Genomic DNA, 72,089 nt, shown 5'->3' with positions numbered 1-72,089 from the left:
TGCCTTTTGTTTCACCTATGCATTTGAATGACACTGGGATGCTAAATAGATCAAGGATCGGGAAAGTTCCTGTTCTGGGCTAAGTTCCTGATTGCATTTGCATACTTTTGTTTTACTGGTCTCCACCTCTGTGTACTCCTCCCCCTTTGAAACATATAAACGTCAACCTAACATGTTTCAGTTAGATTTGTTTCTTGGAGATTCTTGAAGATTTTCTTGGAGATTGCTTGACGATTTTCTTAAAGATTTTTTGAAGACTTCTTGCAGATGACTACAGCAACGAAATAAAAAACGAACTCCTGCTTTACCAAGAATCTCCTGGTCTCTTCTTAAAAAGAAGCTACAAAAAAGTTTCCAACAGACTAGTCTGCACACTTTGACACTGTCTTAGCTCAATATGTGAGTTCTTTTGTATTGTGTATTGTTGTAAGTGTGACTTCATGTAGCACCAGGTTCTGGAGAAACATTGTCTCATTTCACTATGTACTGCACAGCTGTATGTAGTTGATATGACAATAAAAAAGCCACTTGACTTGACTTGACTTGACTTGACTTGACTTGATGTCCAAAGGAAGGGAAAGATGCTAGCTCAATCAACCAGCAGTCAAACTAAATGATCTGTGATCTACGAGTCTTTGTGTCAAATTTTTTGTGATGTAGCTTGTTTTACACATCTGTTTCACTTGAGAACGATATCATCTTTAAAGCTTTAATCAACAGTGGTTTGATGGCATCAAACAAGTCTGTTGAAGAAAGTTTGCTGAAAAGTAATTCAGATATGACAAATCAGTCAGCACAAGATATTACATTTACATTTACATTTAGTCATTTTGCAGACGCTTTTATCCAAAGCGACTTACAATTGAGAGTACAACAGCGATTAATTTTTTTGAGAGACAAACAGACAGAGTAAGTGCTTGTAACATCCAGTCACAGGCAGTGTTCAAATTAGTACATGCCAGAAGGGAAGGAATAAACAAGGGGGAGGCGAAGTGAGACAGAGATTTAATTTTTTTTTTTATGATGAGGTCAGGTATTGCTGAAAGATGTGAGTTTTCAGCTGTTTCTTAAAGATTGACAGAGATCCAGCATTCCGGATATGTACGGGAAGATCGTTCCACCAGCCAGGAACAGAGAACGAGAAAGTTCTGGAGAGTGATTTCAAGCCTCTTTGAGATGGTACCACGAGGCGTCACTCGCTAGCAGATCTCAGACTTCTAGAGGGTGTGTAGATTTGTAATAGTAAGTGGAAGTAGACTGGTGCCGAGTCTGTGGTTGTTCTATATGCAAGCATCAGTGCCTTGAACTTGATGCGAGCTGCAATCGGTAGCCAATGTAAGGAGATAAAGAGAGGTGTAACATGGGTTCTTTTGGGCTCATTGAATACCAGCCGTGCTGCTGCATTCTGAATCATTTGTAGAGGTTTTATTGTGTTTGATGGAAGGCCAGCCAGAAGAGCATTGCAATAGTCCAGTCTAGAAATGACAAGGGCCTGGACAAGTAGCTGTGCAGCTTGCTCTGTTAGAAAGGGCCTGATCTTTCTGATGTTGTGTAATGCAAACCTGCAGGATCGAGCAGTGTTTGCAATGTGATCTTTGAAGGTTAGTTGGTCATCGAGGATTACACCAAGATTTCTGACTGAGGTTGATGGGGTAATTGTAGAAGAACCTAGCTGGATGGTGACGTCATGCTGTGTAGTTGGAGTGGCAGGGAATACAAGCAGCTCAGTCTTTGTCAGGTTGAGCTGTAGGTGGTAGGTGCAGGTGAGATATTGTCATTATTGTTTGCGGTGGTCACCATGTTACCCCTACTGCAGTCTATGATCTTAAAGCTATACTGATGGACCATGATAATTCCTGCTTTAGTTGTGCCTGGGCAGAAGAGATGATTTTGGGCAATTATGTCATAAAACGAGTTTTGATGCATTTGACAGAAACCAACGGTTACTGGAGGCTCGTGTCTAAGTCAAGTAACTATGAGAATGATGAGTGCTCTATGTTTCTATCTCTATATTTGTATCTTTCTATACAAAGAACAATGGAGAGGTGAATTCATACCTGAGAAAGTCGGAACCATAAAATTAGTATGACGTTAGACCCACAAATCGAACATCTGGTTTGGAGTAAGCCCTCACAGTCTTCTGTTTTGTCAGTCAGCAGCAACATTATTGTGGAGTCCAGAGCGAAACCAAGAAAAACATTGGTTGGAAGAGTCATAACACCACTATGGGGAGATGGTTAGATCCCACTAATTGCAGAGTTGTTTTGAAAATAAATGCAAAAAAAATAGCTGACATATCACCTTGTATTGCTGTTCAAGATTTACCGCTACCAAATCAGGCTCAGTCAAATCTGCAGTGTACTAAGGAACCCTTACCTCCTAGATCTAGTGATGAAATCGAGTGACTTAAACCTTGGCGATCTTGATTTGGACTGTGTGAAGTGTCAGCCCTCTGGAAAGACAAGTTCTTACACGTTATTGAGAAGTATGAGAAATAAAATCGACTGTGGAGAGGCTAAAGGCTATTGCCCACCGAATTAACCTCACTGATGACAGACCTGTCTGTTTCCCATACAGGTGTACCACCAAGCCAAACAGTGCTAAATGGTATGGAGCAAAATATGTATCATTCGCAAGTCAAATAATGACTATGCATCCTCTCTCGCTCTGAAGAAATGTTATTTCCTGAGACGATCAGTGAACTTTCTTTGACATATGTTGTGAGGAAGTGAGGAAGGGATTAAGAATGATCCTGGGAACGTTGAAGCAATTAACAAGATTCAAGCTTCTGATTTGATAGAACCTGATGGAAGAACACCATGTCAGAAAAAGAACAGGTCCTTCCTTGGAATGGTTCTGTATTATCAACGCTTCATTGAAGGATGTAGGGATGTTTGGCGAAAAGCAAAGCCTCTATTTATGCTGACATCAAATAGTCAAACAGAATCCTGTCATGACAGGACATAAACCAAAAAAGAATTCAATTACCTCAAACTTTCCTCAGCTGACTAGACAACAAATTGTGAAGAAACTTTGCACATCTTAAAACTGCAACTGACAAACAGTGTAAAACTTGCTCACCCAGACTTTAACCAACCTTTTTATTTTGGCTGTCAATGCATCTTAATCTTAATGTTTTACTATGTAGCATCCTTTAATTTGGAGTAAAAGAATCTGGGGGAGAGGTTTTATTGCATCACAGATGTGTCACTTTGCTTGAAGCTGAGTGGTCAAATTTCAGTTTGCTCTCTCCAAACCAGAATATATCCTGCTCTGGTGTGTGCTGCTAAAAGCCAAACCAATTTCATGGTACCTAAAACCCAGAGTTGGTGCAAACTAAACTGAAACTTACCTGGTTACCAGGTAAACTGGCTTCATGCTACAGGCCTCTGTACATGTTTTAAAATCAGTCAGTGCCTTTGTTTTGTCTTAAGATGTATATAGTAATGTTTTTTAAAAGGCATGTTTATAAAAATTGCTTAAATGCTTAAATGTCCTAACTATGACCTAATCATAGTTTAGGCTAAGCCCTGTCAGTGAAACTGGGCCATTGAGTCATATATTAAATGATATTCTACATAACAATGTAGAATGTCTTTTTTCTAGCACTTTAGATACAGTTGCTCCTTTGCACTTAAAAAAGATAAAAGAAAACAATCTGACTCCATGGTATAATGACAACACACGCACCCTAAAGAGAGCAGCCCGGAAAATGGAGCGCAGGTGGAGAAAAACCAAATTAGAAGTATTTCGTATTGCCTGGCGGGAGAGTATGCTGTCATACAGAAAAGCATTAAAAATAGCAAGATCTGATTATTTTTCATCCCTTTAGAAGAAAACAAACACAACCCCGGTATTTATTCAGTACAGTGACTAAATTAACAAAAATAAAGCATCAGCAGGTGCTAATATGCCCCAAGAGTATAGCTGCAATGAGTTCATGAATTTCTTTACTTCTAAGATTGATACCATCAGAGATAAAATTGTAACTATGCAGCCACAACTACAGTTTCACATCAGATAATGAGCTTTAGATCCCTAAGGAAAAAATTACACTCTTTCTCTATTATAGGAGAAGAAGACTTGTACAAACTTGTTAAATCATCTAAACCAGCAACATGTATGTTAGACCCTATTCCATCTAAACTATTAAAAGATCTGCTTCCAGAAGTCATAGATCCTATTTTGAACATTATTAATTCATCATTGTCATTAGGATATGTTCCCAAAACCTTTAAACTGGCTGTAGTTAAACCTCTCATTAAGAAACCACATCTTGATCCCAAAGACTTAGTAAATTACAGACCAATCTCTAATCTCCCTTTTCTGTCAAAGATACTAGAAAAGGTAGTATCCTCACAACTGTATTCCTTTTTAGAAAAAATGGTGTCTGTGAGGATTTCCAATCAGGTTTTAGACCGTACCATAGTACTGAGACTGCTCTCATTAGAGTTACTAATGACCTGCTTCTATCATCTGATCGTGGTTTTATCTCGTTATTAGTGCTATTAGATCTTAGCGCAGCATTCGATACTATCGATCACAACATTCTCTTGGATAGACTAGAAAACTATGTTGGCATTAGAGGAAGCGCCTTAGCATGGTTTACATCATATCTATCTGACCGCTATCAGTTTGTGGCATTAAATGAGGAGGTATCATATCGATCAAAAGTGAAATATGGAGTTCCTCAAGGCTCAGTGCTAGGACCAAGCTTTTCAACCTTTACATGTTACCTCTGGGAGATATTATCAGGAGTCATGGTGTTAGCTTTCACTGCTATGCTGATGATACTCAGCTCTATATTTCAGCGCAGCCTGGTGATACACACCAAATTGAGAATCTAACAGAATGCATAGTCGATATAAAAAGCTGGATGATGAGTAACTTCTAATGTTAAATTCTGAAAAACAGAGGTGCTAATAATTGGACCTAAAAACCCACATATAATAATCTAGAACACAGCCTATCACTTGATGGCTGCTCTGTTAATTCTTCATCATCAGTTAGGAACCTAGGTGTGCTGTTTGACCGCAATCTTTGCTTTGAAAATCATGTTTCTAGCATCTGTAAAACTGCGTTTTTCCATCTTAAAAATATATCTAAATTACGACCTATGCTTTCAACCTCTATTATATATTAATTCATGCGTTTATGACCTCAAGGTTAGATTATTGCAATGCTTTATTGGGTGGTTGTTCTGCACGCTTAATAAACAAACTTCAGCTAGTCCAAAACGCAGCAGCCAGAGTCCTTACTAGAACTAGGAAGTATGATCACATTAGCCCAGTTCTGTCAACACTGCACTGGCTCCTATCAAACATCGAATAGATTTTAAAATCCTATTAATTACCTATAAAGCCCTGAATGGTTTAGCTCCTCAATACTTGAGCGAGCTCTTATCACATTATAGTCCTGCACGTCCGCTCATGTTCTCAAAACTCTGGCCATTTGATAATACCTAGAATATCAAAATCAACTGCGGGCGGCAGATCATTTTCCTATCTAGCACCTAAACTCTGGAACAATCTCCCTAACTCTGTTCGGGAAGCAGACACACTCTGCCAGTTTAAATCTAGATTAAAGACACATCTTTTAACTTAGCCTACACATAACACACAACACACCTTTTATTATTCAAATCCGTTAAAGGATTTTTAGGCTGCATTACTTAGATTTGCTGGAACCGGGAACACTACTCCTAAAATACGATGTACTTGTGACATCGTAAAAAGAATGGCATCTACGCGCTAATATTAGTCCTGTTTCTTTCTCAATCTGTTTTCACAGTTTGTATCCAGACTAGATGGTGGATCAGCACCCAGAGATTATGTTCATCAGAGACCAGAACACCTAGATGCGCCCACCGACAGATCACCAGATCCTGATGCACACACACACACGCACACACTAAAGTCATTTACACTATCTGACACAGCTGCGCTTAAAATTTGAACTGGAGGTTAAGTGCTGGGCGTCCGGTCAGAGGAGAACTGACCCAACTGAGTCTGGTTTTCCCAGCTTTTTTTTCTCCATTCTATATGCATGGGGTTTGTTTCCCTTACCGCTGTCGCTTCTCTGGCTTGTTTGGTTGGGGACACTTAACTTCTAGTGACTATCGTTGAATTGACTACAGAGACCGCCTCTGCATTTAATAAGAAATTGGTCACTCTCGTCACTATATATCCCTGTCATTATACTGTACAGTGCTTTGATGCAACCTGTGTTGTTAAAAGCGCTATATAAATAAAAATGATTGATTGATTGATTGATTGATAACAAAGAATGTAAAAAATGTAACTCACTCAAAATCATTTTTGTTTATATAGTGCTTTTAAAAACACAGGTTGTATCAAAGCACTGAACAGTATAAAGTAGAAGCATACAATGATACGGATGTATAATGACGAGATTGAACAATTTGTTATTAAATGCAGAGATAGTCTCTGTATTCAATCGACTATAATCACTAGAAGTTAAGTGTCCCCAACAAAGCAAGCCAGAGGCAACAGCGGCAAGGAACCGAAACCCCATCCATACAGAATGGAGAAAAAAAAACCTTGGGAGAAACCAGACTCAATTGGGGCCATTTCTACTCTAGCCAGACGCCCAGCACTTCACCTCCAGTTAAATTTTAAACACAGCTATGTCAGATAGTGTAAATGACTCTCTCTCTCTGTCTGTGTCTGTCTGTCTGTCTGTCTGTCTGTCTGTCTGTGTGTGTGTGTGTGTGTGTGTGTGTGTGTGTGTGTGTGTGTGTGTGTGTGTGTGTGTGTGTGTGTGTGTGTGTGTGTGTGTGTGTGTGTGTGTGTGTGTGTGTGTGTGTGTGTGTGTGTCAGGATCTGGTGATCTGTCCACGGTGTACATCTAGGTGTTCTGGTCTCTGATGGACATAATCTCTGGGTGCTGATCCACCATCTAGTCTGGATACAAACTGTGAAACTAATATTACCGTATATAATATTAGCGTAGATGCCATTCTTTTTTACAATGTCACAAGCACATTGTGTTTTATAAGTAGTGTTCCCAGTTCCAGCTGATCTAATTAATGCAGCCTAAAAATCCTTTAAGGGATTTGAATAATAGAAGTGTGTTGGTGCGTTATGGGTAGGCTAGGTTAAAAAGATGTGTCTTTAATCTAGATTTAAACTGACAGAGTGTGTCTGCTTCCCAAACAGAGTTAGGGAGATGGTTCCAGAGTTTAGGTGCTAGATAGGAAAAGGATCTGCCGCCCGCAGTCAATTTGATATTCTAGGTATTATCAAATGGCCAGAGTTTTGAGAACACAGCGGACGTGCTAGACTATAATGTGATAAGAGCTTGTGCAAGTATTGAGGATCTAAACCATTCAGGGCTTTATAGGTAATTAACAAGAAAATCTATCCGATGTTTGATAGGAAGCCAGTGCAGTGTTGGCAAAACCGGGTTAATATGGTCATACTTCCGAGTACTAGTAAGGACTCTAGCTGCTGCCTTTTGGACAAGCTAAAGTTTGTTTATCTAAACACCAAAAGGTTTTTACAACTAAATTTGGGATCTCTTTTTCTGGTTTGAGTATATAAGGAAAGTGACAAAACACAACAAGGCATGATTCTGTAGCCAGATTGGCCTGTAGTGTGGTGTGTGTCCCCATACACCATACTATGTACTTTTCTAAAGACCAGGTATAATGACCTTTTATGTTTGTTTTATTTTGTTTTGTTTTTTTTGTATATGTACTGCTGATCAGTTGTGCAAATGTTTGTGAATTAAACCAATTTAGAAACTCTTCTTGCCTGGCAAAATAAACATTAATCTTGGTTAACTTATAATATTGTCTGAAATAACTTTTCTAGTAGGTTAGTGACTTCTGAGGTTTTCTGCATTGTTGGCGTGCTAGGGTGAGTCAGATCAACGATCAATGGATAGAGCCGGGGGCACGTTTTTGAGATCTTGACTTCTGACCACCAAATTGGCTCAGCATGTTATTACTTAGGGAATGCATTAAAAAATTACTCTTTTTGAGTCTATTGAGGAAATGGCTGCATTAAGGTAAGCGATCTATGGGGTAGCCTCAGACTAAGAGCTGGACTAGCCCAGATGTGTCGTGAGTCTGTTCTGGCCAAACAAGGTCTCTAAGTGACCCAGGCTCCTAACGAACGATAAGCTGAAACTAGGAAATATTAGAGTTAATTAACGATCCAAATTTAATCACAACTAGAGGGATCAGCAGGTTACATTTTAATCAATATAAATAAAATCATGAAAGATCGGAGTCAAATAAAATTATATATAAAATCATATATAAAGTCAGTACTATAATTGGAAATACAAAAGATTAATAAATATTAGTGATTTTTAACAATACGCAAAGAAAAGACCGAACACGCATTGACCTTCGACCAGGGCCTCTGGATTCCATTCTGCAGGAAAAGGGGGACCCTTACACCCCCAATAGACCCCCTCCAATGCACCCTATTCTATCACAGGAATGACACCACATATTACCAAGATCTATTCCAGGAAATAGAAGGCAGTAAGTGGGTTCTAAGTAGTGACGGATTGATGATTGGTAGAGAGGGAGTAGTTGCACCTGTAAGGGTCCCCCTTTTCTATACACCTAAACATCTAAACAACTCCTGAGCAATCAAACAATAACCGAACACTGACATGGGTGATGTTGTGGGGAGAGAAGGGTTAAACAAAAGTTAAAGCAGCAACCATCTGTCAAGTGCGAGTGGTAAACCGGGTCTCCATTTCTCTGAATCAGCTTATTTAATGGACAGGTCTCATGTGGTTTACAGATTATTTAATACCACTAAATGCTACAATTTGGATTTAGGTTCTTGGTCTGAGTGAATAAAAGGAAAGTAGCAAAATCAATATAACCAGTATATTTACCGGTGTTATGCATAATTAAAATAAAACACATAATTAAATATTATACAATTCTCATTATAAAATTGCCTATATCACTTGTTTCATTTCAAAGCATTAATGCAAACCTTAGAATTTAACTTGGTCAAAAAGAGCAGAAAAAGATTTAAAATCTGTAATTCAGTTTCTTCAATCCTTCCCTGTGCATTTGACGTGCAGGCCATTCACACTTGATAATAATGTAAATGTGATCGCTTACTTGTTTAAATGAAATTGTATAGTCATTAGACATGTGCCACAAACTAGTGGGCCCCCTAGTTTGTAACAATGCCAATGAACGGACATAAGTATTTGTCCTAGGAGACCAGCTGCATTGCTGAATAGGTCTCAATTTTAAAATTTGTGATTCACTATTGTGTGACTGTGGCCATGCAGGTCCTATGCACCTTACGATATTCACATACAGTAAGTTCATAAGACCACAAGATTGCACAAATGTTTTAAAAAGAAATTAAAAAATTATATTTAATTCATCCTATATGTTGAAATTATGTGTAATGTGATAAATTTGAATAATTTAGACCTGGAGGTTTTATGTTTAATACCAGGTAAATGTGTCATGCGATTACAATGATGAAGGTGTGTGTGTTTGTGTAAAAATGTGTGTGTAGGAGATGGGTGATGTTTAGCCTACCATAATTTGTGTTGCGTAATTTAGTATTAGTGCTACACTGGGGGGTCATGGAATTATTCATTCAGTGTTATGAGGTGTGAATGACCCCTTGTAGTGTCTCCACACCCATCTCCTTGGTGTAAGTTGGTGTAGGTTTGACCAGACTTCCCTGTGGAATTTATTCCCCAGGGTTGCCAACAGACAAGAGAGAAACTACAAAATTTTGAGCCTTTTTACAAATTGCTTGAAGACTGGTGGGTCCTGGTTTTCCTGTTATGGCCACTGTCAAACAGCTATTGCTGGTGGTTACAACCTAGGACTGCACACCATCAGAAGCAAATTTGTTTTAGTTTACAAAGACATATCACGGTCATGATCATGTTTTGAAACTACAAGGCTAAAATTAAAAATTAAAAAGTGTTAATGGTCAGATTTGTATAAATTTGACCACTTCCATCTCTGCAGTCCGTAAAGACTTGTGACTTTCTGCCTGACTTTTACATTACACACAACTTTAATAATATGTCCAGAAAAATGAACTTTCTGATCAGATTTCATGTCTGCCTTCCTTACCAAGGAGGAATGGTTTGGTTTGCTAGTACTTGTGCCACTGTGTTTGTGGGTTTTTCCTTTCTTTGCAAGAAGCAGGACTAAACTCAGACCTTCCCTTGTTACTGAGCGGCAGATCAATCAACTCCAACTTAAAATATAATTTTAGTTGGTAAATTCTGGACACATTATTTTTTCTCATTGGAGATTTTTACACTAACAGAGGATAAAAAAGTTCTTTCTCATTAGCTCTACAATTCCTTTCATTTTCCTTTCTTACCAGTATCTTTCCCCACCTGCTTTTTCTTTCTTTCTCATCTTCCAGCACTAACAGTGCTCCCAGATTTCCTTAAATGCGCATTCCCTCTTTTCTACATTCTTGATCCTTCTTCATACCCTTCTACAACTTTCTCTCCTCTTCTAAATCAGTGCAAAATCACCCTGAGACTACGACCATGCCTGGTCATTGCAATATAATATATTATAAGCTTGTTATAAATAACCCTCTGGTTATTTGAGTTAATTTCCTGCGTTTATATGTTATTTTGATATTAGTTAGGTATTTTCTAGATAATAATTATATGTTTGTGATGTTTTGAAATGCTTCTTTGCACTCTTTAAGTTATTTATCCGATGGAGACTTTTATTTTGAAAGACGGCTTGCCGAAAAAGGCGCTGCGCCCGCTGAAACACGGAAACAGAGACCGCGGAGATCGCAGAGAAGGAGAGCACGCGTACAGAAACGGAGACGGAACAAAGTTAACATAAATAATTAAGGACACTTTAAAAAAGAAAAAGGAAATTAGCATCGTTTTGTTTTATTTTAACTTTGATATTTTAACACCTGGTTGAAAGGGAGAACAAGGTAGAGCATTTCACTAATATATACGTAAATTACATGTTGTATTGTGTTTTATGTGTTTGCTTTATTAAATTTGAGCACCTTTACGTAGTTTAAGTTAATTGTTAGTATTAATTGTGCAGTTTTGAGTAATTACTTTGTTTCATTTATATGAATGTGAATTCATTGTAGATTCTATATTGTTTATTTTTCTACTTTAGCTCTTACGGTGTTGTGACAATAAAAACACAAAAGGAAGGCAACACAACATCAGTGATTGAGTCAAATCCTTTACTTATCAACCGGGCTGTTACACTTGTTATAATATGAATTATATTACATTAAAAATAATATGTCTTAAATTTTCTTTTTTTTCTTCCTCTTGCAACTTCAGAATGGCAGATTATCATTTCTCTAATCTTTTTTGAAGATACACCCTTGGTTTGGCCCTATGGTTCCAGTAGTCTTGACATGTGCATTGTGTGCATAGGCCATACTGGAAACATGGATCAAATTGCAGATTTTTGTGACTACAATTTGAAATTGGGCACAATTTTCTTTTGTCTTGAGCTGCGATGTCACTAGGTGCATTCATTCAAGAATCCATTGAGGTGTGAGAAAGTTGGAGGGTTGGGCAAACCCAGAGCAAATGCAAATGGACCAAACACATGTTGTTTTGATTCCTTTTGGTGCTGTTTGTCCATCTATCTGAAGACAATTTAAAGGTCCAAACTATACACTCCATTGTTAAGACTAATCTTTGAAAAGATTAGTCAAGCCGAATGTTGTGATTTAATTTGATTAATTTCTCCATCTCTCCCTCAGGAGAGATAGTGAAATCTTTGAATGGGTTTAGCCCTGGTTACAAGGCAAATTTTCCCAGATTCAAGTTCCCTTAAAATTCAGCACTTTTCATTGCTTTGTCTTGCCCAACTTTCAAAACTTCACATCCACAAGGCTCTAGCGAGAGATTAATTGTCATGATAATCATCCTTTCCACTAAGTGTTTGCTTTTCAAATGTTGCAAAGCCAATAAACATATAGTTGTATTACTAACCTTATACATAATTTTATCTGACTCCAATCTTTCGTGATTTTATTTATATTTATTAAAATGTAACTGCTGATCCCTCTAGTTGTGATTAAATTTGTATCATTAATTAACTATAATATTTCCTAGTTTCGACTTATCGCTCAAGTTAGGAGTCTGGGTCGCTTAGAGACCTTGTTTGGCCAGAACAGACTCACGACACATCTGGGCTAGTCCAGGTCTTAGTCAGAGGCTGCCCCATAGATCGCTTACCTTAATGCAGCCATCTCCTTGATAGACTCAAAAAGAGTAATTTTTTATGCATCGCCTAAGTAATAGCATGCTAAGCCAGTTTGGTGGCCAGAAGCCAAGATCTCAAAACAGCTCCATCCATCGATCGTTGATCTGACTCACCCTAGCACACCAACAATGCGGAAAACCTCAGAAGTCACTAACCTACTAGAAAAGTTATTTCAGACAATATTATAAGTTAACCAAGATTAACATTTATTTTGTCGGGCAAGAACAGTTTCCAAATTGGTATAATTGATAAACATTTGCACAACTGATCAGCAGTACAAAAATAACACAAAACTAAATAAAACAAACTTAAAAGGTCAGTATACCTGGTCTTTAAAAAGTACATAGTGTAGTGTATGAGGACATACACCACACTACGGGCCGATCTGGCTACAGAATCGCGCCTTGTTGTGTTTTGTCACTTTCCTTATATACTCAGACCAGACAAAGAGATACCAAATGAAATTGTAAAAACCTTTTGGTGTTTAGGGTCCCGTGCTCCAGGGTCACATATGACTGGAACACGTTCAGAGACCCAAAAGGAGGGCACACCTCCTTCTCAACAGAACACAGTTTTACCAAGTTCTCAATCTTGTCATAATATAAGTGATTACTGTGAAATTGAGACCAATTTACCAATCGCACTGAGACCTTTCAAATAAGACCAAACATGAGAGTGAAGAACAATAGGTTCACAAGACATATGATATATAATGCCTTATTCCTAATGAACTTTAAACCTACTTTTTTGGGCAGAAGGAGGGGAATCCGGAAGAGCAGAGGTGAGGAGGGTGTCATAAAGAACAGGTAGATCAGGAATTTATCACAAGGGTGTCAGGAAGATTGGAAGGGAAGCAATCTGCACAGAAGGCGGAAATGGTGGCTGTGACTAAAGCTCTGCATTATGCTGGTGAGACACGTGTAAATATTTATAGTGACTCTGCTTATGTTGTTACGGCCCTATACGTTGAGCTGCCAATGTGGCAGAGGTGTGGTTTTGTTACTACTTCTGGTCAACCCATTACGCATGCATGCGAAGCTAGGGATCTCTTAGAGGCCCTAATGATACCCATCAAAGTGGCAGTGATAAAGTGCTCTGGGCATTCCAAAACCAATTGTCCTATTGGTGATGGACGCTGACGCAGCTGCCAAAATTGCTGCCGGTTATGTTGCCACCCAAATGGTGATGAGATCTGAAAAAATCTGTGATGATCTCCTACCTAGGTTCACCTGTGAATACCTCATATTGGAGCAACGAAAGTCTGCTCCAGAAGAGCAATCCATATGGCTCGAACATGGTGGCCTCCTTGCCCCTGATAGCTTATAGCAAGCCCCAGATGGAAGGCCAGCATTGCCTGTTTCTCTGTCTGCTTCCATACTGAAACAAGCTCATGGTGTTAGTCATGTTGGTGATAAACAAATGATGCGTGCCCTCCAACATTGATGGCACCCTTTCTTGATGGCAATGGTTATGTACATGATTGTGTTATCTGCCAGGAACACAACGTCAAGCCAAGTATTAAACCACAGAAGGGTTCCTTCCCACTAACAAATGGCCCAGGTGAGGAGATTGTGATAGATTTCACCAACATGGTTATACCAGTCAATGGCAAACGCTATGTGTTAGTCATAGTTGATTACTTCACTGGATGGCCCTAAGTGTATACTGTCGGCTGAGAGGACAGTACAGCTGTTATCAAGTGTTTAATCAACCATTATATCCCTCACTATGGGTTTCCTCGTCGTATTCGAGCCATTTTAAAAATGAACATCTAAAGATAGTTGAGCAATCCCTTGGTTTTACACACGCTTATGGTGCGGTATATCATCCCCAGAGTCTGGGAAAGGTTGAACGTATGAATTTGACACTCAGATTAAAGCTAGCCAAAATCAATCAATCAATCAATCATTTTTATTTATATAGCGCTTTTAACAACACAGGTTGCATCAAAGCACTGTACAGTATAATGACAGGGATGTATAATGACGAGAGTGACCAATTTCTTATTAAATGCAGAGACGGTCTCTGTAGTCAATTCAACGATAGTCACTAGAAGTTAAGTGTCCCCAACCAAGCAAGCCAGAGGCGACAGCGGCAAGGAAACAAAACCCCATGCATACAAAATGGAGAAAAAAAAACCTTGGGAGAAACCAGACTCAGTTGGGGTCAGTTCTCCTCTGACCGGACACCCAGCACTTAACTTCCAGTTCAATTTTAAACGCAGCTGTGTCAGTTAGTGTAAATGACTACAGTGCGTGTGCGTGTGTGTGTGTGCATCAGGATCTGGTGATCTGTCGACGGGCGCATCTAGGTGTTCTGGTCTCTGATGAACATAATCTCTGGGTGCTGATCCACCATCTAGTCTGGATACAAACTGTGAAAACAGATTGAGAAAGAAACAGGACTAATATTAGCGTAGATGCCATTCTTTTTACGATGTCACAAGTACATCGTATTGTAGGAGTAGTGTTCCCGGTTCCAGCAAATCTAAGTAATGCAGCCTAAAAATCCTTTAACAGATTTGAATAATAAAAGGTGTGTTGGTGTGTTATGTGTAGGCTAAGTTAAAATGATGTGTCTTTAATCTAGATTTAAACTGGCAGAGTGTGTCTGCTTCCCGAACAGAGTTAGGGAGATTGTTCCAGAGTTTAGGTGCTAGATAGGAAAATGATCTGCCGCCCGCAGTTGATTTTGATATTCTAGGTATTATCAAATGGCCAGAGTTTTGAGAACGCAGCGGACGTGCAGGACTATAATGTGATAAGAGCTCGCTCAAGTATTGAGGAGCTAAACCATTCAGGGCTTTATAGGTAATTAATAAGATTTTAAAATCTATTCGATGTTTGATAGGGGCCAGTGCAGTGTTGACAGAACCGGGCTAATATGATCATACTTCCTAGTTCTAGTAAGGACTCTGGCTGCTGCGTTTTGGACTAGCTGAAGTTTGTTTATTAAGCGTGCAGAACAACCACCCAATAAAGCATTGCAATAATCTAACCTTGAGGTCATAAACGCATGAATTAATATTTCTGCATTAGAGGTTGAAAGCATAGGTCGTAATTTAGATATATTTTTAAGATGGAAAAACGCAGTTTTACAGATGCTAGAAACATGATTTTCAAAGGAAAGACTGCGGTCAAACAGCACACCTAGGTTCCTAACTGATGATGAAGAATTAACAGAGCAGCCATCAAGTGATAGGCTGTGTTCTAGATTATTATATGTGGGGTTTTTAGGTCCAATTATTAGCACCTCTGTTTTTTCAGAATTTAACATTAAGAAGTTACTCATCATCCAGCTTTTTATATCGACTATGCATTCTGTTAGATTCTCAATTTGGTGTGTATCACCAGGCTGCGCTGAAATATAGTGCTGAGTATCATCAGCATAGCAGTGAAAGCTAACACCATGACTCCTGATAATATCTCCCAGAGGTAACATGTAAAGGTTGAAAAGTAACGGTCCTAGCACTGAGCCTTGAGGAACTCCATATTTCACTTTTGATCGATATGATACCTCCTCATTTAATGCCACAAACTGATAGCGGTCAGATAGATATGATGTAAACCATGCTAAGGCGCTTCCTCTAATGCCAACATAGTTTTCTAGTCTATCCAAGAGAATGTTGTGATCGATAGTATCGAATGCTGCGCTAAGATCTAATAGCACTAATAACGAGATAAAACCACGATCAGATGATAGAAGCAGGTCATTAGTAACTCTAATGAGAGCAGTCTCAGTACTATGGTACGGTCTAAAACCTGATTGGAAATCCTCACAGACACCATTTTTTCTAAAAGGAATACAGTTGTGAGGATACTACCTTTCTAGTATCTTTGACAGAAAAGGGAGATTAGAGATTGGTCTGTAATTTACTAAGTCTTTGGGATCAAGATGTGGTTTCTTAATGAGAGGTTTAACTACAGCCAGTTTAAAGGTTTTGGGAACATAACCTAATGACAATGATGAATTAATAATGTTCAAAATAGGATCTATGACTTCTGGAAGCAGATCTTTTAATAGTTTAGATGGAATAGGGTCTAACATACATGTTGCTGGTTTAGATGATTTAACAAGTTTGTACAAGTCTTCTTCTCCTATAATAGAGAAAGAGTGTAATTTTTCCTTAAGGGATCTAAAGCTCATTATCTGATGTGAAACTGTAGTTGACGGCTGCATAGTTACAATTTTATCTCTGATGGTATCAATCTTAGAAGTAAAGAAATTCATGAACTCATTGCAGCTATACTCTTGGGGCATATTTAGCACCTGTTGATGCTTTATTTTTTGTTAATTTAGTCACTGTACTGAATAAATACCGGGGGTTGTGTTTTTGTTCTTCTAAAAGGGATGAAAAATAATCAGATCTTGCTATTTTTAATGCTTTTCTGTATGACAGCATACTCTCCCGCCAGGCAATACGAAATACTTCTAATTTGTTTTTTCTCCACCTGCGCTCCATTTTCCGGGCTGCTCTCTTTAGGGTGCGTGTGTTGTCATTATACCATGGAGTCAGATTGTTTTCTTTTATCTTTTTAAGTGCAAAGGAGCAACTGTATCTAAAGTGCTAGAAAAAGAGAGTGCATAGTTTCTGTTACATCATCAAGTTTTTGCATCGTATTGGATGAACTAAGGAATTGAGATAAGTCAGGAAGGTTATTTAGAAAGCTTTCTTTTGTGGTGGAAGTGATGGTTCTACCATACTTGTAATAAGGTGCAGAGTTTACAGGTTTAACTATACAGAGTTCACACAAGACTAGATAGTGATCTGAAATGTCATCACTTTGCTGCAGTACTTCAACCATTTTAACATCTATTCCATGTGACAGTATTAGATCTAGAGTATGATTTCTACAATGAGTAGGTCCAGAGACGTGTTGTCTAACCCCAATGGAGTTTAAAATGTCTAAGAAAGCTGATCCTAATGAGTCTTTTCATTATCAACATGGATATTAAAATCGCCAACAATTAAGACTTTATCTGCGGCCAGTACTAACTCAGTTAGAAAATCAGCAAATTCTTTGATGAAATCTGTGCTGTGCCCTGGTGGCCTGTATACAGTAGCCAGTACAAACATGACAGAAGATTTATCACTAGCACATGATTCTGTAGATAATGTTATATGCAGCACCAAAACTTCAAATGAGTTATACTTAAAGCCTGCCCTCTGAGAAGTACTAAGAATATTGTTATAAATTGTAGCAACACCTCCCTCTCTACCTTTTAAACGTGGCTCATTTTATAGAAATAATTTTGGGGTAGATTCATTTAGAGTAATATAATCATCTGGTTTTAGCCAGGTTTCTGTCAAACAAAGTAAATCTAGCTTCTGATCATTGATCAAATCATATACATAAAGTGCTTTTGTGGAAAGTGATCTAATATTTAGCGAGCCAAGTTTTATCGTTTGCTTATTTGAATTATAGGTAGTTTTAATTTGTTGGACATTAATTAAATTATTGCTTTTGATTAGGTTTGGACGTTCTCTGCATATTCTAATTCGGGAACAGACACAGTCTCTATAGTGTGATATCTAGGTGAAAGAGTCTCTATATGCTGAGAATTAACTGCCTTCTGTGACGTGAGGCAGCTAGCAGACGGTCGGTTTAGCCGGTCTGTCTGCTTCCTGACCTGGGCACTAGTTGGTCATGTTGGAGCTATAAGACTATATGCCATATTTCTAGATAGAAGAGCGGCACCACCCCAAAAGGGATGAAGACCATCTCTTTTCAACAGGTCAGGTCTGCCCCAGAAACTCATCCAATTGTCTATAAAGCCTATGTTGTTCTGCGGGCACCACTTAGACATCCAGCCATTGAGACCCAGCAATCTGCTGTGAATCTCATCACCCCGGTAAGCAGGGAGGGGACCAGAGCATATTACATTGTCCGACATTGTGCTTGCAAATTCACACACCTCTTTAATATTATTTTTAGTGATCTCCGACTGGCGAAGTCGAACATCATTAGCGCCGACGTGAATAACAATCTTACGAAATTTACGCATTCTTACTGTCCTCAATTAAAGTTTGGATACGTGTCTCTAATTCTAAAACCTTCTCTGTCAGCCTAGCTATTTCCCTGCATTTATCACACGTGAATCCCTGATCGCTAACAGAGAAGGATAAACTATACATGTGACAGACGGTGCAAGTGACGATGCAGGGAGAAGCCATTTACTCACCGTAAGGATTCACTTAGCACTCTTGTTTTGATGAGCTTGTGAAAATGGAGCGAACGAGCGCAAGGAACAAATGAACAGGAGCGGGGGAAAAAAGCCCACAATCGGCGCGAAAACGCGGGTGGGAGCGAAAGTGAATCGGCTAACGAGTACTAACTCACCGCCGAGTTTTAGATTAAAGCGAACGAACTAACAGCAGTCTAATTAGTTAGATTAATTTAATAGTATCAACGATATGTACACAGTTAAATTATATTTGATCGTTAGAGAAGAGGTGATAAATTGAAAAGCGAAGCTACACGCTGCTACAAACAAACCAACCTCTCAGCAGACAGGAGCAATCGAGCCTCAGCAGACAGGAAATCTTGCACAAACTAAATTAACATGGCTGTGAGCCCTTCCCAGGGATTTCTAGGTTCACACCCTTTGAGTTGCTTACAGGTCGGCAGTTTCCAGGTCCTACCATGGCATTGAAACCAGAATCTGCACAGCCACTGTCACACGCTGCATATTTTGAAAAACTAACTGCTCTGATTGCAAATTTTTCTCATCAGGCAACTCCTGTGTCACCACCATCTAACCCTCCGGCACCAACTGAGTGGGTTTGCGTAAGGACTTTCCACAGGAAGTGGAATGAGCCTCGGTGGTCTCCAACACTGAGGGTGATGGCGCGCACAATCGCATTGTGTACAGCTCCTAGGCAAAGGAGACACGTGGTTCCATTTAACATTTTGTGCAGCTTGTGATCCTCCCTCTAGGTCCTTACACGACACTGCAGTGGACCTGAGGAGTCAGGTCCAAGAGAGGGAGGGTGGTGAAGGCAGAAGTGATGAAAGTGCTGAGAATCAGAAAGAGATGTCACCAGAACAACAAACTCAGCAAACAACACCGTTAAAAATAGTTTATAAAACAGGTGACATTTTTTCCAACCCACATACAGAGCCTGTAGCACACTGTGTAAGTGCTGATTGTGTATATGGTGCAGGTATAGCAGTACAATTTAAAGAAAAATATGGAACAGACAAGGTGAAATGCCAAAACAAAAAAACAGGTGAATGTGCTGTAACCCATAAGGAAGACAGTAGAAATTTTTTTCATCTAATCACCAAAGAAAAATTTACTTATCTACCAACGTATGAGTGTTTCACAGAAAGTTAAGAACATATGAGAGACTGGTGCAACATTATAGTGCATGACAATGGAGCTCTTATGGGAACGTGGGCAAGAGCCGGATTGTATTATTATTGTGGTGATTGTAGATTGTTTACTAGAATCACTGAAGGGGCAAGAGGAGTATGTGCCATAGTAAGATTGGGAGCTCCTATAACCTTGATAGGTGTAAAGATAGAGACAACAAGTGCAGTAACAGTGACCAAGACACATAGAAGACATGTAATGAGGAAAAGACCAGCTGGTAGCAGTATAGACCTGTCATTAAATAGCCCCATGTATATAGATGCTATAGGGATTCCTAGAGGAGTACCAAATGAATACAAGTTAGTAAACCAAATTGCAGCAGGATTTGAAAACACACCCATAATATCTGCATTCTTCCCAGTTACCCCTAATATGAATGTAGACAGAATTAAGTATGTGCATTATAATGTAATGAGATTAACCAACATGACCAGGGATGTGGTGGATGGGCTAGCTGAACAGCTAGCACCAACATTGTTAATGGCTGTGCAAAACCGTTTAGCTTTGGATATGTTATTAGCAGAAAGGGGTGGTGTATGTCATATGTTTGGAGATTTGTGTTGTACTTACATCCCCAATAATACAGCCCCTGATGGATCAGTCACCCTAGCCCTAGAAGGATTGAAGACGTTATCTATAGAAATGAAAGAGCCCTCAGGAGTAGATAATCTCATTGGAGATTGGTTAGACAAGGCCCTAGGAAGGTGGAAAGCATTGATAATGTCAATAGTCGTCTCGGTAGGAGTATTCATAGCTATACTAGTCACTTATGGTTTTTGTTGCATCCCATGTATAAGGTCCCTTTGTAATACACTAATAGTGACAGCTATAGAAAAGAAAGAAAGTCCACCTCTTTACAGCATGCCCCTACTGATGATACCAGATGTTTGAAGGTGAGGAAGAGAATGAGGAAGTGTGACCTCTTACAAGGTCAAGAGAGGGAATTGTGGGATTTTTATAAGAACTTTAGACATTGTACTCATATTCGTTTTATTCATCATATCTGTGTGCCATGAAATGTGCTTACTACTAGAAGACAAAAGTGATACAGAAGTATAGATTGTGTGTTTGTGACTTACTAAGTGGAGCAAAACGGGATGTGAGTGGAACTACAAAAGCAGAACTAGCTCTCTGTGTACGTGCAGTAAGCCAGCATGTGATGTTCTAAGAGTTAAACCAAGTCAGCACACACTGAATAAGAATAGCCGAAGAAGTGGAATGTGATGGCATTATTTTAAGAATCTATATGCATTAGTATAATCACGAGTGTGTTGTTTAATGGTTTAAATAGGCATTATGTTTTATTAAGAGTATTAGAATGAGTTGATGTTTTTATGTGTCATAGGTTGCACAACTATGTTTAAGGGAAGTATATCCTGATACTTGTTAACCTTAGGATGCAGCAGATGTGCTATGTAAGATGTTTTCTGTGCAGATACCGAGAAAACAGGATTCAGATAAATGAAGATTGGTTGCTGGGGAGAAGCTTGAACCAGGAACAAAGGAGGAACAAGGGAGGAGCCGGAAGAAGAGATGTGCATGTCTGAAATATGCATGTCTGAAAATGGGTTGTTGGTTTGTGATGTGGTGTGAGGAGTTCATCCGACAACCCAGTGCACTGTAACTTTTATATTTGATTAATAAAATTTCAGTTTATTGGAAAAAACCTTTCGTCAATTTTTGTACATGCAGGACTGCCTTTAAAGTCCAGCACTAATCATATACCTGGGGCTGCTGGATCTTCAAGAGGAGCTGTATGATGTCGACCTGGACTACGACTGGATACCACCCCTGTATCCTGAGTTCCTGGCTCCGTCCCTCCAGTGCCCGTGCCTCGGGCGCTCCCTCCAGTGCCCGTGCAGCCAGCGCCGCCGCCAGTGTCTACGATACAAGTTTAACCACCCTCCCACCCATAACATCCACTGTCAATGGATCCCAGCAACCCCTGCGCTCATCCTCAACTCACCATCTGGTGCTCGCCACGGGTCTGCTGGTCTCCATCGCTACCGTGGGTGGAGGATCCCTCGCCTCATCGTCCGGCCTCAGAGTCCTGGACTCCACCTCGGCCTGTAGACCCGTCAACTCCCCCTAGGCTCCTAGCTCTCTCCTCTCCACCGTGGTCCATCGGTCAACCAGGCTCCATCGTCCCCCTGGCTCCGCATTGGTCTGTCGTCGACCATCTGTCACCTCTGGATTCCTCTTATTGTATATTGAAGTCCTGTGTGTTTGAATTCACCTTTGTCCGATCGTCGAGGTTAATACGTGTGGTTTTTGTTCTGCCTGCCTGCATATTATTGTTTTGTCCGTTTGAAGATGATTAAAATTAAGTTTTATTTATTTTCGTTGAGTGATCCTTCACACTAAACCACACCATGACACTATGAGCCTATGCTTACATTTACTCTAAGCGACACAGTATTGCACCATATTTTAGATTTTACACATGAGTGTATCAGATCATAATGCTGAGTGCGATTTACGAGGGGTTACATCATTTATTTGTCTACATATTATTCTTCATTACAAATTTTTTTTCATGTAAAAATAATTCACTTACTTCCGGTTATGGCGCGGTGCTGAGTGGAGGCGAGTCGGAGCTCCGCTACAAATACTGATTTAAATCTTATACTTTAACCCAACAAGCGTTGTCAAACTGTTCCCATTTAGAATTTTGTTACATCTTAACATTTTAAGATGCCACCAAAACCAATTAAACCGACGCAGAAACAAGCTAAATCGACTGTACCTGAAAAGGCTGAGGCAGATGCTAAATCCAGCGAAGCTAACAGCGAGGAACCCCCAGAAGTTAGCCAACAGTCTGCAATTCTTGAGGCTATTCACTCACTGAAATCGGACTTTGCAGAGCGATTTGAAGGATTGCTCCAGGCGATTAACGGAGTGCAGTGCGAGCTTAAAGCTCTCACAACACGGGTAACAGAAGCGTTGGATCGAGTAACTACCCAAGAGGATAACGTCACAGAGTTGCAAACTCAAAACACAAAGTTGAAAACGGTCATAGAATCTCTATTATCAAAAGTCGATGATCTGGAAAATCGCAGTCGTCGGAGTAATCTACGATTAGTGGGACTTCCAGAAAAAAAGGAGGGGAAGGACATGTGTGCTTTCTTAGAGAAATTACTCCCGGAAATCCTTGGCAGGGAAAGTTTTCCAGGCCCTCTTGTAATTGAGAGAGCTCACCGAATTGGGAGATTCTCCGAAGATCGCTCTGCATCTCCGCCGAGAGCTGTGATTATGAAATTCCTAAACTACGCTGACAAAATCCGTACCCTGAAAGCAGCCCGAGCAGCAGGCACCGTAATGTTAGACGAAAGAAAACTTATGATTTTTTCTGACGTGTCAACTGAACTGCACAAGAAAAGGAAACGATTTGACGCGGTTAAGAAGGAGCTTCGCGATCTCAACTTTCCTGAACTGCGGTACGGGATTTTGCATCCAGCTACTCTGTGCGTGACATACAAGGGAAACCGCCACTTGTTCGACAATCCTTCAGATACTCTGAGATTTTTGCGAGATCTGAAAGACAAAGTATAACAACACTCTAAGGAAGATGTTTCTCACTGGGATCAGTTGCATAAACGTAAGCAAACTTATGGTTTACCACGCATGTTAAATAATATATGTGTATGTTTCGTAATATGGGGTTTCGTAATATATGTGTATGTTTCGTAATATGACTCGTCTGACTATCAGTCCAGTTGTTCCTCACCGTGAAAGGATCGCGGGTGGACCGACGTTGCTTCATAATCAGATTCTTTCGAGAAGACTTGGGAAGTGTTTTTCTGGGGAGGGGAGGAGTATTTCATTTGGGGAAATACTTGTTTGTTGGCCAGTTTTGTTTGGCTGTATCTTGCTTTCACTATGTTGTTGCCGTTATGTTACTATGGTGTATTTTTTATTTTATTTTATTTTTTCAAATATAATAATAGTCTGTATATCCGCTCTAGTACTCAAGGATCAGAATAAGCTTATGCTTTATATACAATAATGGCTACCCTATTTGATATCCAATTTATATCCTGGAATATAAGGGGTCTAAACAAAATTGTAAAGTTAAAACAAGTGATGAATAGAATTCGGCAAATGAAAGCTAAAATAGTATTTCTCCAGGAAACGCATTTAGCTACAGAGGATGTGGACATGGTGAGGAAGAGATGGCCAGGGCAAGTGTTTTCTGCCTCCTTTAATTCACAGTCTAGGGGGGTTATCACACTTATACATAAATCCATACCTTTACAAATAATGAACACTATTAAGGACAGACTTGGGAGGTATATAATTATTCAAGCTGAGATATTTTCTGTTAAACTGAATTTAGTAAATGTTTATGGGCCCAATGTGGATAATCCTACTTTTACAGAAATCTATTTTTACTATTGGCTGAAATGTCGGGACATTTTGTCATAGGAGGAGATTTTAACTGTGCTTTATATCCAGAATTAGACCGATCAACTAAATCAGACCTCTCTCATTTACAGACCAGAACAGAGGTAAAACAGTTTATGCAAGAGCTCAATTTAATTGATATTTGGAGGTACAGACACCCAGAAAGTATAACTTATTCATGTTACTCTAACACTCACAAAACATTTTCTCGTATTGATTATTTTCTTTTATCCGTTGATCTAATTTCCAAAGTCAAGGATTGCTGGTATAATAGCATATTAATCTCAGACCATGCAGCAGTTTCACTTATAATAAACTTTCCAAATTTTTTAAGCAGATCCCCAAGATGGCGCTTACATATAACCTGGCTGAGAGATCCCAAATTTTTGGAGTTCATTGATAAACAGATAGATTATTATTTTGAAATAAATACAAATCAAACATCTGCTTCAGTTCGGTGGGAGGCCTTTAAAGCTTTTATAAGAGGACAGATGATTAGTTACACAAACTATAAATATAAACAGTGTCAAGCTGAGATGATAGACCTGGAAAGCAAAATAAAGAACATTGAATCGAAATATACCAAAAAATTACGCCCGATCTTCTTTTGGATTTGCACAAACTGAAAATTAAATATAATGAGCTTTCATTAGAACATGCAAAGAAAAGTTTGATGAGACTTAAACAGACTTATTATGAAGGGGGTGAGAGAGCGGGTAAGCTACTAGCCTGGCGTATTAAGCAGTTACAAACTGAAAGAGCCATAAATTCCATTCAGATAAAGGAGGGGGAGGTAACATTTGATCAAGATGAGATAAATAAGTTTTTCAGAAACTACTATCAGGCTCTTTATAGCTCTGATTATCTAGAGAGTGCCGCAGAGAGACAAAAGCCTTTCTGGATACTTTGGATTTTGAGTCTGCAAATCTGTGTTTCATGGAACCACTTGAGGATGATCTAAAATGTGAAGAACTAACTGAGGCCATTAACAGTATGAAAGGAGGGAAGACCCCAGGGCCAGATGGCATACCGATTGAGCTATATAAAATTTTCCATCATAAATTAACTCGCCCCCTTTTGGACATGTACGAGGAATCCCTGGAAAATGGGGCTTTGCCTCCTTCTCTAAATACAGCAATAATAACTCTGCTGTTAAAGCCTAACAAGCCACCAATGGAGTGTGGTTCGTATAGACCAATCTCTCTTCTAAATAATGACTTAAAAATCCTTTGCAAGGTACTAGCAAAGAGATTAGTAGTACACTTGCCTAAGATTGTTCATATGGACCAAAATGGCTTTGTTTGGGGGAGGCAAGGATTTCATAACATTCGTAGAGTATTAAACATAATACATGAGAAATCTAATACCAAGGATAATGCACTTTTGTCACTAGACGCTGAAAAAGCGTTTGACAGGATTGAGTGGCATTATTTGTTCCAAACTATGGAGAGAATGGGATTTGGTAATAATTTCATGAAGTAGGTTCGAATCCTGTATGCTAACCCCTCAGCCGAGATTCTAACAAATGGAATAATATCTGCCCCTTTCAGACTCTTCAGAGGAACACGCCAGGGCTGCCCGCTCTCTCCCTTGCTTTTCACCCTAGCGATTGAACCGTTGGCTATGGCAATTCACAAGCATACACATATTTCAGGTATTAAGGTTGGACCCTTAGAGCATCGCATTTCATTGTTTGCGGATGATATTATTATATTCCTTTCAAACATTTAAAACAATCTATACCACCCTTGCTAAATCTGATTTTTTCAGGGTATAAAATTAATAATTCTAAATCTGAGTTGCTGTTCCTCCCCAAAGCAGAGAGGCTTCTCCCCCCAGTTCATACACCCTTTAGGATCTCACAAAATGGTTTTATGTATCTTGGGATTAAAATCACACCGACTGTTAATGAACTTGTAACCGCTAATTATAAGCCCATAACAGATATTATATTTGGCCTGCTGAACAGATGGATAAAACTCCCTATCTCGTTGATTGGCCGTGTTAATATATTAAAAATGTCAATTTTGCCTAAACTGCTATACCTCTTCCAATCCATCCCACTCCCTCCGCATTCATCTTTTTTTGCTCTGATGAAAAAAACTTTTACAAATTTCATCTGGAACAATAAGCGCCCTCGTCTCAGACTTTCTTTGCTCTACTTGCCTTATGACAGAGGGGGGCTAAACCTTCCAAACTTAAAATGGTACTACTGGGCGGCTCAAATTAGAGCAGCAATGTTTTACTTTGATAAAGACTTTCCTCCGTCCTGGGTATCCATAGAGGCCCACTCTATTCTAATTCCGTTGAACTTATATTTATATTCAGCAGATGTTAAAAAGTTAATAAAGTGTACTAAAAATCCATATACCAGAAACACTATAGCAGTTTGGTTTGAGGCTCTTACTTATTTAGGTGAATTATCAAAACTTTCATATTTTTCACCAGTTTTTGGCAACGAAAATTTCCATCTTGGCAGAGCTGATCAAGGATTTAAATTCTGGTCGAATCAAGGTATTAGTAGGGTGTCAGACTTATTTAACGGAGCAATTTTTATGTCCTTTGAAGAAATTAGAACAAGGTTTGGAATTCCGCAAAAGCATTTTTTCAAATACTTGCAAGTACGTAGCTTCATTCATTCAAGACAAGGCCAAAGCCTGGTAGATCCCACTCTTTCTAGTTTGGAAAGCATTACACTTAATAGTTTAAAAGGTAGAGGTCAGATTTCACTACTGTATAAAAAATTTGTAGCCCATTCTAAAAAATCTTTTAATGATAGACTTCAAGCATGGCGGAATGACCTTCAGATTGATATAACTGAGGATGAGTGGCAAATAGCATGTTCTAAAGCCCAAACTCAAACAGTGAACTCCAATTTTAGACTGCTTCAATATAAGTGGTTAGATAGACAATATATTACTCCAGTTAAGCTACATCACTTCAACCCGAATATTCCCGATGTATGCTGCAAATGTAAACAGGAGAAGGGAACTTTATTCCATTGTATGTGGGAATGTACCAAAGTTAAGTGTTTTTGGGGTAAAATATTGAGTATTATAAGTTAAATTATTAGCAAAGTAATACCTCTTGATCCTGGTTTGTGTATTTTGCATATTCAACCTCTAAACTTTAAAACTACCAAACATGAAAATGTGTTGTTAACTCTTTGTTTATTGGAAGCTAAACATGTAATTGCATGTTCTTGGAAGAAAGAAGAAAGTCCTGGCGTGGCGCAGTGGATAAAAGGGATGACTTCTTGCCTTGCATTAGAAAAGATTACATATTTTTTGAAAAACAAACTTAATGTATTCTGGTCTATCTGGAAAGTTTTCTTTGACTTTTTACAGAGTCTAGATGGTGACTCTTTTGTGGAAATGATGGACATTGAGTGGTTCTGGTTGCGGAACACTGGACCAGCTCTATAAACTCTGCAGGGTACTTGGGGATTCATGGGAGTTTGCCCAACCAGTCCAGATGTGCTTTGTGGATTTGGAGAAGGCATTCCACTGTAAGGAGCAAAATCAAAAATCTGTAATGTAATAAGACTAATCTCAGAAGGGATATCCAAAGGAACAAAAGGACTTCAAAAAGAGAGTAAACAACATCCCTGTTGCTTTACGACACCCTTTTCACCTCTGTTCTTCCTGCTTTTCCTCCTGCTGATCAGTTGTGCAAATTTTTATGAATTATACCAATTTGGAAACTATTCTTGCATGGCAAAATAAACGTTAATCTTGGTTAACTTATAATATTGTCTGAAATAACTTTTCTAGTAGGTTTGTGACTTCTGAGGTTTTCCGCATTGTTGGTGTGCTAGGGTGAGTCAGATCAACGATCGATGGATGGAGCCGGGGGCACATTTTTGAGATCTTGACTTCTGGCCACCAAACTGGCTTTAGCATGTGTGACCGATCGTATTGGATAAGTGATGGTGACTGACATTTGTAACAGCCAATCAGCAGTAAGTGTGACCTATTTTAGAGCAGGTTGGCTTTGTTGGGTCATGCGTCACCTCCGGCCCCGCCTTTTTGGTTTTTTGTTATGTTGACTTGTGTTTTAGGTATGTGTTAGCAGTTAGCTCTTCGTTTGTCTCTTTTATAATGTTGTGGACTAATCGTTTGTTATTTCATTTTAGCCTGTCTTTTCCTTTGTTTTCTGTCGATGGCCATGAGTTTAATGACTGCTGTTTATTCAGGTAAGCGCTTAATACTGCTAGAAAATGGGTTGGTATGGACGGAGTGCGCAGTTTGAATAATAGGCAGTTTCCTGTACCCTAGCTTGTTATTGGTATTACTGAGGATGTCGAATCCCAATTTGTGAATGCGTGCGAGCATACTTTTTCCGGTTTGGTAAGTCTCTATTAGGTGGTGGTTAAAGGGGAATATTAGTGTGTGATTTGCAAGCGGTAATGGTGTTAATTGCCCATATCTTTTTGTAGGATTCTCCCTTTCGTCCTGGGCGATTAAATGCGCCGTTCCTGACGTTTTTTTCCTGTCGCGCCGTGAACTTTCGGTTACTCGGAAGTCTTAGTTGATACGGAGATCTATTACCCGCTATCTGCTTCTCGCTACCTGCTTCCCGCTACCTGCTACCTGCTATCTGCTACCTGCTACCTGCTATCTACTACTGATCCCTGTGATTGTGATTTGTGTTACTGGTTATTATTGTTTGTTTTTGTTTTGTTTTGTTTAAAGTGGTTCTGCTTGAGGGCATCTATTTCATTATGGAGTAGCCGGTGCCCTGTGTGGATTTTGCTCCTCCATTGTGGAGCTACAAAAATTGTATTCTTTTTCTTTCCTTTTTTATAATTTGTGTATTTTTTTGTTTTGTTGGACATTTTGTATTGTTTATATTCAACATTAGTTTGCCTTGGTTGAATTTGTTTGTTCGTTTCCTTTTTCTTGTGACATTATTGCCTGGATTAGTGTGTAAGGTTTTGGTTTGTGTAATACACATTGCATATACTCATTTTATTTTTATCTTCTTACAGGAGCTGAGGTTCCACGGGTGCAGGAGCTTGAGGTGGTGGTGTCACTTCATCATTTGCTGTGGACACGTTTGTGTGTGCAGTGAGTGTGTCGGGGTGTGTGTGTGTGTGTGTGGAGGTGTAAGTGTGCTTTTGGCTAAATTCAGCACTGGTGATCACTCCGTGGGTGACCTCAGCCCTGTGAGTTGGTTTCTTATTTTTTTATGTGTTTTGTTTTGGTAATTTAATGCCTACATCCATTTTGGAATAGTTTGTGTATATATATATATATTTGTTTACAAAATTTTATTTGATTTACTGCAGTTACCATTGGAGAGTGCTGCCGGCAGTAGGTGATGAGGATTCAATGTGACTTTTAAATGGTGAAACAATTGTGAAAATAAATTTTGTACTTTCATGCTTTACTCACGTCTCTCGCCTATTCATATGAGAATTGAACCTGTGTGGCCAAATAGTCATATTTGAGCTAGTTCTATTTCCTGGGGGAGAACTCTCCAGGTGGCGTAGTCGGATTCGCTATAGGTGAAGGATTTAAAGTTACCAGCTAACATCTGTAAGGTGTGTTTTGCTCCTCTTCCTCCATGCCCTCACGCTACACATGCTATTACTTAGGGAACGCATAAAAAAAATCTTTTTGAGTCTATCGAGGAAATGGCTGCATTAAGGTAAGCGATCTATGGGGTAGCCTCTGACTAAGACCTGGACTTAGATAAAGTCTTAATTGTTGGCGATTTTAATATCCATGTTGATAATGAAAAAGACTCATTAGGATCAGCTTTCTTAGACATTTTAAACTCCATTGGGGTTAGACAACACGTCTCTGGACCTACTCATTGTCAAAATCATACTCTAGATCTAATACTGTCACATGGAATGGATGTTAAAATGGTTGAAGTACTGCAGCAAAGTGATGACATTTCAGATCACTATCTAGTCTTGTGTGAACTCTGTATAGTTAAACCTGTAAACTCTGCACCTTATTACAAGTATGGTAGAACCATCACTTCCACCACAAAAGAAAGCTTTCTAAATAACCTTCCTGACTTATCTCAGTTCCTTAGTTCATCCAATACGATGCAAAAACTTGATGATGTAACAGAAACTATGCACTCTTTTTTTTCTAGCACTTTAGATACAGTTGCTCCTTTGCACTTAAAAAAGATAAAAGAAAACAATCTGACTCCATGGTATAATGACAACACACGCACCCTAAAGAGAGCAGCCCGGAAAATGGAGCGCAGGTGGAGAAAAACCAAATTAGAAGTATTTCAGTATTGCCTGGCGGGAGAGTATGCTGTCATACAGAAAAGCATTAAAAATAGCAAGATCTGATTATTTTTCATCCCTTTTAGAAGAAAACAAACACAACCCCGGTATTTATTCAGTACAGTGACTAAATTAACAAAAATAAAGCATCAACAGGTGCTAATATGCCCCAAGAGTATAGCTGCAATGAGTTCATGAATTTCTTTACTTCTAAGATTGATACCATCAGAGATAAAATTGTAACTATGCAGCCGTCAACTTCAGTTTCACATCAGATAATGAGCTTTAGATCCCCTAAGGAAAAATTACACTCTTTCTCTATTATAGGAGAAGAAGACTTGTACAAACTTGTTAAATCATCTAAACCAGCAACATGTATGTTAGACCCTATTCCATCTAAACTATTAAAAGATCTGCTTCCAGAAGTCATAGATCCTATTTTGAACATTATTAATTCATCATTGTCATTAGGATATGTTCCCAAAACCTTTAAACTGGCTGTAGTTAAACCTATCATTAAGAAACCACTACTTGATCCCAAAGACTTAGTAAATTACAGACCAATCTCTAATCTCCCTTTTCTGTCAAAGATACTAGAAAGGTAGTATCCTCACAACTGTATTCCTTTTTAGAAAAAATGGTGTCTGTGAGGATTTCCAATCAGGTTTTAGACCGTACCATAGTACTGAGACTGCTCTCATTAGAGTTACTAATGACCTGCTTCTATCATCTGATCGTGGTTTTATCTCGTTATTAGTGCTATTAGATCTTAGCGCAGCATTCGATACTATCGATCACAACATTCTCTTGGATAGACTAGAAAACTATGTTGGCATTAGAGGAAGCGCCTTAGCATGGTTTACATCATATCTATCTGACCGCTATCAGTTTGTGGCATTAAATGAGGAGGTATCATATCGATCAAAAGTGAAATATGGAGTTCCTCAAGGCTCAGTGCTAGGACCGTTACTTTTCAACCTGTACATGTTACCTCTGGGAGATATTATCAGGAGTCATGGTGTTAGCTTTCACTGCTATGCTGATGATACTCAGCTCTATATTTCAGCGCAGCCTGGTGATACACACCAAATTGAGAATCTAACAGAATGCATAGTCGATATAAAAAGCTGGATGATGAGTAACTTCTTAATGTTAAATTCTGAAAAACAGAGGTGCTAATAATTGGACCTAAAAACCCCACATATAATAATCTAGAACACAGCCTATCACTTGATGGCTGCTCTGTTAATTCTTCATCATCAGTTAGGAACCTAGGTGTGCTGTTTGACCGCAATCTTTCCTTTGAAAATCATGTTTCTAGCATCTGTAAAACTGCGTTTTTCCATCTTAAAAATATATCTAAATTACGACCTATGCTTTCAACCTCTAATGCAGAAATATTAATTCATGCGTTTATGACCTCAAGGTTAGATTATTGCAATGCTTTATTGGGTGGTTGTTCTGCACGCTTAATAAACAAACTTCATCTAGTCCAAAACGCAGCAGCCAGAGTCCTTACTAGAACTAGGAAGTATGATCATATTAGCCCAGTTCTGTCAACACTGCACTGGCTCCTATCAAACATCGAATAGATTTTAAAATCTTATTAATTACCTATAAAGCCCTGAATGGTTTAGCTCTCAATACTTGAGCGAGCTCTTATCACATTATAGTCCTGCACGTCCGCTGCGTTCTCAAAACTCTGGCCATTTGATAATACCTAGAATATCAAAATCAACTGCGGCGGCAGATCATTTTCCTATCTAGCACCTAAACTCTGGAACAATCTCCTAACTCTGTTCGGGAAGCAGACACACTCTGCCAGTTTAAATCTAGATTAAAGACACATCTTTTAACTTAGCCTACACATAACACACCAACACACCTTTTATTATTCAAATCCATTAAAGGATTTTTAGGCTGCATTACTTAGATTTGCTGGAACCGGGAACACTACTCCTAAAATACGATGTACTTGTGACATAGTAAAAAGAATGGCATCTACGCTAATATTAGTCCTGTTTCTTTCTCAATCTGTTTTCACAGTTTGTATCCAGACTAGATGGTGGATCAGCACCCAGAGATTATGTTCATCAGAGACCAGAAAACCTAGACGCGCCCGTCGACAGATCACCAGATCCTGATGCACACACACACACGCACACACTAAGTCATTTACACTACCTGACACAGCTGCGTTTAAAATTGAACTGGAGGTTAAGTGCTGGGCGTCCGGTCAGAGGAGAACTGACCCCAACTGAGTCTGGTTTCTCCCAAGGTTTTTTTTTTTCTCCATTCTATATGCATGGGGTTTTGTTTCCTTGCCGCTGTCGCCTCTGGCTTGCTTGGTTGGGGACACTTAACTTCTAGTGACTATCGTTGAATTGACTACAGAGACCGTCTCTGCATTTAATAAGAAATTGGTCACTCTCGTCATTATACATCCCTGTCATTATACTGTACAGTGCTTTGATGCAACCTGTGTTATTAAAAGCGCTATATAAATAAAAATGATTGATTGATTGATTGACTAGCCCAGATGTGTCATGAGTCTGTTCTGGCCAAACAAGTTCCCTATCAAAAGCTACTCTCGATGCTGCGCTGAATGCGCTAATGAGAACATCTTTTGTTCGACCGGTTGTTGAAGCACGTGTGTCAAACACGCCAAAGTTTGGCTTATATAACCTCGGTCAGGTGACGTCACCTGATCATGAACACCTGGAGGTTATAAATAGATGTGACGCGGAAACATCCTCAGGTCTTTTGTCTTCAAGGACCGCATTGTGTGTGAGTGTGTGTGAGGAAGAAGGAGAAAAAAATAAATAAATAAAAAAACTGAAAAAGAAAAAAAAAAAAAAAAATGATGATCAGGAAGGGAGATGCTTGCCTCCGTGCAGAGGCAGCTCTCGAGGACGATCGTCATAACTTTTGTTTCGAGTGTTTGGGGAAGAGCACGCGATCCTCGGGCTCGGGGCGAGTGCGAGCACTGTGATCTGTTTTCCATCAAGGTGCTTCGCGCCGCCGCGCCTTTTTTAAAGGAAGATCGAGTGGATCGCGTGCGTCGATCCGGCTGAGCCGCGTGAGACGGACCAGCCCCTTTCTCTCGAGCTCGCCGGATCACGAAGCCCTCGCGTCCGTTTCTCTCGCGCCCGCGCTTCTTCTGAACGGACCGAGGAGACTTCATCTCTTGCTTCTGGGAAGCAGAAAGTGCCACCACAGAGCGCTCCTCCCGCGACAATAAATCGTATGAGGAGCTACTCGAGGTGGTAACTCATGCAGTCAAAAGATTACATCTAGACTGGCCCCAGGAGCGAGAGAACCCCAAGCGCTCGAAACTAGACGACAGATTTCTGTCGGGTGGCCGGGGGGAGGGGCCTCAGCGACGGTCTCTCCCCTTCTTTGACGATCTCCACGAGGAGTTGGTGCGCTCGTGGAGTAAGCTTTATTCGTCCCGTGTCTTCGTGCCATCGACGTCGATTTATTCGACTATCGTGGATGCGAAGGCACGGGGCTACTCGATGATGCCCCAGGTGGAAGAGACGCTTGCGGGCTATCTCTCCCTGGGACTTCATCGTCCCTAAAAAAAACGACCCTCCCCACCAAGCCGTGCCGTATGACATCTTCGCTGGTGGGGAAAGCTTTTCAGGCAGCAGGTCAGGCTGGTGCTTCCCTGCACACCATGGCGGTCCTGCAGGTGTACCAGGCTGACCTGCTGAAGGACTTGAGCACAGGCGGGTCCATCGATGAAGAGGCGTTTTTAGAGCTGCGCCGAGCCACAGATCTGTCTCTCCGTGCGACCAAGCAGACGGCCCGTGCCATCGGCCGTTCTATGGCTGCTATGGTGTCCACGGAGAGACATCTGTGGCTCAACCTCACGGGCATCAAGGGCAAAGACCGCGCCATCCTCCTTGATGCCCCTGTCTCGCCTTCCGGCCTATTTGGCGACTCAGTTAATGCCGTCGCCACTAGGTTTCGGGAGGCGAAACGCTATGAGGAAGCGTTTGTGAGGTTTCTTCCCCGCCGTGCTCAAGAGTCGGGACCGTCGGCCACCCGGTCCCGACCAGGTCCAGTTCCTTTGAGGCGTGACGCACAGAAGGACAGTGTGGCAAGCCGAGCACCCCCTTGTAGAGACTGGGGTGCGGCTCGCCGCTCTTCACAGTCCGCCTCAAGGAGACCGGACCTGCGGAGCATAATCTCCGCAAAAAAGAAGCCCTGATGCCGTGCACTCAGCACCGTGGGGTGCCTCCGGGAGGGGCGCGAAAAATTCCAACAGAAAATAAAGGCTCCTTCCCGGCACCCTCAGGAAGCCATTGTTCAATCTCCGCCGCCACTGGTGTTTCGGGGAGCAACGGTTTCCAACGAAACGTTGGATGTTCGGTCGACTCCTGCCACGTTTCAGGACGCCGAACATCTAACAACCCCCCAACAAAACGAAGTGTCAAAATTAGTGCCCCTTTCAGAGAAGCTGGCAGCGTGGAAGCTTCTGCCAAATATCTCCCCATGGGTCCAAAAGACCATAGAAAGAGGCTACAGGATTCAGTTCGCATATCGTCCTCCGCGCGTTTCAACGGCGTGATTTTCACTTCCGTGAAACCGGAACGAGCGCATTTGTTGATACAGGAGTTGCAAACTCTGCTGGACAAAGGGGCCATAGAACGTGTTCCTCTACCAGACAGACAGTCAGGCTATTACAGCCGGTATTTTCTTGTTCCCAAGAAAGATGGGGGGCTGCGTCCGATTTTAGATCTTCGAGGATTGAACCATCACCTCAGAACATACAAGTTCAAGATGTTAACAATAAAAATGATTGTTTCTCAAATCCAACCGGGCGATTGGTTTGTGACAATCGATCTAAAGGACGCATATTTTCACATAGAAATATTGCCACAACACAGGAAGTTCCTGAGGTTCGCTTTCGGGGGCGAAGCTTACCAGTATCGGGTTCTTCCTTTCGGCCTAGCATTGTCACCCCGCACATACACAAAATGCATGGATGCAGCTTTGGCTCCTTTACGACTCCAGGGCATCCGCATTCTAAATTACATAGACGACTGGCTGATTCTGGCTCAGTCTCAAGAGCTTGCGCTTCGACATCGGGATGTCGCCCTAGCTCATCTCGGATCGCTGGGGTTGAGACTCAACGCCAAGAAAAGCGTTCTCTCCCCTGTTCAGAGGACAACATATTTGGGGGTCGTATGGGATTCGACCACAATGCAGGCACAGCTGTCTCCTGCACGCCTCGAATCCATTCTGAACACCCTAAAGAGCATCAAGCTAGGCCAGAAAGTCACTCTTCATCACTTTCAGAGAGTTCTAGGTCTCATGGCAGCTGCTTCCACAGTGATACCTTTGGGCCTCCTGCACATGAGATCGTTTCAGTTGTGGCTCAGAGCCAGGGGATTTCATCCAAGGGCCAATCCCCAGAGGCAAATAAGGGTTACGCGTCGAGGGCTTCGTGTACCCTATCTATGTGGTTCAGACCCCGGTTTCTGACCTTGGGTCCCACTCTAGGTCCGTGTTGTCGTCGCAAGATGCTAACGACAGACGCATCCCTCACGGGTTGGGGAGCGGTCTTAGATGGCCGTCCAGCCCAAGGGATCTGGAGAGGTCATCTTCTCGAATGGCACATCAATTGCCTCGAAATGAAGGCTGTATTTCTGGCCCTGAAATACTTCCTCCAGCAGTTGAGAGGCTACCATGTCCTAGTGCGGTGGACAACACAGCAGTAGTCTCTTACATAAATCACCAGGGCGGACTGCGGTCGCGCCGCTTGAACGAGCTAGCGCAGCAGGTTCTGCTTTTGGGCGCAGGACAAGTTCCTGTCCTCAGGGCGATTTATATTCCCGGTCACATGAACAGGGGAGCAGACTTGCTGTCCAGACAAGCTGTGACACATGGGGAATGGAAACTCCACCCCGTAGTCAGTCAAATCTGGGAAAGGTTTTACTGAGCAGAGGTGGACCTCTTTGCTTCACAGGAGACAGCACAATGTCCCCTCTACTTCTCTCTGACTCATCCAGCTCCCTGGGTCTGGACGCGATGGCCCATGTGTGGCCCAGAATGCGTCTTTACGCATTTCCTCCGATTGCTCTGGTCCCCGGAGTCCTAGCCAAGGTCCGTCAACAGGGGTCTTGCCTCTTACTCATAGCGCCCCGTTGGCCAACCAGAATATGGTTCTCAGATCTAATATCTCTCCTCGACGGCTCGCCGTGGGCGATTCCGGTGAGGAGGGACCTTCTCTCTCAGGCACAGGGGACAATATTTCATCCCCGTCCCGAGCTCTGGAATCTTCACGTCTGGCCCCTGAGAGGGACCAACTAAGTGATGCTGGCCTTTCAGCCAATGTAATAGAGACTATTCTTAGCGCTAGGGCTCCCTCCACTAGAAGAACATATGCCATGAAATGGCGCATCTTCGAAAGTTGGTGTACAACACACCATGCAGACCCAGTTTACTGCCAGATTGTTTCAGTGCTAGAGTTTCTGCAAGAGAAAATGTCCTCAGGCACACATCCTAATACCCTCAGAACTTACGTGGCCGCCATTTCGGCTTGCCATTCTCTGATTGAAGGGGCTTCCGTAGGGAAACACCCTCTAGTTGTTCGCTTCATTCGAGGAGCTAAGAGGTTGAGGCCGCCCAGTAGGGCGACAGTTCCTTCATGGGATCTAGCTATAGTGCTTGAAGGCTTGGTGGACACCCCTTTCGAACCGCTAGAGTCAGCGCCTGTCAGGTTTCTGACCCTAAAGATGGTTTTTCTAACAGCTATTACTTCTCTGAAGAGAATTGGGGATTTGCAGGCTCTGTCAGTCTCGCCATCCTGCCTAGATTTTGCCCCTGGGCTGGTAAAAGCTATTTTGCATCCTCACCCTAGTTATCTTCCGAAAGTTCCATTCTCGACTATAAATCGGGTCATCCTTGAAGCCTTCTGCTCTCCGCCATTCATGACACCGGAGCAGGAGAAACTTCACTTACTGTGTCCAGTACGTGCTCTCCAGATCTACGCCCACCGCACTAGCCAGTGGCGTAAGTCAGAGCAGCTTTTTCGTATGCTATGGTGGCCGCAACCGGGGGGCGGCTGCCACTAGACAGACTATGTCACACTGGGTGAGAGATGCTATTGCCTAGCCTATGAGGCGCGTGGTCAAACTTCGCCTCTAGGAGTTAGAGCTCATTCAACCAGAGGGGTTGCATCGTCGATGGCTTTAGCAAGAGGCGCCCTTGCAGCAAGTCTGTGATGCGGCAGGTTGGTCCTCTCCGCACACATTTGTTAGATTTTACAGTTTGGATGTCCATGCTACTCCGGGCTCGCATGTCCTTGAGTCGACATCCCAGAGTAATGTCTGAGACCTCTTCAGTGTTGCGCGCAAACACTACACAACACTGGGGGTCCAGACACTCCTAGTGCGGCGGCGGCGTTGGTATTCTCGTTCCCATTAGCGCATTCAGCGCAGCATCGAGAGTAGCTTTGATAGGGAACGCCTCGGGTTACTTGACTGTAACCCTGTTCCCGAAAAAGCGGGAACGAGATGCTGCGCCTCAATGCCGCACTATGGGCGTGACTGGACGTCCTTTCAGACAAAAATTTGACCTGAGGATGTTTCCGCGTCACATCTATTTATAACCTCCAGGTGTTCATGATCAGGTGACGTCACCTGACCGAGGTTATATAAGCCAAACTTTGGCGTGTTTGACACACGTGCTTCAACAACCGGTCGAACAAAAGATGTTCTCATTAGCGCATTCAGCGCAGCATCTCGTTCCCGCTTTTTCAGGGAACAGGGTTACAGTCAAGTAACCCGAGACGTTCTCTAAGCGACCCAGACTCCTAACGAACGATAAGTCGAAACTAGGAAGTATTATAGTTAATTAATGATCCAAATTTAATCACAACTAGAGGGATCAGCAGTAACATTTAAATAAATGTAACTAAAATCACAAAAGATTGGAGTCAGATAAAATTATGTGATGGGTCAGAATTAAAATTAGAAACGAAAAAGATTAATAAATAAGTGATTTTTAACAAGACGCAAGCAAAAGACCAGGAAAAGGGGGACCCTACATAAGTTTTACGAGGAACATTTCTTTTGTTGAAAACAAATGTCATTTTGAAGAAATTCTGTTGGTACTGTTTTAAGAGGAACCACTACCATGTCCAATCAGACACAAACTATTTGTTATACTTAATCTCTAATGCCCCCTTTCCCAGCTAAGTGGTTAATGAAAGCACAACTGTGGGGTCTGTGGATCTGAAAATACTTCTCCAAAAGCAAGAACAGGCCCAGGTTCCCCTGGCAACCAACTAATAATTCTGGTTTATGGCTTAATAGGATGTTTTCAGCACAGTTCTTTCTTTTGGAAACACATAATGTCCTCAACAATGGACTTTTCCCCCTAATCAATTCACAGGAAAACCTTTTTTTGAATTAACACACAGGTCACTGAGCATAATGTTGTTGTTCTTGTGTATCGTCTTTGGTATTGTATACGCTTTTATGCTTGCTGGTGATAGATCACTAGCTAATATCACATCTTCTTAGCCATGTTTAATATCTATAGACTCATCTTGATATGTTCTGATTGAGAATGTACACCCTGACAAATGTCTTGTCGCCTATAGGAACAACAAATAATAACTTGACTTGTAGTTAATCCTTTGCAATCATGAGTGGCTTATATGAAAAGCAAAGGCTTCTAGATTACTTTTATTTTACCAAAATAAAAATCTTATCATGTCTTGATTTTAATTACTTTATTAGGACACAAAGGTCAGACTTTGCTTAAACTTTTAATGTAACAGAAATAATGTACACTAGAGAACAAAGTCATTCTGCAGTGGAAAAATAAATAATATTGTGCATGACTTTAACGGGCTTGGAGGACTGTAACCATACATCTATGCAATGACTATAACTTTTCTAGTCTTTTACCTCCTCAACTAGATCCAGCAACCCCTGATGGATAATGAGCTTACCCTCATCCTTTGTGCAGTGGACAGAGTGGATGGAGCTCCCCTCCAGAGTGGGGCTGGTGTCATTATGCATGAAATGAACAGTCACTAATAATTTGCATGACACCAGTAACCATGCATACATACATGAACCTATAATCAAGTACACTGGACAACACATACAAAACTGAGGAGAACTAATGAGGGTATTTAACGAGACACACCTGTACTAAATTAACATTTAACAAGAGATAGAAATTAGGGTACACAGAGCACATGAAAGGCATGGGGAGTGACACATACCCCAAAAAATCTAAATTGTAACAAATATCATCCAAAAAATAAATAAATATTATTACTCAAAGTAATCTCAAAGATACACCTTAAATCAAATTCAAACAAAATCCAATTCTCCATGTAAACCTGGAAATTGTATTGCTTTCAAAGTATAGATCCAGAATGACTCACTCTCTTGTAAACTTTTTACCCTATCCTCTCTCATTATTTATATATGTCATGGATTATTGAGTATTACTGTCACGAATGAGCGGTTTGAGGCGTGGATCCATGTGCAGGCTTTTATTAAACAAAGGCATGGTCATAACAGGCAGGCGTCAAACAGGGCTAACAGATATATAGGAGGCGAGGCAATAACAAAATCCAGAGACAGGCAGAAGGTCAGGTCAGGCGGCAAACGATCAGAGAATCAGAGAACAGACAGGGTCAAAACCAGAAACTATAATCCACGAACGATCTAACTATGAGACAGGCGAAACAATGCAACCTGCAGGTGAGTGGCTTGCTGCAGTCTTTATAGTCCAGGAACAGGAAGTTAACGCAGAGGAGTGGATGCAGATCACCCAGAGGTCAGGGCTCCTCTGCTGGCTTGGTGACAATTACAAATTGTAAAGACTTTTATGTTCTACTGACTTCAACTTTAATTTCCTTTTAGTAATTTCTATGTAAAAATACTCTAGCCTATACACCACAAGTGAAATATTGCAATTAATAAATGAATCTACCTTAAAATCATGACCTGATGTTACATGAATAAATATATTTGTCTTAACCATATTCTCACAATGATTGCAATTACCACACATGTAATCTTTCCTACATTTGAACGTAGCCAAGTGCTTGAGGAAAGATGATTTCTCACTAGTTTATCTAGTGGAGCTCTTCTAAACACAATAGAAGGAGATTCAGGAAAAAACTGGTGAGGATCACTCATCAAGATTTCCCAATTAGTTTTTTAAATTTTCTTTGCTTCAGTTTTATATTGTGTAACAAAATTTATTTTTGTTAAATTAATTTTTTCTTTTAGCAACCTCTACTTATGTTTTTAGATTTATTGTATGCTTTCTCATTCACACTGTTTTTGTATCCACATTCTTTAAATCTATGAATCATATATTTAGGCCTTAATATCAAAATCCACCATCATTCTTTTCAACCTCTGAAATTGCCCAAAAGGGATTTTAGCAATCAACCATGAGGGGTGAAAACTGCTCTTAGAATAGTATTCCTGTCTGTTTTTTTTTTCTAAAAATAGTTGTAATCTAAAAATCAATTTGAGTGAATGAAAAATCATAGGGATAGAGAAAAAAAGAAAGACTGATTCCAGAGGCAGCATAAATACAGATAGAGGAAGATGTCTTTGGTTGCACAGACCAGAACAAGCTTAATGAATGTTGCATCTATAAAAGACAGGAGACATACCTTTATGATACAATCTAAAAAAAATAACGTATTAACATATAAAGTATTTTTTGTTTGTCCCACAAGTAAACAGTTGTTGGGGAATGCAGTAAAATCTTTGCATGTTATCTTTTCATAGTGTTCTGTGAGAACATACTGCAACAGCCACAACACTATCAGCAACAATAGTGAGGCTAATTCCTCCTAAAATGAAATCTTAGAACACCCACCGGATTGGTACACAGAGTGGTTCCTGGGGAAAGTTTAAAGTTTAAACAGGGCTTTAGCTTTAACTCTTAGAAGACAGTTACCCAGTTGTACCTTTGAGTTGATGTTACATATTAATATATATAAACTTGTATCTTATATCATACATTCATTTCAGTAACTTGATTCAGGAGTAAAATATTAGTTGGGAAAAAGTAAATGAACAGCTAGAGACCAGCATGTTGTGATTCCTGTGACCTTTAGTCCTGCTCTAAAGTGCAATTGCAGTCATGTTGGCCACAATTAATAGGTAATGATTACCTATTCAGATTCTGAAGTATTTACTGATCCTGTTCATACTCTCCATCTGAAATTGACCCGAAAAAGACATAGTGACAGTCCTCTTTTTTCCACTATGGCAACAAAAAAGGACAGTTCCCCTGATAAGCTAAAACTGAAGACTGAAGTAGGGCTGCTGGGTGGAGTATCTCTCATTGCAGGCATTATGGTTGGATCTGGAATCTTCATGTCTCCTCAGTATGTGCTGATTTATATAGGTAGCCCAGGTGCTAGTCTGCTAATATGGGCTGCTAGTGGATTGTTGGCCATGCTAGCTTCTTTGTGCTATGCTGAATTAGGAACTGTGATCCGTGAGTCTGGAGGAGAGTATATTTACATCTTGCGCACTTCAGGCAATATCATGGCTTTTATATGTGCCTTTACCAGTAACACTGTGTTGAGACCAACCAGCATGATTGCACTGGCACTTATTTTTGCCCAAAATGCCCTAACACCTTTTTATGATGATTGCCAACCACCAAATGGAGCAGTAAAATGTTTGGCAGCCCTAGGGATTATGGTATTGACAGTTGTCAACTGCTTTAATGTGCGCTCCTCAATCACAGTCACAGTATTATTTACAGCTGTGAAAGTACTGGCACTTATAATAATTGTGATTGGAGAGTTGTGCTACTTATTCAAGGGGATACCTCGAACAGCCTCCAGAAATTCTTTGAAGGGACCAAGCTGAGCATCAGGCCCATAGGAATAGCATTTTACCAGTGTTTATGGTCTTATGATGGTTGGAATGCTTTAAACCATGTGACTGAGGAGATCAATCGACCTGAGGTAATCATGTTCTCAATATTTTTCACTGTGACAATAGTGTTGTATATAAAGTGAAAAAAGGGTTTTCATTAAAAATGTATGAAAGCTAATGTTCATATATATATATATATATATATATATATATATATATATATATATATATATATATATATATATATATATATATATATATATATATATTAGTATATTTTAATTTGTCACAATTTCAGTTATAAATCAAGGGATAAAATAATGTATCCTGCTTTTGAAATTAGAATGTGGAATAATCACAATGGATCTGTAAGTGCATCGTGTGGTAATATTTCAGCAGACTCATAAATAAAACTTAAAGTAAGGTTGTAGAAAATTACCTATAAATAAAAATCTATTTACCTATATGTATTAAATGTTGTTTGTTTTGGTATATTCTACATTGGTAGTTTAATATAGAGGCCTGTTCTGAAGTATTCAGCTCGATAATATTTTTCTTTGAATAAACATTTACAATAAACAGTACAGCTGCAATCGAAATAATTTAACCCCTGGACACTGCAGTTTTTGTTTAACACTGAGTTACAATCAGAACGTGGGCTTTGCAGAGCACTGCTGCTGATTTGGTGCACTATGTTTTACTGCATTTATAACGTCATTACTGTGCTGTAAATCATTTTTTTAAACACAGAAAAGATGTCATTTGAGGTGTCAGTCAGGTGTCATGGACATTGAGTGTATACAGACATGAAAGATATTGTGGTATATTTATTATTATTATTTTTATTTTTTTTTATTTTTTTTCTCTCTTAATGATATCTCTGTGCTAAATTATTTTTATTTATTTATTATTTTCATTTTTATTTTATTTTACTTTATTTATTATTTATTTTTAAATTATTATTTTTGTTCTCTCTTTTGGTTCACTGTTCTTTGTTCATTTATACAACCTGGTATAACAAAATATATTGTATTGTCATCCAGATTTGTACAACAGTGTTTGAAAATAAAAATGTTGTTAAAAAATAAAAATAAAAAAATAATTCACTTTGTATTGCTTATAAGAAATGTGAAACTGCAATCTTATTCGCAGACGAAGCATTTTAGTATTTTTGTAGCCTACAATAGTATTTAACTTAACCTGCTTTGTATCTTTATCATTTAATGGAAAAGAGATTTATTAGAACAAATTTAAGGGAAGTCATATATTCGTTTAATCTTGATCGAAAATAACTAACCAATTTGCATCACCAATTACATAATTTTAAAACGTCAAGCAGCCTTTAATGTACAGGTAATGTACAACTACATCTATGCTTGTGAAGATTTACTTTTAATGTGGATCACACAAGCTACTAACTGTAACCTAAAAGAATGTGCTCTGTTACTATTCCTATTTAAGTGTTTTTGTTGAAAATTGCTGCGCACGCTTGACAGAGAGGCGCCCACGCAATCACTTTTTTTTTGGCATAATGAAATAACTTAAAATTGTGAAGCCTTATTTGCATATCACAGACGTGCACTATATATAATAGACAATGGAATGTGGGTATATTATATATATATATATATATATATATATATATATATATATATATATATATATATATATATATATATATATATAAAAAATTTGTGTTTATCATGCAGTATGTGCGTCGCATGTAGACCGCTTTCTGATTCTTGCAAACTGACTATTTTGAGGAGGAGGTGTTATTAACATTCATTTGTCGCTCTGATTACACACACTAATACACTACAGGCTCACTCTCTAATCAAAGTAAAATCATCAACACTCATCTCTTGCATGTACAAACATTGTAAGCGTCTAAAATGCATGCTCAGGTTACTTTATGTCCTGAAAAAGTGCGCTCCCGAGTCTTGTTGCTTTAGCATTACAGCGAACTGCTCCACCGTTCTAGTGCAACCGAACTCAGACCTCCTCGTTCAGGTAATTCGGTTAGTTCAGGTAGTTTCACACTAGCCAAAAAGTACCCAACTAGATTACCCAACTAAATTTTAAGAAGGTTTTTTTTTTCTCTCTGGGAGACGCGCGAAAGATAGACATGCTCTTCATTCATTTAACTTTGCTTTAATAAAAATAACATTGTCATCATGCAGACTTTCTTGAGCGTTTATTATAGTGTTCAAATGCTGATCGTTTTTTATATAATATATACTTTTTTTCTTTGATGAACTGGACTGCCAGTGAGCGCACTGCTTTTGTTGTCGCTTTGATAATGCTCAGTTGGTTCAACTGTTATATACAAAATTAAGTGATCGAGCTGTTGACTTAAGCGTGATTCAGTTTCCACTCTGCACACAGATGCTTAGACATAACCTAACACACTTTTATCAAGGTCAAATGTTTAAACTAATATTTTAATATGCTTTAAATGTATAATGTGTAACAAACTATTATTTTAAGCAAGTCGTAATGAAAATTGATTAAACAAGTCAGTTTTTTTGCCGCCTAGTTGCTTGATCACCACTCAAAAAAAAACAAACAAAAAAAACTTGAATTTAACAAACAAAAAAATGTTCCAAATATCCAAAGTTATCCAGGCTGTATCAGGCCTGTGAATTTGTGGATGTTTATTAATTTTGACTGTAATTTGCAGCTGTGTTAGAAAATGTTAGAAAAACTGACTACTAGCTTTGAAGTGCTACTATGAGGTGAAGCTGAATCAGAAGCTGTTCTTGGTGGCATCTAAGACACGATCAGTGACATCCCTGCGATCCAGCAGTTTCCCTGGGTGTCTCACCAAAATGAGCAATTTCTGTGCGTGGTCATTTTGCATATTTTTCAAGATGCCGTTTCGAATGTGCCCTTGGGTTATCTGTCCATGAATGACAGCTACAAGAGCTGTCTTCAGTGTCTGGGGGCCCAGCAATCTAAGGATGTGTTCAGGATTGGAACATGTCCTCATTGCGAGGCCATGCCCCTGACAGTAATGCGGTCCTGCCTCTCTATCCTTCGGGATGGACCGGCACTTTCTGTTGTCACCCAACCTGGTGTAAAGCAGAGGATCAATGGCTGACACATTGGGGGTATGGTGAGTGCCATTCCACCGGTTCCAGCCCCTCTTCTGGAGAGAAGAATTCATCCGATAGTTGATCCTCGGATTCAGGACGAACAATGGAGCTTTCGTTCTGGTTGTGGAACACTGGACCAGCTCTATAAACTCTGCAGGGTACTTGGGGATTCATGGGAGTTTGCCCAACCAGTCCAGATGTGGATTTGGAGAAGGCATTCCACTGTAAGGAGCGAAATCAAAAATCTGTAATGTAATAAGACTAATCTCAGAAGGGATATCCAAAGGAACAAAAGGACTTCAAAAAGAGAGTAAACAACATCCCTGTTGCTTTACGACACCCTTTTCACCTCTGTTCTTCCTGCTTTTCCTCCTGCTGATCAGTTGTGCAAATTTTTATGAATTATACCAATTTGGAAACTATTCTTGCATGGCAAAATAAACGTTAATCTTGGTTAACTTATAATGTTGTCTGAAATAACTTTTCTAGTAGGTTTGTGACTTCTGAGGTTTTCCGCATTGTTGGTGTGCTAGGGTGAGTCAGATCAACGATCGATGGATGGAGCCGGGGGCACATTTTTGAGATCTTGACTTCTGGCCACCAAACTGGCTTTAGCATGCTATTACTTAGGGAACGCATAAAAAAATCTTTTTGAGTCTATCGAGGAAATGGCTGCATTAAGGTAAGCGATCTATGGGGTAGCCTCTGACTAAGACCTGGACTAGCCCAGATGTGTCATGAGTCTGTTCTGGCCAAACAAGTTCTCTAAGCGACCCAGACTCCTAACGAACGATAAGTCGAAACTAGGAAGTATTATAGTTAATTAATGATCCAAATTTAATCACAACTAGAGGGATCAGCAGTTACATTTAAATAAATGTAACTAAAATCACGAAAGATTGGAGTCAGATAAAATTATGTGATGGGTCAGAATTAAAATTAGAAACGAAAAAGATTAATAAATAAGTGATTTTTAACAAGACGCAAGCAAAAGACCAGGGCCTCTGGTTTCCGTTATTCAGGAAAAGGGGGACCCTACATAAGTTTTACGAGGAACATTTCTTTTGTTGAAAACAAATGTCATTTTGAAGAAATTCTGTTGGTACTGTTTTAAGAGGAACCACTACCATGTCCAATCAGACACAAACTATTTGTTATACTTAATCTCTAATGCCCCCTTTCCCAGCTAAGTGGTTAATGAAAGCACAACTGTGGGGTCTGTGGATCTGAAAATACTTCTCCAAAAGCAAGAACAGGCCCAGGTTCCCCTGGCAACCAACTAATAATTCTGGTTTATGGCTTAATAGGATGTTTTCAGCGCAGTTCTTTCTTTTGGAAACACATAATGTCCTCAACAATGGACTTTTCCCCCTAATCAATTCACAGGAAAACCTTTTTTTGAATTAACACACAGGTCACTGAGCATAATGTTGTTGTTCTTGTGTATCGTCTTTGGTATTGTATACGCTTTTATGCTTGCTGGTGATAGATCACTAGCTAATATCACATCTTCTTAGCCATGTTTAATATCTATAGACTCATCTTGATATGTTCTGATTGAGAATGTACACCCTGACAAATGTCTTGTCGCCTATAGGAACAACAAATAATAACTTGACTTGTAGTTAATCCTTTGCAATCATGAGTGGCTTATATGAAAAGCAAAGGCTTCTAGATTACTTTTATTTTACCAAAATAAAAATCTTATCATGTCTTGATTTTAATTACTTTATTAGGACACAAAGGTCAGACTTTGCTTAAACTTTTAATGTAACAGAAATAATGTACACTAGAGAACAAAGTCATTCTGCAGTGGAAAAATAAATAATATTGTGCATGACTTTAACGGGCTTGGAGGACTGTAACCATACATCTATGCAATGACTATAACTTTTCTAGTCTTTTACCTCCTCAACTAGATCCAGCAACCCCTGATGGATAATGAGCTTACCCTCATCCTTTGTGCAGTGGACAGAGTGGATGGAGCTCCCCTCCAGAGTGGGGCTGGTGTCATTATGCATGAAATGAACAGTCACTAATAATTTGCATGACACCAGTAACCATGCATACATACATGAACCTATAATCAAGTACACTGGACAACACATACAAAACTGAGGAGAACTAATGAGGGTATTTAACGAGACACACCTGTACTAAATTAACATTTAACAAGAGATAGAAATTAGGGTACACAGAGCACATGAAAGGCATGGGGAGTGACACATACCCCAAAAAATCTAAATTGTAACAAATATCATCCAAAAAATAAATAAATATTATTACTCAAAGTAATCTCAAAGATACACCTTAAATCAAATTCAAACAAAATCCAATTCTCCATGTAAACCTGGAAATTGTATTGCTTTCAAAGTATAGATCCAGAATGACTCACTCTCTTGTAAACTTTTTACCCTATCCTCTCTCATTATTTATATATGTCATGGATTATTGAGTATTACTGTCACGAATGAGCGGTTTGAGGCGTGCGGATCCATGTGCAGGCTTTTATTAAACAAAGGCATGGTCATAACAGGCAGGCGTCAAACAGGGCTAACAGATATATAGGAGGCGAGGCAATAACAAAATCCAGAGACAGGCAGAAGGTCAGGTCAGGCGGCAAACGATCAGAGAATCAGAGAACAGACAGGGTCAAAACCAGAAACTATAATCCACGAACGATCTAACTATGAGACAGGCGAAACAATGCAACCTGCAGGTGAGTGGCTTGCTGCAGTCTTTATAGTCCAGGAACAGGAAGTTAACGCAGAGGGAGTGGATGCAGATCACCCAGAGGTCAGGGCTCCCTCTGCTGGCTTGGTGACAATTACAAATTCGTAAAGACTTTTATGTTCTACTGACTTCAACTTTAATTTCCTTTTAGTAATTTCTATGTAAAAATACTCTAGCCTATACACCACAAGTGAAATATTGCAATTAATAAATGAATCTACCTTAAAATCATGACCTGATGTTACATGAATAAATATATTTGTCTTAACCATATTCTCACAATGATTGCAATTACCACACATGTAATCTTTCCTACATTTGAACGTAGCCAAGTGCTTGAGGAAAGATGATTTCTCACTAGTTTATCTAGTGGAGCTCTTCTAAACACAATAGAAGGAGATTCAGGAAAAAACTGGTGAGGATCACTCATCAAGATTTCCCAATTAGTTTTTTAAATTTTCTTTGCTTCAGTTTTATATTGTGTAACAAAATTTATTTTTGTTAAATTAATTTTTTTCTTTTTAGCAACCTCTACTTATGTTTTTAGATTTATTGTATGCTTTCTCATTCACACTGTTTTTGTATCCACATTCTTTAAATCTATGAATCATATATTTAGGCCTTAATATCAAAATCCACCATCATTCTTTTCAACCTCTGAAATTGCCCAAAAGGGATTTTAGCAATCAACCATGAGGTGTGAAAACTGCTCTTAGAATAGTATTCCTGTCTGTGTTTTTTTCTAAAAATAGTTGTAATCTAAAAATCAATTTGAGTGAATGAAAAATCATAGGGATAGAGAAAAAAAGAAAGACTGATTCCAGAGGCAGCATAAATACAGATAGAGGAAGATGTCTTTGGTTGCACAGACCAGAACAAGCTTAATGAATGTTGCATCTATAAAAGACAGGAGACATACCTTTATGATACAATCTAAAAAAAATAACGTATTAACATATAAAGTATTTTTTGTTTGTCCCACAAGTAAACAGTTGTTGGGGAATGCAGTAAAATCTTTGCATGTTATCTTTTCATAGTGTTCTGTGAGAACATACTGCAACAGCCACAACACTATCAGCAACAATAGTGAGGGCTAATTCCTCCTAAAAATGAAATCTTAGAACACCCACCGGATTGGTACACAGAGTGGTTCCTGGGGAAAGTTTAAAGTTTAAACAGGGCTTTAGCTTTAACTCTTAGAAGACAGTTACCCAGTTGTACCTTTGAGTTGATGTTACATATTAATATATATAAACTTGTATCTTATATCATACATTCATTTCAGTAACTTGATTCAGGAGTAAAATATTAGTTGGGAAAAAGTAAATGAACAGCTAGAGACCAGCATGTTGTGATTCCTGTGACCTTTAGTCCTGCTCTAAGTGCAATTGCAGTCATGTTGGCCACAATTAATAGGTAATGATTACCTATTCAGATTCTGAAGTATTTACTGATCCTGTTCATACTCTCCATCTGAAATTGACCCGAAAAGACATAGTGACAGTCCTCTTTTTTCCACTATGGCAACAAAAAAGGACAGTTCCCCTGATAAGCTAAAACTGAAGACTGAAGTAGGGCTGCTGGGTGGAGTATCTCTCATTGCAGGCATTATGGTTGGATCTGGAATCTTCATGTCTCCTCAGTATGTGCTGATTTATATAGGTAGCCCAGGTGCTAGTCTGCTAATATGGGCTGCTAGTGGATTGTTGGCCATGCTAGCTTCTTTGTGCTATGCTGAATTAGGAACTGTGATCCGTGAGTCTGGAGGAGAGTATATTTACATCTTGCGCACTTCAGGCAATATCATGCTTTTATATGTGCCTTTACCAGTAACACTGTGTTGAGACCAACCAGCATGATTGCACTGGCACTTATTTTTGCCCAAAATGCCCTAACACCTTTTTATGATGATTGCCAACCACCAAATGGAGCAGTAAAATGTTTGGCAGCCCTAGGGATTATGGTATTGACAGTTGTCAACTGCTTTAATGTGCGCTCCTCAATCACAGTCACAGTATTATTTACAGCTGTGAAAGTACTGGCACTTATAATAATTGTGATTGGAGGAGTTGTGCTACTTATTCAAGGGGATACCTCAACAGCCTCCAGAAATTCTTTGAAGGGACCAAGCTGAGCATCAGGCCCATAGGAATAGCATTTTACCAGTGTTTATGGTCTTATGATGGTTGGAATGCTTTAAACCATGTGACTGAGGAGATCAATCGACCTGAGGTAATCATGTTCTCAATATTTTTCACTGTGACAATAGTGTTGTATATAAAGTGAAAAAAAGGGTTTTCATTAAAAATGTATGAAAGCTAATGTTCATATATATATAGATATATATATTAATCTATACTAATCTATATATATATATATATATTAGTATATAAATATATATACTAATATATATATATATATTAGTATATTTTAATTTGTCACAATTTCAGTTATAAATCAAGGGATAAAATAATGTATCCTGCTTTTGAAATTAGAATGTGGAATAATCACAATGGATCTGTAAGTGCATCGTGTGGTAATATTTCAGCAGACTCATAAATAAAACTTAAAGTAAGGTTGTAGAAAATTACCTATAAATAAAAATCTATTTACCTATATGTATTAAATGTTGTTTGTTTTGGTATATTCTACATTGGTAGTTTAATATAGAGGCCTGTTCTGAAGTATTCAGCTCGATAATATTTTTCTTTGAATAAACATTTACAATAAACAGTACAGCTGCAATCGAAATAATTTAACCCCCTGGACACTGCAGTTTTTGTTTAACACTGAGTTACAATCAGAACGTGGGCTTTTGCAGAGCACTGCTGCTGATTTGGTGCACTATGTTTTACTGCATTTATAACATCATTACTGTGCTGTAAATCATTTTTTTAAACACAGAAAAGATGTCATTTGAGGTGTCAGTCAGTGTACTGCCAAATATATGAAAGCTGCCCCAATGAATGGAGCAGGAATGCAGTAGAGAGGTGACAGAATTATCTACTGTATATACCCTCAAGCAGTGTTTATTGGTGGTTTTAAACAATTTTGACTTTTGGGAGTTGAATAGTTTTTTTGAATATGAATGTTTAGAGACAGTTTCATTTTTCTCTGAAACACGGGAACATTTCCTTTCAGTCTTGACTTAGACTCGAACCCAACACCAAAATTTATTCTAAAAAGAATTTTGATGTCATACGAAAATATATTAGTAGTATATTGTAGCCTTCCAGAACAGCCACTGCACAAGTAGTAATTTAGGAGGTTAAAATACTCTGAAATTGCATACATACAAATGGCATGAAATTTGAAAGCATAACAACTGAACATATGAAACATCAATCGATAAAGCATTTTTTATTTATTTATCTTCTATACTGCAACCACATAGCCTATGCATTAATGAAAATGCATATTTTTCAATTAAAGAATACTTGAATTTTGGATTGAGTGTGGACTATTTTGGTCCTTGGGTTTATATTACACTTTAATACTTTAAAGTTATCTTTTAAAATATTTTGTATCTTAAACAATGTTTAAGGATTGCATTATTTCAGTTGTTTAGAGAAGGATCTTTATTTTGAAACAGAATCTGTTTTTCATGGTTAAGATAGTAAAGAGAAATGACGTGCATGAATTTACTGTTTATACATTTATTCAGCACCAACAACTTTGTATGAGCAACTGAAGAACAAAAAGAATTGTATTCTGAAAGTCTTCTGTGACATAAGACAATTTGTTACTGCAATGCCTTAATTTCCAGCAAACTAAACACTTGTACTTAATAAATGAACTTGACACAAGGAAGTCATAGCACAGATGATTTACTGATTAAAATATGTAAAACTTATTTACAGGCAATGTTAGGGTTAGGGTTAGGGTTATCAATATGATGAAATGATGCAACAACATAAAACTGCGCTACCATGTGCTATGCATGCTATATGTATGTACCTGGAAACAGTAGTAGAATACAAAATGACAAAAGGGGGAGTGAAAAACAAGTTAAATCGGCAAAGCCAGAACACTCCCCATCTGATATCTTAAAGATACCATTACCACTAACAGTTACTAGATTCTCCTTAGCTGGAGGAGTCTGCTCTGATGAAATCACACACACACACACACACACTTAGTCATTTACATTATTTGACACAGCTGCGTTTAAAACCCCAACTGAGTCTGGTTTCTCCCAAGGTTTTTTTTTCCATTTTGTACGGATGGGGTTTTGTTTCTTGCCGCTGTCGCCTCTGGCTTGCTTTGTTGGGGACATTTAACTTCTACTGATTATCGTCGAATTGATTCCAGAGACCGTCTCTGCATTTAATAACAAATTGGTCACTTTCATCATTATACATCCCTGTCATTGTACTCTTCTACCTTATACTGTACAGTGCTTTGATGCAACCTGTGTTGTTAAAAGCGCTATATAAATAAGAATGATTGATTGATTGATTGATTGATGTAAGAAGGTATACTATTTCAGATAGACTTTTGTTGTCTTTAAAAGCATGTGGAGTGCAACTAGCTTTTTTAATTGTTGTTCGTCAATACACAATCTGAGCTCGAAGAAAGAGACTGAGAGTAAGGGAAAGAGCAAGTCAAGCTTCAGGCAGTGTGCTCGCCTATGCAAAAGATACATCATGGCAGGTGACATATAACCTGTGCATTGCTTGCTTTAGAGCGAAGACTCTGCATCAGCTGTCAAGAGCCTGCCCGCATTGAGAGTGGCTACTGCTGCACATGCTTCAATCCCAGATGACTCTCTTTGAGGAGGAAGCCTATCCTATCGCTCTAGCTCCAGCGGCCACTCTCAGGGTGTAAAAGCAAGGGTTGCAGCTATTTTCCCCCAACAGGGAAGTTCAGCGCTTCTCCTCTCTTCTTCCAAGGGGGTTGATGTGAAGAGCGTCAAAGAGTTTGTAGAGCTTTTAAGGAGCGGAATCAAAAACCCATAATGCAATAAGACTAATCTGAGAAGGGATATCCAAAGGAACAAAATGACTTCAAAAAAAGAGTAAACAACACACACCCTCCCTGCTTTTATGACACCCTCCTCACCTCTGCTCTTCCTGCTTCACCTCCTTCCGCCCAAAAGACTTGGCTAGGGCACAGAGAGCACGTGGCACAAGACAAAAACAAGTCCAGAGATGTGATAGCATGTCTTCTAGTTCTCTGAGCTTATTGTGGTCTTTAGCTTTGTAAAAGTCTCTATTTTCATGAAGAGAGCTTTTTCAATAGCTTCTGGAGAACCGTAGGTTATATCTAGCCCTTCCCACATATGAGGTCGTGATGTCACCCAATACGGCACAGCCGGGACTAATTACCGGGACTCTCATGTTCACCCCTCTTTCCCCAGATACTTGTCACTTTACTCTACACTGGACAATTTTGCACTAGTCACTTTACATTGGACATTCACAACAGCCACTTACACTTTACACTTTACACTTTACACTTTATACTTTTTATATATATATATATATATATATATATATATATATATATATATATATATATATATATATTTATTTATTTATTTTAATCTATTTCGACGCTGGAGGGTTGTAAAAAGCATTTCACTGCATGTCGTACCATGTATGTAACATGTGACAAATAAAATTTTAATTTGAAGATTTTAAAATCTATCTGATGAGGGAGCCAGTGCAGTGCAATAAAGCATTCTAATAGTCTAACCTCGAGATCATAAACGCATGAGTTAACATTTCTGCATTTGATGTTGAGAGCATGAGTCGTGATTTGGATATTTTTTTCAGATGGAAAAATGCGGTTTTACAGATGATTGAAACATGGTTTTTAACTAGGCTCCTAACTGAAGAACTAGGCTCCTAACTGAAGAAAAAGAACAGAGCAGTCATCAAGTGTTAGAGAGAGTTATTACATGTGGGGTTTTTAGACCCAATAAATACCTCTGTTTTTCCAGAATTTAGTATTAAGAAGTTACTCATCACCCAGTGTTTTGTATCAACTATGCATTCTGTTAGTTTCTCAATTTGGTGTGTATCACCAGGCCACCAAACAAATATAGAGCTGAGTATCATATAGCACATAGCAGTGAAAGCTAACACCATGTTTCCTGATAATATCTCCCAGATGTATCATGTAAAGAGTGAAAAGTAACAGACGTAGTACTGAGCCTTGAGGAACTCCATATTTTTCTTGTGATTGATATGATACCTCTAAACTGATGGTGGTCAGATAAATTTGATTTGAACCATGCTAAGGCACTTCAGCTAATGCCAACATTCAAGAGAAGATTGTGTAGATTGTGTCAAACGCAGCGCTGAGATCCAATAGCAGTAATAACAAGATACAACCATGATCAAATTATAGAAGTAGGTCATTTGTAACTCTAATGAGAGCAGTCTCAGTACGATGTTATGGTCTAAATCCTGATTGGAAACCCTCAAGATATCATTTTTTTCTAAGAATGGTTTTAATTGTGAGGATTCTACCTTTTCTAGTATCTTCTAGTAGGAAATTCAAGATCGGCCAGTAATTAACTTAGTCTTTGGGGTCAAGATATGTATTTTTGTTGTATGTATATACATATATATACTTCTATAATTTGATCATGGTTGTATCTAAATGCATATGCATATATATATATATATATATATATATATATATATATATATATATATATATATATATATATATATATATATATATATATAGATAGATAGATATATCTATGTCTATATCTATCTCTCTCTCTCTCTCTCTCTCTCTATATATATATATATATATATATATATATATATATATATATATATATATATATATATTTGTTTGTTTGTTTTTGTTTTTTGGTTCTTTTTATCTATTTGTATTTTAATCTACCTCTACGTATCTCTCAGAACCATGTCATCCAGATTTCTAAATGCATTTCTCTTTTTGTCAATCTGGTATTTTCTTGGATACAGGTGGGGATGTTATGCCAGTCAAGTTAGTACCACCTGACAGTGCTTCTGTAGGATTTTACAGTGATGAACTAACTTGAAATTAGTCATTTTTTTAAAGAAAATGCAATTTATAAAATGTTGCACAGAAACCATCTTAAAACAGATTTTAAAAAATGCTGCAAGTACACTTTCCCTATGGGGACAAATAAACTAACTAATTAATAAAATTGTGGTCAGAATTTTCTTTTGCTCTAAAGACTTGAGAGCTCTTACATTTTTCTCATCTATTTCAGTAGTGATCTTTATAACTTTGCAAACTGTGCACTAAGCCAGATGAATCAATATGCCATATTCTGCCAAATAATATGTATTAATAATGAAATAATTCAATTAATAATCAAGAAAGCCATCATAAGACATTATTAAATGAGCTTAAACACTTAAAAAGTACATAAAAGAGCAAAAAGGAGAAATGTACTTTACTTTTAACCTTGGTTAAACTTTTAACCTTCCTGCTTGGTAGCTGCAGCTTGATGTCTCTAGTGGAGAGCCAGACCTGTTGTCCTGGATGGTAGGGAGGGTGTGGACGCCGACATCTGTTAGCTTGGATTTCCTGGTTTCATACAGCCTGCTGGAAACGAACATGAGTGCTGTCCCATACCCTCTCACTACGCTGTATCCAGTTATCCACTGCAGGAACCGATGAGGGTTCTCCCAACGATGGGAACATGGGAGGTTGGAACCCCAGGACGTACTGGAAGGGGGTAAGTCCAGTAAAGAAATGGGTCAAAGAATTCTGAGCATATTTGGCCCATGACAGATATTCTGACCAGCGACGCTGCTCTCTGCTAAAATAACTCCGCAGGTACCTTGCAACGTTAAACATTTGGTGGGTGATATCCTGATTTAAGGCTTAAAATTAAGGCTTGTCCAGTTGTTTACAGAAGGCCTTCCATACTTGAGACGTAAACTGTCCCAATAAACTTCCACATATAGATTCGCAGCTATCATCAGCATCCTCATTAAAGAATACTTTTGCCTAACCCGAATCCAGTGGAAGTCTCTCAGATCCAAAAGGTGCTCACATACCAAGAGGAGATGCTCAAGGGATAACAGGAACAACTGACCAAACTACAGTCAGTAAAGGAACACCTCATGCATTACATCTGGGCCATGCCTCCTCCCACACCAACAATGATAAGCTTGGCCCTCCCTAACATGATGGTTCTGCCGAGCATTGCAAAGGTTTTGTTTGTCAAGTACGACTATACCTCAATTTCAAACAAGAGAAGTTTGATTGTGAAGAGAGGAAATGTGCTTTTGTAATGACATTACTGTCTGGCAGAGCGATTGACTGGGCTACTGCAGTTTGGGAGTCTAACCCACATTCAAATTGTCTTTTGATTATTTTCTTCAACAGCTCAGGGAGATATTTGATTATTCTGCTGGGGCAAGGATATTTCGAGCCAACTCAATTACATCATGCAGGGGAAACACACAGCGGCAGAGTTCGCCATTGAATTCAGAACCCTCACTGCACAGAGCGGATGGAATGATGTAGCTCTGAAGGTAATGTTTCAATGCAGTCTTACCCCCGATTTGCAAACAGAACTGGCCTGCAAAGGAGAAGACGCATCATTTATTGAGTTTGTGAATCTGGCGATATGGATACTCTCTAGTGTCAAGCTAAAATATACCAAGTCAAGTTAAAACCCATGTACCTACTGAACCGTGTGATTACCATGAAACAATGCAAGTTAATAGTCAAGGTTTATCTATGGAAGAACAAGAACATCGCAGGCATCTTCAACTATGTTTCTACTGTGGCAATATGAATCACAGAAATGTAGAGTGTCCTCACAAGATGGCTGCCATGCCCCTGATAAATATTGATCACCTCTATTTGTTATGCAATAAGGCTTATATACTGGCTGTAAGTGTTAAGAACTGATCCACTGCATCTCATTCTGATAACGATGATCGACTCCGGGGCTGCCTTAAACATCATCAGTCACCAAGTCATTATGAAATACCACATCCCCACTCGTTATTGTGAATCTCCTATCAAAATCAAGACCATCAATGACAATCTCATGGGATCTGGAATAACACATCAAACACAGACTCTTACATTACAAGTGGGCATGTTCCATCGGGAAGACATCACATTCTACTTTGTGGATTCATTCCAAGTATGAGATAATTCTGGGACATCCATGGCTGTCAGCACATGATCCACACTTCTCTTGGGCCAAGGGTGAGCTCCTTAAATGGTCCCCATCATGCATCAATCATTGTTTTTCTGCTAAGCCTGTTACATGTTGTATCTCTAGTATTGAGACCTCAGAGACTCAGAAGGACGTAAAAATCCACTCATGTTATTGTTAACTCCAAGAGGTTTTCAGTAAGGTTAAGGCTACCCAATTACCCCCTCATAGACCCTGGGTGTGTGCGATTGACCTCCTTCCCAATGTCATGCCTCCAAAGCGTAAGGTTTATCCACTGTCCCTTAATGAGAGTCAAGCTATGGAGGAATACATTGAGGCTCTTAGTTATGGTTTTATTAAACCGTCTACCTCACCTGCTGTGGCTGTGGCAAGAAGGATGGAGGTCTTCATCCTTGTATAGACTTCAGAGGCCTCAACAATGGAGATTCAACGGGAACAACAGGCAGAACCAACCCCTGCACAGTGCCCATCAGGAAAGCACTATGTACCAGAGAACCGTCATCAATGTATCATGCAATGGGTCCATACTTCCCTTGCTGCTGGACATCCAGGTATTTCAAGGACTCTCCACCTAGTTCAAAATTAATTTTGGTGGTCATCTATGTGCCATGATTTTACAGCCTATGACAAGTCTTGTCAAGTGTGTGCACAGTCTAAGACCCCCAAAGAATTACCATCTGGCTTACTGAAACCACTACCGCTTCCTCAGTGCCCCTGGTCAAACCTCCCCATTGATTTCATTACAGATCTCCCTGCCTCGACCAATTTCAACATCCTTATCATTATTGATAGAATCTCTAAAGCTTGCCAACTCATACCAATGAAGGGTCTTCCTACTGCCATGGAGACAGCATTTGCATTATTTGAACACATGTTCCGGACTTATGGGATTCTGGAGGATATCATCAGTGACAGAGGTCCACAATTCATGTCATAGGTATGGAGAGCTTTCTGTTAACATCTGGTTATCATCCCCAAGATAACACAGGTGGAATGGCTAAACCAGGAAATAGATTGCTACCTAGGATCGTATTGCAGCCGTTAACAACATTGCTGATCCGAATTCTTGCCCTGGACAAAATACGCTCAGAATTCCCTCACAAACACATCTACAGGATTAACCCCCTTCCAGTGTGTCCTATGATATCAACCTGTCATGTTCCCGTGGTCTGGAAAACTCTCCATTGCACCAGCTGTAGATGAGTGGATCCGTCATAGTGAGAGGGTGTGGGGCAGTGCTCAGGAATCAGGAGATCCAAGCTAATCGAAGACGATGCCCACACCCTCCCTACCAACTGGATAACGGGTCTGGCTCGCTACTTTTAGTGGAAGGGCCCTTTGTCCATCAGGTGAGAATCACTGAATATTTATGGGAAATGTCACTACCCCACATACAGGCTTTTGCTTATGTCAGGAAAAGCGGCAAGCCTTTTCTAAAAAATGCAGACATGTACATCCATATTTTTCACATATTATTGTAGAAAAGTTTGTGCAGAGTACAAAACAATTACATGATGACCAATATTGTGTAGCTGAAATATGCATAAATGTCAGGGCATGTCAAAACATCTCAAGGCCCCCAAAATCACCTCCAGAGGGTTAAACCTCTTAAGCTCAATCACTTCTTAAGAGGTGACTGGGGCTCCCGAGTGAGACCCCATGACATTGGTCGGGGTAATGTCTCTGTTCCTTCTTTCAATCAATCAATCAATCAATCAATCAATCAATCACTTTTATTTATATAGTGCTTTTAACAATACTGATTGTATCAAAGCACTGAACAGTATCAAATAGGAGAACACAATGATAAGGATGTTATAATGATGAGATTGAATAATTTGTTATTAAATGCAGAGACAGTCCCTATAATTAAATCGACGTAATCACTAGTAAGTAAGTGCCCCAACTAAGCAAGCCAGAGGCAACAAGCGGCAAGGAACCAAAACCCCATCCATACAGAATAGAGAAAAAAAAACTTGGGGGAAACAAGGCTTAGTTGGGGCCAGTTCTGGTCGGACGCCCAGCACTTAATTTCCGATTCAGTTTTAAATGCAGCTATGTCAGAGGGATTTATCACTAGCATGTGTTTCCCTGGATAATGTTGTATTCAGTACCATATCTACAAACAAGTTATACTTAAAGCCTGCCCTTTGAGAAGTACTGTGAATATTGTTATAAATTGTAGCAACACCTCCCCCTTTACCTTTTAGACATGGCACATTTTTATAGCCGTAATTTTTGGGGGTAGACTCATTTAAGGAAATGTATTCAACAGGTTTTAGACAGGTTTCTGTCAGACAGAGCAAATCTAGGTTCTGATCATTGATCAAATCATTTATATTAAGTGATTTTGTAGAAAGGGATCTGATATTCAGCAAGCCAAGTTTTATCATTTGCTTCTCTGTATTATAAACAGTTTTTATTTGTTGAGCATCAATTAAATTGTTGCTTTTAATTTGGTTTGGACGTTTTCTGCATTTCAGGGAACAGACAGTCTCTACAGTCTCTATATAATTAACTGCCTTCTGTGATGTGAGGCAGCTAACAGATTATCAGTTTAGCCAGTGTGTCTGCTTCCTGAACTGCATCATAGTTAGTCAAATGTGAGCTTTAAGACTATATGCCATATTTCTTGTGAGAGAAGAACAGGACCACCCCAGGAGGGATAAAGACCATCTCTTTTCAGCCATCAACTCCATGGGGCCGACTGCTGGTGGCGGAGGAAACTGAGGTGGAGGCAGAAAGCCGAACAGCCAGGGTGATGCTGAGGCGCTGGAGGACTAAGGCGACGCTGCAGGCTTCGGCGACCGAAGCAGAGACGGTGAACGGGAAGGACGCCGCGGAGCCGGAGCCGGAGGGAAGGAGGAGCCTGACAGAGCCGGAGGGATGGAGGGACGAGGCGAAGCCGGAGGAGAGGAATCCCGAGGCAACAGATGGTCGACGACTGACCAATGCAGAGCCGGAGGGATGATGGATTCTTGCGGAGCTGGTGGACTGACAGACCACGGTGGAGAGGAGGGAGCTAGGAGCCTAGGGGGAGCCGACGGGTCTATGTGCCGATGTGGAGTCTGGGACTCAGAGGCGTGACGGTGAGGCGAGGGATCCTTCACCCGCGACGGCGATGGAGACCGGCAGACCCGTGGCGAGCACCAGATGGTGAGCTGAGGATGAGCGCAGGGGCTGCTGGGATCCATTGACGGCACTTGGCAAGGGTGGGAGGGTGGGCAAACTTGAGGCGGCACTGGAGAGGGAGCACTCGAGGTGCGGGCACTGGAGGGAGCACACGTGGCGCGATCACTGGACGGAGTGCATGTGGCGCGGGCACTGGACGGAGCGCACGTGGCGAGGGCACTGGACGTAACGCACGTGGTGCGGGCACTGGACGGAGCTCTTGGGGAACAGTCTCTAGGGTGCCCTCTTGAGGCAGGCATTCAGGCCAGCGGGCTAACAGGACGGCTGGGTGGAACCAGCGGGCTAACAGGACGGCTGAACGGGAAAAGGAACTCTGGATACAGGGGAGGTGCCCAGTCTAAGTCCAGGTCGACATCATCAAGCTCCTTTTGTAGATCCAGCAGCCCCAGGTGGATGATCAGCTCATCCTCAGCCGATGTGCAGTGGGCAGAGCTGACGGCTGTCTCCACCGTGGCGAACGCTGTTGCCGGCTCACGCACCTGGTCTGTTGCAGGTGCGTGCCAGACTCCACGACTGCGCCATCGGTGGGCACAGGCTTTGGCTCAGCGACGCGGGGAGATGATGGGCCGGGCTCTGGATCCTGAGTGGGGCTGGTGTCGTTGTCCATTGGCTGAACAGTCATCGGCGAATTACACCCACTCGATGTAATGGAATATCCGGAATGCTGGATCTCTGTCAATCTTTAAGAAACTGCTGAAAACTCACATCTTTCAGCAATACCTGACCTCATCATAAAAAAAAATTAAAAAAATAAAAAAATAATACTCTCACTGTCTCTGTCTCTCTTCTCATCCCCCTTGTTTATTCCTTCCCTTCTGGCATGTACTAATTTGAACACTCCCTGTGACTGGGTGTTATAAGCACTTACTCTGTCTGTTTGTCTCTCAAAAAAATGAATCGCTGTTGTACTCTCAATTGTAAGTCGCTTTGGATAAAAGCGTCTGCAAAATGACGAAATGTAAATGTAAATGTAAATGTACGCGGCGACGCTCTCTCGAGGGCCGTCCCCACACAGCTTCACTCGTGTGGTGGTGTTTAGTCCCCGGAAGTGGATTGAGCAGAGGAAGCTGTCCGGGTAGGGCGAGTGGTTCGCGAGGGCGAGGAAGTCATTCGTATAGCCCTCGAGAGAGCGAGGAAGTTCGGGTCGTCATACGGGGAATCCATGACAAAAAACAAAAAGGGAAATACGCCGCTTTACTGTTTTGGTCCGAACGTACTGTCACGTTCGTGGTTTCGTGGGAAGGAGCACTCAAAACGCAAAGTAAACTTAAACAGATTTAATCTTCTCAATGGGCAAAATACATATAAACAGGCAAGCAGGACAAAAACTATAAAAAAAAATTTTTTTTTTTTTTTTTTAGGATTTTAATTTAGATATATACACCAGTGTGTGGTCGTCTCTTTGTTCTTGCTTTGCTTCATAAAATGTACTTCTAAAATTATGTAACTAACACTTTATTACTATTTAAGAAGACATTATTATTATTGTAAAATAAATTCATCAACATGCTTCCACCCTATCCAGAAACCTGCAGGAATGATTACAACCTTAGGTAGCTTAATGATTTATTTCATTGTGGTTTTTAAAAAGTTTCAAAGTTATTTGTCATGCTACACATATAAAGAAAAAGTCTACTTGTAAATCCAGTTACCTGCCAGTGTAGTTAATATTGAACAAGAACTTTGAACTTCTTGAAGCATTTCACTTTTTTCATTCTTGAAACTGTTTTTCTGAGGCACGGCAGTTGTCCTTTTACATTTCAGAAAATGAAAACGGCAGGAAAAGAAAAATTGACCCTAAGAAAGGAGCTGGGGCTCACCAGTGCTGTATCTTTGGTTGCAGGCACCATGATTGGTTCAGGAATTTTCATGTCTCCACAGTTTGTACTGGTGTACGTTGGGAGTTCAGGGGCAAGCTTGATCATCTGGGCAGTGTGTGGTATAGTATGCATGTGTACTGCTTTGTCATATGCTGAGATTGGAAGCATTATAAAAGAATCAGGGGGTCACTATAGCTATATTCTTCGAATTTATGGACCTTGTCCTGCATTCCTTGTTGCCTTTACAACCATGTTTGTTATAAGGCCATTAGGGATGATAGCTGGTTCCCTGAGCTTTGCTAAATATGCGTTGGCACCATTTTACCCAGACTGTACACCTCCCATACTAGTGTTAAAATGTACTGCTGCGGGATGTGTGTTAGTGATTGCAACTGCCAATGTGCTAAATATACGTTTTACCATGGCTATTCAGGTGGTATTTATGGTGGCAAAATTTGTAGGTCTAATGATAATAGTTACTGGAGGAATAATAACACTTCTTCAGGGAAATTGTGGTAGCCTCCACAATCTAGAAAGTGCCTTGCAGACACAAAGCTTGGCATCAGTACTGTTGGAATGGCATTGTATCAATGCCTGTGGTCATATGCTGGGTGGTACAACTTAAACAATGTTACTGAGGAGGTGAAAAGGCCAGAGGTGAGATTCTGCAATGTATTTACTATGGGCAGTGTGGACATGCATAAAGTTGATGTCATTGTATAATTAATGTGATAAATGTCAAAACTATGGTTTATCACTGTAATCCTTTCATTAATAAAATTATTTTTGTCTTTCAGGTGAACCTGCCAAGGGCACTGATGATAGCTATTCCCATGGTAATGATTCTGTATATACTAGTCAATGTCAGTTATCTTGTTGTCATGACACCCACAGAGATGATATCATCCAGTGCAGTGGCTGTCACTTGGGGGTAAGAATTTTGAGTGCTGTACAAAAAAACATTTTTATATAATAGCGTTGTGTGATTGTTATGTGCTAAAATGCATAAAAATGCTGTTTATTTTACTTTATCTCAATATTATTGTTGGGACTGGGATTTTTTGTTTTATGATGTGTAAGCTATTTTATTGTGTTTCTGTAAAAGGAATAAAGTATTAGGAGGATGGGGCTGGGTGATGTCTGTTGCTGCAGCACTCTCAGCCTTTGGTTCTCTAAATGGATCATTTTTCAGTGGAGGACGAGTGTGTTATGTAGCAGCAAGAGAGGGACACATGGTAAGAAATTTACTTTGGAAAATAACTGAAAACAATGTTTCAAATCATTAATTTGAGTATATTGCAAAATTTGTCAATATAAAGAAGAATAAAAAAACATTTACTAAGTTGTACAGTACAGTTTGTACAAAAATATTATGCAAGTTGATATTCTGATCCTTTTTTTTTCCAAGCACAAACCACTTCAATTTTAATAACTACTGTTTTTTTAATCATTTGTAAGTGATCTAAAACTAGGGGAAGAGAAAAAAGGTGTTAAGGTGTGGATAATTGTTAAGAAGCTTTTTTGTTTTTAATAAAGATAATATGAGCCAAAAATGATTATACTGCTATACTTCTGCTGGAGGTCTGAGACATCTTGTCTAGATACATGGCATTGTGGGTTCTATCAAATAAGAATAATTGACTGACTCTGTTAAAAATTTTGGTAATGCTTTCTATGAAGCCTGTATTTATTTAATTATAAGGGTATTCATAGCCAATGATACAGATGTATGAATTTAATAGTAAATAAATTATGACACACAATGAGCACAATTTACACTTAAGTTACAATGGATATTTCTCATAGTTTTATATCTTATACCCTTTAGACAGCCGTTGATAAGCAAGTACATTTAATAGAGTATTAGTACTGTGTTTGCTAAATATATGCTAACAATTTATTTTTATGGTTCCTCAACAGACATACTGAGGATACTTTGCAAGTGTGTGAATGTTCTACTAATATTTTCTGTATTTATTTTAGTTTAAAGTATTAGCTAGCTTACATATCCTCAATATGAGCTTCACAGGAAGCATCAAATAGCACTCATCACTCACAAGATGTTGTAAGTTAATGTGTAGATCTTAAACAAAGATATGAAATAGTCCATTATAAATGAGGAAGATGTGATATGGTGTTCATACTGTGTTTTATATAATCATACTGTTAAAAGTTATAACAAATTGGCAATAACAATATTATTGCCATGGGTTGCTTGAGCAAAGGAGGACGAAGGAACCTGATTGTAAATTAAACAAAGTCTTTTAATAAATCCATAAATAAAGACCAAGGAAATGCAACTTCTAAACATGTTTTCAGACCGAACAAAGAAACCAAGCATTGAATACTCTTTAACACTATAACCTAAAACAATACACCTAAAAGTGCTATCCGGGTAAATTTTATCAACGTACATTAAGCTGAATAAATCTTATTTATTAAATTGACTAAATGATATATTTCACATAATTTACTAACTTTGCCTTTATTTATTAAACTGATAAACGCTAGTTAACTGAGCAAAAGGAGTTGTCTAGCAATGAAACATAAGTGGCAAGAAAATTAAACAGCCAAGCTACATGCTGTCACCAAGCCAGCAGAGGGAGCCCTGACCTCTGGGTGATCTGCATCCACTCCCTCTGCGTTAACTTCCTGTTCCTGGACTATAAATACTGCAGCAAGCCACTCAACTGCAGGTTGCATTGTTTCGCCTGTTGTATTGTAGTTATATCGTTCGTGGATTATTGTTTCTGGTTTTGACCCTGTCTGTATTCTGATTCTCTGATCGTTTGCCGCCTGACCTGACCTCCGCCTGTCTCTGGATTTTGTTATTGCCTCGCCTCCTATACATCTGTTAGCCCTGTTCGACGCCTGCCTGTTATGACCATGCCTTCGTTTAATAAAAGCCTGCACATGGATCCGCACGCCTCAGACCGCTCATTCGTGACAGAATGCAACCTCACACCAGGATCCAGCGGCTTTTCACCCGAACCATGGCCAGGTATGCACCTTGCAATGTCTTTGCTAACCCTCAAGCAGGGCACCCGATCACTTGAGGATTATACTCAGGAATTTCTGGACCTGGCTTACTTCTCTGATTTACCGGACTGTTTGCTAATTGAATTTTTTCACGAGGGAATAAATCAGCCACTCAAAACACAACTTGTTCGAGAGGGTCCACGTGAATCACTTGCACACTTTATTGAGTTTGGTTTAGTGACTGTGGGGTCAGCTCTCACGTTGGGTATTATGGAGGAAGAAGACACTGCATTTATTCCCAAGATGGCCGCCTTCCCCGAGCCGCTGCCCAAGATGGCCGCCTTCCCCGAGCCGCTGCCCAAGATGTCCGCCTTCCCCGAGCCGCTGCCCAAGATGTCCGCCTTCCCGAGCCGCTGCCCAAGATGGCCGCCTTCCCCGAGCCGCTGCCCAAGATGGCCGCCTTCCCCGAGCCGCTGCCCAAGATGGCCGCCTTCCCCGAGCCGCTGCCCAAGATGGCCGCCTTCCCCGAGCCGCTGCCCAAGATGTCCGCCGCCTGCCCAGAGCCGCTTCCCAAGATGGTCGCCGCCTGCCCAGAGCCGCTTCCCAAGATGGTCGCCGCCTGCCCAGAGCCGCTTCCCAAGATGGTCGCCGCCTGCCCAGAGCCGCTTCCAAGATGGTCGCCGCCTGCCCAGAGCCGCTCTCCAAGATGGTCGCCGCCGCCCAGAGCCGCTTCCCAAGATGGTCGCCGCCTGCCCAGAGCCGCTTCCCAAGATGGTCGCCGCCTGCCCAGAGCCGCTTCCCAAGATGGCCGCCTGCCCAGAGCCGCTTCCCAAGATGGCTGCCGCCTGCCCAGAGCCGCTTCCCAAGATGGCTGCCGCCTGCCCAGAGCCGCTTCCCAAGATGGCTGCCGCCTGCCCAGAGCCGCTTCCCAAGATGGCTGCCGCCTGCCCAGCGCCGCTTCCCAAGATGGCTGCCGCCTGCCCAGCGCCGCTTCCCAAGATGGCTGCCGCCTGCCCAGCGCCGCTTCCCAAGATGGCTGCCGCCTGCCCAGCAAAGCCTCCAGTGCCCGCGCCTCGTGCAAAGCCTCCAGTGCCCGCGCCTGCGTGCAAAGCCTCCAGTGCCCGCGCCTGCGTGCAAAGCCTCCAGTGCCCGCGCCTCGTGCAAAGCCTCCAGTGCCCGCGCCTCGGCAAAGCCTCCAGTGCCCGCGCCTCGTGCAAAGCCTCAAGTTATCCCACCCTCCCACCCTTGCTACACGTCAACAATGGATCCCAGCAGCCCCTGCACTCATCCTCCACCTCCACCTGGAGCTCGCCACGGGTCTGCCAGTCTCCATCGCCACCGTGGGTGAAGGATCCTCGCTTCACCGTCCCCGCCTCCGAGTCCCAGACTCCACCTCGGCTTGTAGACCCGCCGGCTTCCTTAGGCTCCTAGCTCCTCCTCTCTACCGTGCTCTGTCATTCCACCAGCTTCACCAGGCTCCATCGTCTCTCCGGCTACGCCTTGGTTGGTCGTCGACCATCCATCGCCTCAGGATTCCACTCCTCCAGCTTCGCCTCGTCCCTCCATTCCTCCGGCTCTGTCAGGCTCCTCCTCCCTTCCCCGGCTCCACCTCAGTCCTCTGTCGCTCTGGCTCCGCCGCGTCCTTCTCATTCCCGCCTCCGCATCAGTCGCCGGGCCTGCGGTATTGCCTAGGACCTCCAGCGCCGCTGTGTCACCCTGGCTCTTCGGCTCTCCGCCTCAGTCTCCCCGACCACCTGCTCCGCCGCCGTCCGGGTCGGCTCCATGGGGTTGATGACCGCTACCTCTCCATGGCTCCTCCCTCCGCCGGCTCCACCACTGACCATCATGGCTGGGTTCTGGATCGCCTCCCGCCTCCGGACTCCTCCCGCCTTCACCCTGGCTCCTCCCACCGCTCTCTTCCTCCCTGGTCTCAGTTTGCTGACTCCTCCCGGAACCCCTCCCAAGCTCACAGTTATGTTTTGTTTTGTGGAGCGCCAGGAGTCGCTCCTAGGAGGGGGGCTATGTCACCAAGCCAGCAGAGGGAGCCCTGACCTCTGGGTGATCTGCATCCACTCCCTCTGCGTTAACTTCCTGTTCCTGGACTATAAATACTGCAGCAAGCCACTCAACTGCAGGTTGCATTGTTTCGCCTGTTGTATTGTAGTTATATCGTTCGTGGATTATTGTTTCTGGTTTTGACCCTGTCTGTATTCTGATTCTCTGATCGTTTGCCGCCTGACCTGACCTCCACCTGTCTCTGGATTTTGTTATTGCCTCGCCTCCTATACATCTGTTAGCCCTGTTCGACGCCTGCCTGTTATGACCATGCCTTCGTTTAATAAAAGCCTGCACATGGATCCGCACGCCTCAGACCGTTCATTCGTGACACATGCACTCTATAGCGGGTAAATTTGACCAACGTGGTAGTCAATGACTGGGAAAGTTGAGAGTTTTATTGAAAATTTGTTATTTACATTTGAATTACAGCAATGGGTAAAATTTGTCATGTGGTGGTTCTAGTATTAAATACAAATATGAAGGAACTAAACATTAGCCCTTGGTCCAGCTACTATGGCTATTGATATATGCAAGAAGACCAAATAAAGGCAAACAGGAACTAAACAGAAATATACTGTACATGTGACAGTCATAATGTATTTATTAACCATAATGTATAATTTATGATTATTCATGAGATTTTATAATACATTAAAAGGTTTTATAAAATTAAATTATAATGCATTATGCACTCATTATAATACCTTGAAAATACCATTATAACTTCATAGAAAGTGTTACTGAAACTTTATAATGCGCCATGTTTGGATCTTCCAACCATACAATAATCTAAGCACAAACCTCAAAAACAACACAAAAATGGGTCACTGAGCACAAAACCAAGATTCTGCTATGATCATTCCAGTTCTCTGACCTGAACCCATAGAAAATGAGTGGGGATAACTGAAGAGAACTGGACATCTAAAGGGTCTGCAGTGATTCTGGATGGTCTCTGATCTTCTGTATCGTGTTTTCTAACCTCATCAGACATTACAGGAGAAAAATTTTAACTGGTAAACTGACAAACAAAGGTTTCAAAAAGTACTGAATAAAATAAAATATTATTTGTGGCCAGTGTGTATTAGAGAAGAACATTTATTTCACAATAACATTCCCCCATAATTTATTTCATAATTTAAAACTCTTATACATTTTTTTTTAAACAAAAGATCAAAAGATTAACAATACAGATAAATTTTCACAGCCTTCTTTGATCATATTTACTAAGGGTGCCAATATATTTGACTGCATATATTTATTAGTATTTTAATGCAATAAAAAGTACATATATGTTTCATGTCTTTTAGCCAGACATCCTGGCGATGGCTCATATGCACAGGCTTACTCCCTCTCCTGCCCTCATTTTCAACACAATCATTGCTCTCATTGTTCTTATTCCGGGAGACTTCCAGGCCATAGTGAACTACTTCAGGTATAGTGACTTTTGCATGCACTTTTAACATGTACCATTAATATAGTGCTTAAACAGTCTAAGTAAATTTAACTGAAAAATTATATGAATACAAACTTTGCTGCTGGCTTCAGAAAGCCTGACAAGAAAGAAGAAAGTAGCCCAGCTTTAAAAGTTTGAATGTGTTTAGTATATAGTAGTTAGAAGTTTGAATAAGCTTGAAGATGGAGATTTCACGCAGTCATGTAGTCACGTACAAAGACAAAGACAAACAGACACATGTGTGTTGGGTCTGGATGCCCCTTTAAGGTTCTTTACCGCCAAAGTCACTCTTGGTAAAATATAGACACAACAATTTGTTCAATGTAAGAGCTCGCAAGTGGCATCTTCAGTTGCAAGCGAGAGCAAAACCAGTCTGCCTTGGTTTGCATCTGAAATCCCCACCAGAAAACCTCCTTTTTATTGTGAAAAGATAAGAAAACACACCATGTTACAAAGTGGAGCATCGCATCATCATAACGTGATTCGTCCAAGGTTGAGTTCTGAAATTAAGATTGTCTTCCCAAAACTTGCGAGAAAACGGCCTTGGTGCACGATAAGCGGGAACTGAGTCCAAAATATAAGAGAACAAGCAATCTTTGAAGATATGCACACATCTGCTCTGGAAATTTGCATCATGCAGTCACTTAATGTCAACATTAAATCATAGAAAATCATGTTTCATCTAACAATGTGATAAGAAGCAATTTTTTGATGTGTTCTTTTATGTGGGGTTGTTTGTTTAATATTCATTGTGTTCTATTTTTGCATGTTTCTGTTAAGGACTTTTATTTTGGTGTTGCGTCCTCTGAGAAGGAGGGGCTGGTGAGGTAAAAGGGAAACGCGGGAGAGGGGAGATTTTTAGCGGGCTCGGAGACGAGTGTGGTTGTCCTCCCAAAGCTGGCTCAATAAAAATTACTAGTCGTCGGTATTTTCAAGTCCTTCGTCTTTATTTACACCAGCAGAAACCTCACGCCTTACATATTTATTGGTGGCAGCGGTGGTTACCTCCGGCATCTTTGGAGAAGTTGCTGTTGGACTGGTATGGTGACAAAGCGTAAACTATATGATTATCACTGGCCTTTCGTCGTATACTGGATCAGTTGTACTGGTGGATTAATTTAGACTGAACCGTGTTTTGCTTTCCATACCATTACAAATTCGTGGACTGTATTCCGACAGACTATTTGTAATTTTAGAGTTTTTTTTTGTTTTCACCATCGTGTGAGTTTTCATTTCATGTTAAGTTATTTCGTTATTTCGCTTTCTTTTCTGAGAAAAAGTGCAAGAAGACGCTTTGCGACTGGATTATTAGAAGTTGGCTTTTTGCCAGGATTGAACAGCGCTCACTTTTTCACACGTGTGCGCGTGCATTCTCCTGTGACGGACTTCGGTAACTGCACATAGACTCAGAATCCAAGGACACGGTATTGCAAATAAGACTTAAACAAAAAAAAAGAAAAGAAAATAACTTCTTCATCGACTTTCACCATACTAAATCTGTCCTGCAGATCATTTTCATCAATAAGAGACTTTGCGGGATTGAACTGATAAAACACTTCATTGACTTCACTCTTTTGAAAAATGGCGGAGGACAATGGAACAAACACACACGCACTTCAGAGCTGTTTTACCCCAGACTTCACTGGGGATGGCAACGCAAAGTTTTTCTCAATGGGCTTGTCGTTTTCAAGTATGCTGTGAGACCTCAGGTATGGACAAACCTCAGCTTGCCAAAGTCCTTCCTTCAAGATTGGCAGGTGCTGCATTCAGTTACTGGGATAGTTTGGCAGATGACACAAAAGCTGATTATGACGCAACGTGTAGCAAATTGGCTGCAGTTTTTGATCAAAAACAGCTACTAAGAACATTTCAAACTTACTTGCATGCCAGACCGCGTCCTGAGTAACGAGCCATTGGAACTATATGCTGCTGAATTGACCCGCTTTGTTCACCAAGCTTTTCCAGATTATGGAGCATCGCCATTAAAGGTGAAATTTTGCGGAGATTTATAGCTGGACTTGAACCTGCATTGCAAACTGTTGTATGAGTTTGGTGTTACTACACTGGAAGAAGCCATTAAAGTAGCTGGTCGGTGTGAGAGGGCACGTTCCGCAGCCACTGAGACTTTTTCTCTGCCAGCACCTGCTTCACCTCAGCCTGCCGCAGTGCACAGCCTCACAACAGAATCTGCCAATATGCTTGCAGCTCAGCTCAGCGAACTCCATCTGAAAGTAGACAAACTTCAGTCGGTTGTTACTATGCTGACACAACCCAAGTCTCCTTATACCAGTTCAGTCTTATCTCCTGACCGTCGCCGCTTATCGTCAGCGATCCCCTGTTCCTGAGAGAGCAAAAGATGATCGATATTTGTCACCTTCTCGCTATCATTTCACTGCATCTGATGAGCCCTACTGCAGGGGAAGGTCTCCTGTACGTTCCACTGACAGCTATCACAGACCACGAGGGAGCCCTAGGCCGAGTTATCAGCAGCAGCGAGGCTATGACAAACCTTTACACTATGACAGTCGAGATGTTCGCTTTAGCCCTCAGAGGAGATCTGCTGCATACAATGACTCAGTGACTTCTCAATCCAGCTACTGGCGTCATTCAAGGATGACAGCAGCCCAGGTGGGGACCGAGATCGACGGAGGGTGAGCAGTACTACAGACACCGCCTCCAAGTCCACAACGCACCACATTCACGCCATGTACATTTCTCCGAACATCAGAGGTCGGGAAACGAATGGTAGCTGGAGATGAGGGCCAATCTTCAGTTCAACTGTCAGCGCCCATAGTGACAACAAAGTGGGATCTTCGGACTCTGCGATCTGACACCATACATAAAAGGACTCATTGAGGATCAAGAAGTCAGTGTTTTCCTTGACACTGGTGCTGGTTTGTCACTCATTAGTGAGTCTTTACGCCAGCGTATCCCTGCCTTGAAACATCGACTTACTGAAAAGTTTCCAGGTGGCACACACTCTGACAGGACAACAATTAGACATTTTAGGCTCATTACCTGTCACGTCTTGGGTCACACACATTCAGTATGAACATGTTTGTTGTAAGAGACTCTAGACAGGATGTTCTTCTTGGGTGGGACTTTTTCAAAACATATGGTGCCTCAGTTGACACAGCCTGTGGGGCTTTTATGTTTAATGATGAGAAAATTTCCTTCTCAGTTCCTCACATGCATTGCCATTTTGCTGTAATGTGTTCTTGCTCTCACAAGTCTCAGTCCCTCCCCTGACAGAGATTGTTGTTCCTGCCTCAGTAGCATGTTCCTCAGAATCAAGAACGCAGCTTCATGGTTTTCAGGGTATTCTAGAACCGAATTTGACATTTGACAAAGACTTGGCTGTTGCTCGTAGCTTCTCTAATGTTGAAAATGGGCTCACAGTAGTTCATCTACTTAATCCTACACACCAAGA

General features: G+C 40.4%; 1 pseudogene; it reads left to right on the top strand.

The window, feature by feature from the left end:
* The first annotated feature begins 49,474 nt into the window (after positions 1 to 49,474).
* On the top strand, positions 49,475 to 68,681 carry LOC122334902 (annotated as a pseudogene).
* The last annotated feature ends 3,408 nt before the right edge of the window (positions 68,682 to 72,089 follow it).

This window comes from Puntigrus tetrazona, unplaced genomic scaffold, assembly GCF_018831695.1.
Source record: "Puntigrus tetrazona isolate hp1 unplaced genomic scaffold, ASM1883169v1 S000000682, whole genome shotgun sequence".
Taxonomy (NCBI): Eukaryota; Metazoa; Chordata; class Actinopteri; order Cypriniformes; family Cyprinidae; genus Puntigrus; species Puntigrus tetrazona.
This window is presented reverse-complemented; position numbering and strand designations above follow the sequence as displayed.